The 70,997-nt window shown below is 50.2% G+C and overlaps 2 pseudogenes; both read right to left on the reverse strand.

The window, feature by feature from the left end:
* Positions 1 to 8,621: 8,621 nt before the first annotated feature.
* On the reverse strand, positions 8,622 to 9,936 carry LOC147121686 (uncharacterized; annotated as a pseudogene).
* Positions 9,937 to 10,548: 612 nt separating this feature from the next.
* Positions 10,549 to 40,156, reverse strand: LOC147121687 (uncharacterized; annotated as a pseudogene).
* Positions 40,157 to 70,997: the final 30,841 nt, after the last annotated feature.

Here is a 70,997-nt window from a genome sequence, read left to right on the forward strand (position 1 = left end):
CCTCTCCCTCAATCTCTACTCCCTCTCCCTCAATTTCTCTTCCTCTCTTTCAATCTCTCCTCTCTTTCTCTTAATGTCTCCTCCCACTCCCTGAATCTCTCCTCCCTTTTTCTCAATCTCTCCTCCCTCTCCCTCAATCTCTCCTCCCTCCCTCAATCTCTCATCCCTCTCCCTCAATCTCTGCTCCCATTCTCTCAACCTCTCCTCCCACTCCCTCAACCTCTCCACCCTTTCCCTCAATCTCTCCTCTTTCTCCCTCAATCTCTCCTCACTCCCTTAATCGCTCTTCCTCTGCCTCAATCTCTCCTCCCTCTCCCTCAATCTCTACCCCCTCTCCCTCAATTTCTCGTCCCTATTCCTTAAATTCTTCTCCCTGTCCTTCAATCTCTCCTCCCTTTCCCTCAATCTCTCCTCCATCTCCCTCAATCTCTCCTCCCTCTCCCTCAATCTCTCTCCCCTCCTACAATCTCTCATCCCTCTCCCTCAATCTCTCGTCCCTATTCCTTAATTTCTCCTCCCTTTCTCTCAATCTTTCCTCCCTCTCTCAATCTCTCCCCATCTCCCTCAATCTCTCCTCCCTCTCACACAATCTCACTTCCTCTCCCTCAATCTCTCCTCCCTCTCCTTCAATTTCTCCTCCCACTCCCTCAATCTCTCCTCCCTTTTCCTCAATCTCTCTTCCTTTCCCTCAATCTATCCTCCCTCCCTCAACCACTCATCCCACTCCCTGATACTCTCCTACCTTTCCCACAATCTCTCCTCCATCTTCCTCAATCGCTCTCCCTGTCCCTCAACCTCACCTCCCTTCTCCCACAATTTCTCCTCCCTCTCCCTCAATCACTCCTCACTCTCCCTCAACTTCTCTTCCTCTCCCTCAATCTCTCCTCCTTCTCCCTCAATCTCTCCTCCATCACCCACAATTTCTCTTACCCTCCCTCAATCTCTCCTCCCTCTCCATCAATCTCTCCTCCATCTCCCACAATTTCTCTTACCCTCCCTCAATCTCTCCTCCCTTTCCCTCAATCTCTGCTCCTTCTCCCTCAATCTCTCCTCGCTCCCTCAATCGCTCTTCCTCTCCCTCAATCTCTCCTCCCTCTCCCTCAATCTCTGTTGCTGTCCCTCAATTTATCCTCCTTCTCCCTCAATCCCTCCTCAGTCCCACAATCTCTTTCTCTCCATCAATCTCTACTCCCTCTCTTTCAATCTCTCCTCTCTCTCCCTCAATCTCTCCTCCCTTTCCCTCAATCTCTCCTCAGTTGGCCTCAATCTCGCCTCCCACTCCCTCAATCTCTCCTCCCATTCACTCAATCTCTTCTCCCTTTCCCACAATCCCTCCTCCCTATATCTCAATCTCTCCTACTTCTCCCTCAATCTCTCCTCCCTCCCACAATCTCTCATCCCTCTCACTCAATCTCTCCTCCCTTTCTCTCAATCTTTCCTCCCTCTCTCTCAATTTCTCTTCCTCTCTTTCAATCTCTCCTCTCTTTCTCTTAATGTTTCCTCCCACTCCCTGAATCTCTCCTCCCTTTTTCTCAATCTCTCCTCCCTCTCCCTCAATCTCTCCTCCCTCCCTCAATCTCTCATCCCTCTCCCTCAATCTCTGCTCCCATTCTCTCAACCTCTCCTCCCACTCCCTCAACCTCTCCACCCTTTCCCTCAATCTCTCCTCCTTCTCCCTCAATCTCTCCTCACTCCCTTAATCGCTCTTCCTCTGCCTCAATCTCTCCTCCCTCTCCCTCAATCTCTACCCCCTCTCCCTCAATCACTCCTCCCTCTCCCTCAATATTGTTAAATCCGTGAATCTTGATGTATGGTGTCCTTCAAGAAATAGACAGAGACTGCAGAGGAACAACCAACAGGTGTTTACTGGATGAGGGTTACTCTAAAACTAACAGTACAAATCCCTACTCAGGGTTTATATACAGGTGTGGTCACTGCCGGTACTACAGTATACAGGAGCTGTAAAAAGTAGTTCTCCCCTTAAAGGTACATACACTACAATTCCTCCCCTTTTAGATTAACAGTACCATAACATTCATTTAACAATTAACACTTTTAACATGCAACATTAACTAAAAATAGTCCATTTATAAATTCAGTCTTTGGGGCGGCTTCCTGATCCTTTCTGGATAGCACCTTTCCTGAGTGTCTTGCTCTTGGTGCGGAGGCGAATCTGGCCCCCTGTCATCGGTTGGTTCATCAGCTTCCGATGCTACTGTTTCTGGGGTAGATGCTACCTGTATATCGGGTTCATCACCAGGTACGCGATGTTATGTTCATTAATAAATAGACATTCTTATTATGAACACAGCTAGCTTTTGCTAGTTACTTTATTGAGCACATGTGGACTGGTACAGTATCTGTAGAGGCTTCCATCTTGACTGTTGCCTTGTAGGTAGCCTAGCCTCATGGGTAATGTAGTCTTAATATAATATATAGCTGGGTAGTGTAGTCTTATACATACAGCTATATACAGCTCTACTGCTCCACCTAGTGTCCACCACAGAATGACATGTTATTGATCACTACATCCTCCTTTCTTTGAGGTTTAACAAAATCAATATCAATCAACTTTCAAGAAAACAATAAAGATAATATCAGTAACACTTTTGTTAGTGCTCTATAAACATAAACATTATCAAAACAGTCAACACATTTTCAAAGCTTTACATTATACTCAAAGATTAAGTCTATCAGGCTCTTTTAATTCAAGTGTGGATCTTCTCAACACAGGTAAGTCTGATGTGTCTTCATGAGATTGTTCTGGCGGTAAATGACAAGATGCAGTTGCGGCATTGTCATCTATCTGCTCTTGTATAGATCGAGGTCTCCTTGTGATCTTTGCTTGGAGAGGGTATCAGTGTTTCCTTCACTCTTCATCAGTGTAGTCAATGCACTCTCGAAAAACTGCTGGCAGCTGGATCCCATCATACAGCATAGTCCTCTCAGCAGCCTCGGCTAATGGAACACCAATGATTGGCCTGAGGGAAGAAGGAGTATCCACCGGAACTGCTTCCTGCTCTGGTGCAGGCTTCTTCTTTTTTTCTCTTTCCACTGCTTAACAACATCTGCTGCGGTTATATCTTTGGACTTTTTCTCCTTGTGTTTTTCCTCTTTGTGCTTTTCTTCCTTTGGCTTCTCTTTGACCTTAAAGTCTTTTTCTTTCTTCTTGGAGAAACTAGGCTTTTTGAAGACATGGATACCCTTTGGCCTTTTCATCCTTGATGGGCTCTCTGCTTCATCACCTGAGTCATCTGGTCTGCTTATGGCACAGTTTATATGGTAGACTCTCTTGACCAGTCTTGACCAGTTCTAAGTCTTCACAAGCTTTGTCACCTAGTATCGAATCAAGTCTTTCAGCCACAACAGAAAACATGAGATGATGCACTTTGTCTTTGACTGTCACTTTAAGTCTGCATACACCTAAGCTATCTATATTCTGTCCATTATAGCTCTTCAGTAGTACTGACTTGTTCTGTATTTTGGGCTTTTCTTTCATATATTTAATGTCACTCATACTGATTAAGTTTGCTTTTGCCCCAGTGTCTAGTTTCAATGTAACTAATGCTCCATTTATCTGCAGTGGGATCATCCATTTGTCCACTTTTACTGCATTGACTTTATGTTCAGCATTGTCCATATCTGAGGGCTGCACATTTTCTGTATCATTTTTGACATTGTCACATGACACCATTTGTACAAAAAATGTCTCACTTAAATCAGTGTGCTCAATCACATTAACTCGTTGCCCTTTCTTTGTTTTTACTTTTGAAAAGCATTGTTTGGCAAAGTGATTCTTTCCATGACATTGTGTGCATATTTTTCCAAACGCTGGGTATTGCTTTAACTGGTGTATGTAACCACAGCATTTACAATTAAAAATTCCTTCCTCCGATTGCTTTTCATTTCTGTTCTGCCCACGTTTCTTCCCCTTGTAGGACACAGCACTGACAGCAGCATTATCACTCATTACAATCGCATCATTATTGATTTCACTGAAAGTCTTCGCGTGCTTTCGAGCTAGCTCGCTGGCTTGGCATATTTTCACTGCATTTTCCAAATTTAGTTCGGTTTCTCTCAACAGACGTTCCCTGACTTTTTTATCATGAATACCAAACACAATCTGGCACGAATGATGGATGCTTTGAGCTCAGAGAAATTACACGTCTGTGCTTTCAGTTTCAGATCAGTTATAAAGCTATCAAAAGTCTCATTTTGTTGCTGTGTCCGAGAACGGAAGATGTATCTTTCATACGTCTCATTCTTTTTGGGAGAGCAATGTGCATCAATTTTTTTTAGCACATCTTCTAATTTTTCTCTGTTCTCCGCTGGATTAAATACAAATGTATTAAATACCTCTATTGCCTGTGGGCCTGCAACCGTAAGCAGCAATGCTATCTTCCTTGCGTCTGGCTTCGTACCGAACCCGATGTCTGCAATTGTTGTTTAAAAGTCTGCCAATTGTAGTCGATTTTTCCTGTGAGTTTCAAACGCTCTGGTGGCTTCAAATTCTCCATGTCGCTTTTCACAATTTTCAGCAGATCTTCACCATCCTGGTACCATCTTATCACAGAATCACAGAAACCCCACAGTGCAGATAGAGGCCATTTCGGCCCATCGAGCCTGCACCGACACATATCCCACCCGATCCCCGTAACCCCTACACCAACACATATCCCACCCTATCCCCGTAACCCCACGTATTTAATCCCCCTAACACTAAGGGTCAATTTATCATAGCCAATCAACCTAACCCGCACATCTTTGGACTTATGTTCATTAATAAATAGATATTCTTATTATGAACACAGCTAGCTTTTGCTAGACACTTTTATTGAGCACATGTGGACTAGGTACAGTATCTGTAGAGGCTTCCATCTTAACTGCTGCCTTGTGGGTAGCCTAGTGCCTCATGGGTAATGTAGTCTTAATATAAATACAGTTGGGTAGGATCGCAAAATACTGCAGGTGTTGGAAATCCGAAATAACAACAGAAAATGTTGGAAAAACTCAGCAGGTCAGGCAACATCCATGGAGAGAAATTTGAGTTGACGTTTCGGGTTGAACCCTTCTTCAAAACTGGAAAGAAAAGAAACTAGATCGAAGGCAGGGCTGCGATCGGACAAAAGAATAAAAGAAACAAAAGAAGTAAAAGAGATTAGAAGCTAGACGAGATGGTAATAGGCTGAGATTAGGTGTAAAGTGTACTGGCAGGGCAAGAGATAGCTGCCAGGTGTGAGAGAGAAACAAAAGGAAAGTGGGGGGAAAGGAGTGGAAAAATTACAAGAAAAAATGAAATAGGGGCCGAGCTTATGATCTGAAATTGTTGAACTCGATATTGAGTCCGGAAGGCTGCAGAGTGCCTAATCGGAAGATGAGGTGCTGTTCCTCGAGTTTACGTTGAGCTTCCGTGGAACAATATAAGAGGCCAAGGACAGTGAGGTCCGAGTGGGAATGGAGCGGTGAATTAAAATGACAGGCGACCAGAAGCTCGGGGTCACCCTTACGGACTGAACGGAGGTGTTCCGCAAAGCGGTCACCCAATCTGCGTTTGGTCTCCCCAATGTAGAGGAGACCGCATCGTGAGCAGCGAATACAGTTTACTAGATTGCGAGAAGTACATGTAAATCGCTGTTTCACCTGGAAGGGGTGTTTGGGGCCCTGGACAGTGGGAAGGGGGGAGGTATAGGGGCAGGTGTTACATCTCCTCCGCTTGCATGGCAAGGTGCCAGGCGAAGGGGAAGGGCTGTTTGGGGTGATAGAGGAGTGGACTAGGGTGTCTCGGAGGGAGCGGTCCCTGTGGAATGCATAAAGGGGAGGGGAGGGGAAGATACGTTTGGTGGTGGGATCACTTTGGAGGTAGCGGAAATGCCGGAGGATGATCCGTTGAATGTGGAGGCTGGTGGGGTGAAAGGTGAGGACAAGGGGAACCCTATCGTGGTTCCGGGAGGGAGGGGCAGGGGTGAGGGCAGAAGTGCGGGAGATAGAACTGACACGGTCGAGGGCAGTGTCAACCACGGTAGAGGGGAATCCTCGGTTGCGGAAAAAGGAAGACATGTCTGAAGCACTGGTGTGGAAGGTGGCATCGTCGGAGCAGATACGGCGGAGACGGAGAAACTGGGAGAATGGAATAGAGTCCTTACAGGAAGCGGGGTGTGAGGAAGTGTAGTCCAGGTAGCTGTGGGAGTCAGTGGGCTTGTAGTGAATATTGGTCGATAACCTATCCCCAGAGATGGAGACGGAGTAGTCAAGGAAGGGAAGGGAAGAGTCAGAGATGGACCATGTGAAGGTGAGGGAAGGGTGGAAATTGGAGGCAAAGTGAATGAAATTGTCAAGTTCGGGGCGAGAGCAGGAAACGGCACCGATACAGTCATCAATGTATCGGAAAAAGAGGTGAGGGAGGGGACCGGAGTAGGACTGGAACGAAGATTGTTCCACATAGCCCACGAAAAGGCAGGCATAGCTAGGACCCATGCGGGTACCCATGGCAACACCTTTGATTTGGAGGAAATGAGTGGAGTTAAAGGAGAAGTTGTTCAATGTGAGAACAAGTACAGCCAGGCGGAGGAGGGTAGTGGTGGATGGGGACTGGTCGGGCCTCTGTTCAAGGAAGAAGCGGAGCGCCCTCAGGCCATCCGGGTGGGGGCTGGAGGTGTAGAGGGGTTGTACATCCATGGTGAAAAGGAAGTGGTTGGGGCCAGGAAACTGGGTAGAGTAGTCTTATACATACAGCTATATACAGCTCTACACAGCTCTACGGCTCCACCTAGTGTCCACTATAGAATGACATGTTATTGATCATTACACCTCTCCCTCAATCTCTCCTTTCACTCCCTCAATCTCTCAACCCTCTCCCTCCATCACTCTTCCACTCCCTTAATCCCTCCTCCCGCACCCTCAATCTCCCATCCCTCTCCCTCAATCACTCCTCCCTCTCCCTCAATCTCTCCTCCCTCTCCCTCAATCTCTCTTCCTCTTTCTCAATCTCTCCTCCCTTTCCCTTAATCTCTCCTCCCACTCCCTCAATTTCTCCTCCCTTTCTCTCAATCTCTCCTCCATCTCCCTAAATCTTTCCGCTCTCCCTCAATCTATCCTCCCTCCCTCAATCTCCCTTTCCTCCCTTAATCGCTCCTCCCACTCCCTCAATCTCTTCACCCTCCCCATCAATTTCTCCTCCCTCTCTGTCAATCTCTACTCCAAATCCCTCAATCTCTCCTCCCTTTCCCTCAACCTCGCTTCCTCTCCCTCAATATCTCATCCCTCCCTCAATATCTCCTCCCACTCCCTCAATCTCCTCCCTTTACCTCATTCCCTGTGCCCTCTCCCTCAATCTTTCCTCCCTCTCCCTCAATCTCTCCCCCTTCGCCCTCAATCTGTGCTCCCTCTCCCTCAATCTCTCTTCCTCTCTCTCACTCTCTCTGCCCTTTCCCTTAATCTCCTCCTACTCAAACAGTCTCTCCTCCCTTTCTCCAATCTCTCCTCCATCTTCCTCAATCTCTCCTCTCTCTCCCTCAATGTCCCCTCCCTCCCTCAATCTCTCCCCCCATTCTCTCAATTTCACCTCCCACTCCCTCAATCTCTACTCCTTTTCGCTCAATCTCTCTTCCTCTCCCCCAATTTCTCCGCCATCCCTCAACATCAACTCCCAATCCCTCAACCTCTCCTCCCTCTCCCTCAATCTCTCCTCCCCCTCAATCTCTCCACCCTATCTCTCAACCTCTACTCCCAAGCTCTCAATCTCTCCTCCGTCTCCCTCAATCTCTCCACCCTTTACCTCAATCATTCGTTCCTCTCCCTCAATCTCTCCTCTCCCTCAATCTCTCCTCCTACTCCCTCAATCTCTCCTCTGTTTCCCGCAATCACTCCTCACGCTCCCTCAAGCATTACTTCCTCTCCCTCAACTTCACTTCCGCTCCCTCAATCTCTCCTCACTTTCCCTCAATCTCTCCTCCCTCCCTCAATCTCTCCTCCCTCCCTCAATGTCTCCTCCCTATCCCTCAATCTCTCCTCCTCTCCATCAATCTTTCTTCCCTTTCTCTCAATCTCTCCTCCCTTTCCCTCAATCTCTCCTCCCATTCCCTCAATCTCTCCTCCCTGTCCCTCAATCTTTCCTCCCATTCCCTCAATCTCTCCTCGCTCTCCCTCAATCTCACGTCCACTCCCTCAATCTCTCCTCCCTTTCCCTCAATCTCTCTTCCTCTCCCTCATACGCTCCTCACTTGCCCTCAATCTGTCCTCCCTCTCCCTCAATCAATCCTCCCTCTTCCTCAATCGATCCTCCCTCCCTCAATCTCATATCACTTTCCCTCTATCTCTCCTCCTTTTCTCACAATCTCTCCTCCCAATCCCTCAATCTCTGCTGCCTTTCCCTCATCCCTGCTCCCTCTCCCTCAATCTCTCCTCCCTCTCCCTCAATCTCTCCTCCCTCCCACAATCTATCCTCCCTCTCCCTCAATCTCTCCTCCCTCTCACAATCTATCCTCCCTCTCCCTCAATCTCTCCTCCCTTTGTCTCAATCTTTCCTAGCTCTCCCTCAATCTCTCCTCCCTCAATCTGTGCTTCCTCTCCCTCAATCTCTCATCCTCTCCCTCAATCTCTCTGCCCTTTCCCTTACTCTCCTCTTACTCACTCAATCTCTCCCCCCTTTCTCTCAATCTCTCCTCCCCCCTCAATCTTTCTTCCCTTTCTCTCAATCTCTCCTCCCTGTCCCTCAATCTCTCCTCCCTTTCCCTCAATCTCTCCTCCCTTTCCCTCAATCTCTCCTCCATTTCTCTCAATCTCTCCTCCCTGTCCCTCAATCTCTCCTCCCTTTCCCTCAATCTCTCCTCCCTTTCCCTCAATCTCTCCTCCCAAACCCTCAATCTCTGCTGCCTTTCCCTCATCCCTGCTCCCTCTCCCACAATCTCTCCTCCCTCTCCCTCAATCTCTCCTCCCTCTCACAATCTATCCTCCCTCTCCCTCAATCTCTCCTCCCTTTCTCCCAATCTTTTCCTGCTCTCCCTCAATCTCTCTTCCTCTCCCTCAATCTCTCCTCCCTCGCCCTCAATCTGTGCTTCCTCTCCCTCAATCTCTCTTCCTCTCTCTCAATCTCTCCGCCCTTTCCCTTAATCTACTCATACTCACACAGTCTCTCCTCCAATTCTCTCAATCTCTCCTCCATCTCCCTCAATCTCTCCTCTCTCCCTCAATGTCCCCTCCCTCTTCAATCTCTCCCCCCTTTATCTCAATTTCTCCTGCCACTCCGTCAATCTCTACTCCCTTTCCCTCAATCTCTCTTCCTCTCCCCAATCTCTCCGCCAACCCTCAACAGCTCCTCCCAATCCCTCAACCTCTCCTCCCTCTCCCTCAATCTTTCCTCCCCCCTCAATCTTTCCTCCCTGTCTCTCAACCTCTCATCCCACGTTCTCAATCTCTCCTCCCTCTCCCTCAATCTCTCCTCCATTTCCCTCAAGCATTCCTCCCTCTCCCACAGTCTCTCTTCCTCTCCCTCAACCTCTCCTCCCCCTCAATCTCTCCTCCTACTCCCTCAATCACTCCTCCCTTTCACACAATCACTCTTCACGCTCCCTCAACCATTACTTCCTCTCCCTCAACCTCTCTTCCTCTCCCTCAATCTCTCCTCACTTTCACTCAATCCCTCCTCCATCCCTCAATCTTTCCTCCCTTTCCCTCAATCTCTCCTCCCTCTCCCTCAATCTCTCTCCCTCTCTCTCAATCTCTCCTCCCTTTCTCTCAATCTCTCCTCCCATTCCCTCAATCTCTCCTCCCTCTCCCTCAATCTCACTTCCACTCCCTCAATCTCCCCTCCTTCTTGCTCAATCTCTCCTCACTCCCTTAATCGCTCTTCCTCTCCCTCAATCTCTCCTCCCTCTCCCTCAATCTCTACCCCCTCTCCCTCAATCACTCCTCCCTCTTCATCAATATGTGTTCCTTTCCCTCAATCTCTCTTCCTTTCCCTCAATCTCCCCTCCCAATCCCTCAATCGCTCCTCCCTTTCCCTAAATATCTCTGCCTATCCCTCAAACTCTCCTCCCTTGCCCTCAATCTGTACTCCCTCTCCCTCAATCACTCTACCCTCTCCCTCAATCTCTGTTCCTCTCCCTCAATCTCTCCTCCCCCTCATTCTCTCCTCCTACTCCCTCAATCTCTCCTCCCCCTCAATCTCTCCTCCTACTCACTCAATCGCTCCTCCCTTTCCCACAATCACTCTTCATGCTCCCTCAACCATTACTTCCACTCCCTCAACCTCTCTTCCTCTCCCTCAATCTCTCCTCACTTTCCCTCAATCCCTCCTCCATCCCTCAATCTCTCCTCCCTCTCCCTCAATCTCTCCTCCCTATCACTCAATCTCTCCTCCACTCCTTCAATCTTTCTTCCCTTTCACTCAATCTCTCCTCCCTGTCCCTCAATCTCTCTCACTCTCTCTCAATCTCTCCTCCCTTTCTCTCAATCTCTCCTCCCATTCCCTCAATCTCTCCTCCCTCTCCCTCAATCTCACTTCCACTCCCTCAATCTCTCCTCCTTCTCGCTCAATCTCTCCTAACTCCCTTAATCGCTCTTCCTCTCCCTCAATCTCTCCTCCTACTCCCTCAATCTCTCCTCTGTTTCCCACAATCACTCCTCACGCTCCCTCAAACATTACTTCCTCTCCCTCAACTTCTCTTCCGCTCCCTCAATCTCTCCTCACTTTCCCTCAATCTCTCCTCCCTCCCTCAATCTCTCCTCCCTCTCCCTCAATCTTTCCTCCCATTCCTCAATCTCTCCTCGCTCTCCCTCAATCTCACTTCCACTCCCTCAATCTCTCTTACTCTCCCTCAATCTCTCCTCCCTCACCCATAATCTCTCCTCCCTGTCCCTCAATCTCTCCTCCCTTTCTCTCAATCTCTCCTCCCACTCCTTCAATCTCTCCTCCCTGTCCCTCAATTTCTCCTCCCTTTCCCTCAATCTCTCTTCCTCTCCCTCATACTCTCCTCACTTGCCCTCAATCTGTCCTCCCTCATCCTCAATCTCTCCTCCCTCTCCCACAATCGATCCTCCCTCCCTCAATCTCTTATCACTTTCCCTCTATCTCTCCTCCTTTTCTCTCAATCTCTCCTCCCGCTCCCTCAATCTCTCCTCCCTTTCCATCAAACTCTCTTCCTCGCCCTCAATCTCTCGTCCCTCCTGCAAGCTCTCCTCCTAATCCCTCAATCTCTGCTGCCTTTCACTCATCCCTGCTCCCTCTCCCTCATTCTCTCCGTCCTCTCTCTCAATCTCTCTGCCCTTTCCCTTAATCTCCTCTTACTCACTCAGCCTCTCCTCCCTTTCTCTCAATCTCTCCTCCATCTCCCTCAATCTCTCCACTCTCCCTCAATGTCCCCTCCCTCCCTCAAAATCTCCCCCCTTTCTCTCAATTTCTCCTCCCACTCCCTCAATCTCTACTCCCTTTCCCTCAATCACTCTTCCGCTCCCCAATCTCTCCGCCATCCCTCAACAACTCCTCCCAATCCCTCAACCTCTCTCCCTCTCCCTCAATCTCTCCTCCCCCTCAATCTTTCCTCCATGTCTCTCAACCTCTCCTCCCACGCTCACAATCTCTCCTCCCACTCCCTCAATCACTCCTCCCTCTCCCTCAATCTATCCTCCCTCCCTCAATCTCTCCTCCCTTTCCCTCAATCTCTCCTCCCTTTCCCTCAATCTCTCCTCCCTCTCCCACAATGACTCTTCCTCTCCCTAAATCTCTCCTCCCTTTCCCACAATCTCTCTTCCTCTCCCTCAATCTCTCGTCCCTCCTGCAAGCTCTCCTCCCAATCCCTCAATCTCTGCTGCCTTTCCCTCATCCCTGCTCCCTCACCCCCAAACTCTCCTCCCTCTCCCTCAATCTCTCCTCCCTCCCACAATCTCTCCTCCCTCTCCCTCAATCTCTCCTCCCTCTCACAATCTATCCTCCCTCTCCCTCAATCTCTCCTCCCTTTCTCCCAATCTTTTCATGCTCTCCCTCAATCTCTCTTCCTCTCCCTCAATCTCTCCTCCCTCGCCCTCAATCTGTGCTTCCTCTCCCTCAATCTCTCTTCCTCTCTCTCAATCTCTCCGCCCTTTCCCTTAATCTACTCATACTCACACAGTCTCTCCTCCAATTCTCTCAATCTCTCCTCCATCTCCCTCAATCTCTCCTCTCTCCCTCAATGTCCCCTCCCTCTTCAATCTCTCCCCCCTTTATCTCAATTTCTCCTGCCACTCCGTCAATCTCTACTCCCTTTCCCTCAATCTCTCTTCCTCTCCCCAATCTCTCCGCCATCCCTCAACAGCTCCTCCCAATCCCTCAACCTCTCCTCCCTCTCCCTCAATCTTTCCTCCCCCCTCAATCTTTCCTCCCTGTCTCTCAACCTCTCATCCCACGCTCTCAATCTCTCCTCCCTCTCCCTCAATCTCTCCTCCATTTCCCTCAAGCATTCCTCCCTCTCCCACAGTCTCTCTTCCTCTCCCTCAACCTCTCCTCCCCCTCAATCTCTCCTCCTACTCCCTCAATCACTCCTCCCTTTCCCACAATCACTCTTCACGCTCCCTCAACCATTACTTCCTCTCCCTCAACCTCTCTTCCTCTCCCTCAATCTCTCCTCACTTTCCCTCAATCCCTCCTCCATCCCTCAATCTTTCCTCCCTTTCCCTCAATCTCTCCTCCCTCTCCCTCAATCTCTCTCCCTCTCTCTCAATCTCTCCTCCCTTTCTCTCAATCTCTCCTCCCATTCCCTCAATCTCTCCTCCCTCTCCCTCAATCTCACTTCCACTCCCTCAATCTCTCCTCCTTCTTGCTCAATCTCTCCTCACTCCCTTAATCGCTCTTCCTCTCCCTCAATCTCTCCTCCCTCTCCCTCAATCTCTACCCCCTCTCCCTCAATCACTCCTCCCTCTTCATCAATATGTGTTCCTTTCCCTCAATCTCTCTTCCTTTCCCTCAATCTCCCCTCCCAATCCCTCAATCGCTCCTCCCTTTCCCTAAATATCTCTGCCTATCCCTCAAACTCTCCTCCCTTGCCCTCAATCTGTACTCCCTCTCCCTCAATCACTCTACCCTCTCCCTCAATCTCTGTTCCTCTCCCTCAATCTCTCCTCCCCCTCATTCTCTCCTCCTACTCCCTCAATCTCTCCTCCCCCTCAATCTCTCCTCCTACTCACTCAATCGCTCCTCCCTTTCCCACAATCACTCTTCATGCTCCCTCAACCATTACTTCCACTCCCTCAACCTCTCTTCCTCTCCCTCAATCTCTCCTCACTTTCCCTCAATCCCTCCTCCATCCCTCAATCTCTCCTCCCTCTCCCTCAATCTCTCCTCCCTATCACTCAATCTCTCCTCCACTCCTTCAATCTTTCTTCCCTTTCACTCAATCTCTCCTCCCTGTCCCTCAATCTTTCCTCCCTTTCCCTCAATCTCTCCTCCCTCTCCCTCAATCTCTCTCACTCTCTCTCAATCTCTCCTCCCTTTCTCTCAATCTCTCCTCCCATTCCCTCAATCTCTCCTCCCTCTCCCTCAATCTCACATCCACTCCCTCAATCTCTCCTCCTTCTCGCTCAATCTCTCCTAACTCCCTTAATCGCTCTTCCTCTCCCTCAATCTCTCCTCCTACTCCCTCAATCTCTCCTCTGTTTCCCACAATCACTCCTCACGCTCCCTCAAACATTACTTCCTCTCCCTCAACTTCTCTTCCGCTCCCTCAATCTCTCCTCACTTTCCCTCAATCTCTCCTCCCTCCCTCAATCTCTCCTCCCTCTCCCTCAATCTCTCCTCCCTATCACTCAATCTCTCCTCCACTCCTTCAATCTTTCTTCCCTTTCACTCAATCTCTCCTCCCTGTCCCTCAATCTTTCCTCCCTTTCCCTCAATCTCTCCTCCCTCTCCCTCAATCTCTCTCACTCTCTCTCAATCTCTCCTCCCTTTCTCTCAATCTCTCCTCCCATTCCCTCAATCTCTCCTCCCTCTCCCTCAATCTCACTTCCACTCCCTCAATCTCTCCTCCTTCTCGCTCAATCTCTCCTAACTCCCTTAATCGCTCTTCCTCTCCCTCAATCTCTCCTCCTACTCCCTCAATCTCTCCTCTGTTTCCCACAATCACTCCTCACGCTCCCTCAAACATTACTTCCTCTCCCTCAACTTCTCTTCCGCTCCCTCAATCTCTCCTCACTTTCCCTCAATCTCTCCTCCCTCCCTCAATCTCTCCTCCCTCTCCCTCAATCTTTCCTCCCATTCCTCAATCTCTCCTCGCTCTCCCTCAATCTCACTTCCACTCCCTCAATCTCTCTTACTCTCCCTCAATCTCTCCTCCCTCACCCATAATCTCTCCTCCCTGTCCCTCAATCTCTCCTCCCTTTCTCTCAATCTCTCCTCCCACTCCTTCAATCTCTCCTCCCTGTCCCTCAATTTCTCCTCCCTTTCCCTCAATCTCTCTTCCTCTCCCTCATACTCTCCTCACTTGCCCTCAATCTGTCCTCCCTCATCCTCAATCACTCCTCCCTCTCCCACAATCGATCCTCCCTCCCTCAATCTCTTATCACTTTCCCTCTATCTCTCCTCCTTTTCTCTCAATCTCTCCTCCCGCTCCCTCAATCTCTCCTCCCTTTCCATCAAACTCTCTTCCTCGCCCTCAATCTCTCGTCCCTCCTGCAAGCTCTCCTCCTAATCCCTCAATCTCTGCTGCCTTTCACTCATCCCTGCTCCCTCTCCCTCATTCTCTCCGTCCTCTCCCTCAATCTCTCTTCCTCTCTCTCAATCTCTCTGCCCTTTCCCTTAATCTCCTCTTACTCACTCAGCCTCTCCTCCCTTTCTCTCAATCTCTCCTCCATCTCCCTAAATCTCTCCACTCTCCCTCAATGTCCCCTCCCTCCCTCAAAATCTCCCCCCTTTCTCTCAATTTCTCCTCCCACTCCCTCAATCTCTACTCCCTTTCCCTCAATCACTCTTCCGCTCCCCAATCTCTCCGCCATCCCTCAACAACTCCTCCCAATCCCTCAACCTCTCTCCCTCTCCCTCAATCTCCCCTCCCCCTCAATCTTTCCTCCATGTCTCTCAACCTCTCCTCACACGCTCACAATCTCTCCTCCCACTCCCTCAATCACTCCTCCCTCTCCCTCAATCTATCCTCCCTCCCTCAATCTCTCCTCCCTTTCCCTCAATCTCTCCTCCCTTTCCCTCAATCTCTCCTCCCTCTCCCACAATGACTCTTCCTCTCCCTAAATCTCTCCTCCCTTTCCCACAATCTCTCTTCCTCTCCCTCAATCTCTCGTCCCTCCTGCAAGCTCTCCTCCCAATCCCTCAATCTCTGCTGCCTTTCCCTCATCCCTGCTCCCTCGCCCCCAAACTCTCCTCCCTCTCCCTCAATCTCTCCTCCCTCCCACAATCTATCCTCCCTCTCCCTCAATCTCTCCTCCCTTTCTCTCAATCTTTCCTAGCTCTCCCTCAATCTCTCCGCCCTCGCCCCCAATCTGTGCTTCCTCTCCCTCAATCTCTCTTCCTCTCTCTCAATCTCTCTGCCCTTTCCCTTAACCTCCTCTTACTCACTCAGCCTCTCCTCCCTTTCTCTCAACCTCTCCCCCATCTCCCTCAATCTCTCCTCTCTCCCTCAATGTCCCCTCCCTCCCTCAATCTCTCCCCCCTTTCTCTCAATTTCTCCTCCCACTCCCTCTATCTCTACTACCTTTCCCTCAATCTCTCTTCCTCTCCCCAATCTCTCCGCCATCCCTCAACAGCTCCTCCCAATCCCTCAACCTCTCCTCCCTCTCCCTCAATCTCTCCTCCCCCTCAATCTTTCCTCCATGTCTCTCAACCTCTCCTCCCACGCTCTCAATCTCTCCTCCCTCTCCCTCAATCTCTCCTCCCCTTCCCTCAAGCATTCCTCCCTCTCCCACAATCTCTCTTCCTCTCCCTCAATCTCTCCTCCCCCTCAATCTCTCCTCCTACTCCCTCAATCACTCCTCCCTTTCCCACAATCACTCCTCACGCTCCCTCAACCATTACTTCCTCTCCCTCAACCTCTCTTCCTCTCCCTCAATCTCTCCTCACTTTCCGTCAATCCCGCCTCCATCCCTCAATCTCTACTCCCTGTCCCTCAATCTTTCCTCCCTTTCCCTCAATCTCTCCTCCCTCTCCCTAAATCTCTCTCCCTCTCTCTCAATCTCTCCCCCCTTCTCTCCATCTCTCCTCCCATTCCCTCAATCTCTCCTCCCTCTCCCTCAATCTCACTTCCACTCGCTCAATCTCTCCTCCTTCTCACTCAATCTCTCCTCACTCCCTTAATCGCTCTTCCTCTCCCTCAATCTCTCCTCCCTCTCCCTCAATCTCTACCCCCTCTCCCTCAATCACTCCTCCCTCTCCCTCAATATGTGTTCCTTTCCCTCAATCTCTCTTCCTTTCCCTCAATCTCTCCTCCCACTACCTCAATCGCTCCTCCCTTTCCCTCAATATCTCTGCCTCTCCCTCAAACTCTCCTTCCTTGCCCTCAATCTGTACTCCCTCACCCTCAATCACTCCACCCTCTCCCTCAATCTCTCTTCCTCTCCCTCAATCTCTCCTCCCCCTCAATCTCTCCTCCGACTCCCTTAATCGCTCCTCCCTTTCCCACAATCACTCTTCACGCTCCTGTTGTGTATGTAATATGTGTGCTACTTTGAACCTATGGACAGGACTGCACTACTTGTTGGGCGTAGTGATACGCAGTACCACTCCTGGCCATAGGGGTATAAATAGTACTGTGGGTACTGATCTCCCCTCAGTTCCCGCCTGTGGGCATGAAGTAAAGACCTATGTATAGTCCCTACCTCCAACCAGTAAAGACCTGTTTGAGTTATACGTTTAAGTCTTTGTGTTAATTGTTCAATACAATACACATACTTAACACTGGCGACGAGTCAGGTTCTTACCCTGCGGCAGTTGAAGAGAGGTTTCAAACATCACCACCCCACTAGAAGCGACAGGCTTTAGGACTCTGAAGCCTCCATCAGCGACTGAGCACTGGAGTGCAGCAAACATCCTGACAGCTTCCAGCGACTGACAGAAGTCTTTCTGCAGTTTCCTTGTTCAACCTAGGTGGTGGGGTAAGCCGTGCAGTGTTGGCTGCAAAGACAGGGCTGGGGAAGTTGGAGAAGATAAGGGCGATCGCAATCCCTGATAAGAGCCGCGGTGAAACGCGCGAGCGGGTAAGCCAGAGCCCGGGAGGGAGCGAGCAAGAGCCCCGCGCGAGCGGGTGAGCCAGAGGCCGGGAGCCGCTTCAAGTGCGAGGCGCAGCGCGGGCCAGCGATCGGGACCAAAGATAAGGGCCGCACTCGGGGGCTGAAGGGAGACGGCGTCGGGGGACGGGTGAAGACCGCCAAGCGCGGGAAACTGCCATTTTGTGGGCGGAGGACGACGGCAAGAGCGGGAAGCCGCCATCTTTGATAACAAGTAAACAAAATAAAATCTGAGAAATTGCAAATCTACAATGCCTAAACATGGGAATATTAGCACCTTTGATAGTGACCTCGAAGATTGGGCCATATATGTTGAAAGAGTAAAAAATTATTGTAAGGCCAATAAAATTCGTGACCAAGATAAAGCTCTAACATTATTAAATTTAATGGGTGCGAAGACATACGGGCAATTGAAACACCTGTTATCACCAGATGAACCAGCGGATAAGACGTTCGATGAGATTGTTACTGTCCTGAAAGATCATCTAAACCCCACGCCGCTGATGCTAGCAGAACAATTTAAATTTTATGACAGAAGGCAGCTACAGCATGAAAGCAATGCTGAATATTTGCTGGAATTGCGTAAATTAGCGAAATATTGCCAGTTTGGAACGGGACTGACAGAGGCACTTCGAGACAAATTTGTGTGTGGTTTATTTAAACAGGATACACAAAAGCGACTGCTCGAGGAGAATGAGCTGACGCTTGAGAAGGCGGTCACTATGGCAGCAGCACACGAAGCCGCAGCGAGAGGCACGGCAGTAATGCAGCTACGGTCACCGGAGCTCAGTGCACACAAATTGGGTGTGAGTTCTGGCAAATGTTATCATTGTGGAAAGACAACGCATGATCAGAACCAGTGTTGGTTTAAAAACCAAGAATGTAGAACTTGTGGTAGGCTTGGACATATAGCTAGAGTATGCAGGTCAGCGAAGAAGACCAGCAACAAGAAGTCACCGCAAGGGAAATACGCAAAGGTACACAAGGTGGCCGAACAGGAGTCCGATTCAGACGCAAGCAGTTTTGAACTGGCTAGCTTAAGGGTACTCAACGTTGGTAAGGGTGCAGACCTCCAGACAATTTGGGTTACTCTTCAGATAGAAGGAGTCCAAGTAAAAATGGAATTGGACACTGGATCGGCATTGTCGGTCATGAATAAGAAAGATTACAGAAGGTTATTCCAACATATTCCCCTACAGGATACGGAGATTATATTGACAACCTACACGGGGCAGAGAGTGTACCCCATCGGGACAATAAAGGTTGCAGTGGCCAACAAGGGCGAAGGAAGTCAAATAATGGACTTATATGTGCTACCGGACGGAGGTCCACCACTACTAGGCCGGGAGTGGTTTAGAAACATAAATATGGACTGGCATTCGCTAAAAGCCATAAAGAGTGAGAACTCGGTGCAGATAATCAGCCCAGACTCTAGAACTGATGATGGTAAGACCAACCCATGTGCAAAAGACAAAGTTTCAGCACAGAATTCCACTGAGCAACAACAACATAGTTTAACAGAGAATTCTGAGTCTGTCAAGTCTACTGATATGCACATTTTTGAGGGACACTGGGCTCGAACTCAAATCCATTTCAAACTACAACAGCAATTAGAACAAATGCTTCGCCGTTGTGAGCAAGAGTTGAATGCAACGAAAGAGTTCTTTGATATAGAGTTGGAGAATCTGGAAAGACAACAGAAGCAGCTGATGGAGAAAATGGAGCAGGAGCACACAAAACGTCTGATGTCAGAGGAGTTAACGGTCAGCCAACTCCTGCATATGCTGAAGGACAGGACTCTGAAATGGGAAAAACTTGAACACGAACTTCAATATTCAAATGAAAGGGGTTCGGAGCTCTCAAAGGTTATTGGAAGAGCTGAGGTGGCAACACAGACTGAGATGACTGCAACAGAGCAGCCCTTGGATGCCAAAAGTACGCTGACTCACGTCAACGTAGAACAACAGACCGCTGAAACAGCTGCTCCGGTAGAGGGATTGAATAGTCCGATCAATCAATCTCCAAAAGAAGTTGAAGTAGTAAAATCTCAAATGAGGTCATTAGTAAACGACTTGCTGAAAGCCCAGAAAAAGCTGGATGAAGAGGTACGCATGAAGAAGTCTCTTCAGGAAAGATGTCTGGACTTGGAACAAAAGCTGGCTAACGCCCAGCTGGGTATGGAGGAAATAGAAGACCCTCTCGCTGGCCTAGATCAGGACGACACCGAATATTACTATGTCCTGTCCTGCCCAACTTGTAACTTCGACTCCCACCATACAGAAATCATGGAGGAGCACCGAAAGTCTACGGAACATCGGGAGAAGGTGGCTCTACTACGGAAAAAGGAGGGAGAGAAGGAGGAACTGCGCATGCAGCTGGCAGCTGACAGTGGAGCCCAGAGAGTCTCCAAGAAGCAGAAAAGGAAAAGTCGAAACAGAAGATGACCCATCTGAACCATTATTACCTCTACCAGATCACACACGTGGTCCCTCCGAACGGAACCAATTCAGTTCGGAAGTTCAAACTGTTAAATCCATGGAAGGACTATTGAATGAGTCACTCCAGCAACGTGAACCGACTCCACCACAGAGATTGAATCTGTGAACTGTTTTCCGCAGAGACTGAATCTGTGATCTGTTTTGACATGAAGTTATCTATGTATCTATGTTACTCTGTTATGTAAACCTGAAGTTATATATGTATATATGTTATTACGTTATGTTAAATGGGGAGATGACTGTAAAGCTAGGAAGGGAGGAATGTTGCGTATGTAATATGTGTGCTACTTTGAACCTATGGACAGGACTGCACTACTTGTTGGGCGTAGTGATACGCAGTACCACTCCTGGCCATAGGGGTATAAATAGTACTGTGGGTACTGATCTCCCCTCAGTTCCCGCCTGTGGGCATGAAGTAAAGACCTATGTATAGTCCCTACCTCCAACCAGTAAAGACCTGTTTGAGTTATACGTTTAAATCTTTGAGATAATTGTTCAATACAATACACATACTTAACAGCTCCCTCAACCATTACTTCCTCTCCCTCAACATCTCTACCTCTCCCTCAATCTCTCCTCCCTCTCCCTCAATCTCTCCTCCCTATCACTCAATCTCTCCCCCACTCCTTCAGTCGTTCTTCCCTTTCTCTCAATCTCTCCTCCCTGTCCCTCAATCTTTCCTCCCTTTCCCTCAATCTCTCCTCAATCTCTCTCCCTCTCTCTCAATCTCTCCTCCCTTTCTCTCAATCTCTCATCCCATTCCCTCAGTCTCTCCTCCCTTTCCCTCAATCTCACTTCCACTCCCTCAATCTCTCCTCCTTCTCGCTCAATCTCTCATCACTCCCTTAATCGCTCTTCCTCTCCCTCAATCTCTTCTCCCCCTCAATCTCTCCTCCTACTCCCTCAATCTCTCCTCCCCCTCAATCTCTCCTCCTACTCACTCAATCGCTCCTCCCTTTCCCACAATCACTCTTCACGCTCCCTCAACCATTACTTCCACTCCCTCAACCTCTCTTCCTCTCCCTCAATCTCTCCTCACTTTCCCTCAATCCCTCCTCCATCCCTCAATCTCTCCTCCCTCTCCCTCAATCTCTCCTCCCTATCACTCAATCTCTCCTCCACTCCTTCAACCTTTCTTCCCTTTCACTCAATCTCTCCTCCCTGTCCCTCAATCTTTCCTCCCTTTCCCTCAATCTCTCCTCCCTCTCCCTCAATCTCTCTCACTCTCTCTCAATCTCTCCTCCCTTTCTCTCAATCTCTCCTCCCATTCCCTCAATCTCTCCTCCCTCTCCCTCAATCTCACTTCCACTCCCTCAATCTCTCCTCCTTCTCGCTCAATCTCTCCTCCTTCTCGCTCAATCTCTCCTCACTCCCTTAATCGCTCTTCCTCTCCCTCATCTCTCCTCCCTCTCCCTCAATATCTACCCCCTCTCCCTCAATCTCTCCTCCCACTCCCTCAATCGCTCCTCCCTTTCCCTCAATATCTCTTCCTCTCCCTCAAACTCTGCTCCCTTGCCCTCAATCTGTTCTCCCTCTCCCTCAATCACTCCTCCCTCTCCCTCAATCTCTCCTCCCTCTCCCATTATCTCACTTCTCTCCCTCATTCTTTCCTCCCTCTCCCACAATCTTTCTCCCTCTCTCAATCTCTCCTCCCTTTCTCTCAATCTCTCCTCCCTCTCCCTCAATCTCTACCCCCTCTCCCTCAATCACTCCTCCCTCTCCCTCAATATGTGTTCCTTTCCCTCAATCTCTCTTCCTTTCCCTCAATCTCTCCTCCCACTCCCTCAATCGCTCCTCCCTTTCCCTCAATATCTCTGCCTCTCCATCAAACTCACCTCCCTTGCCCTCAATCTGTACTCCCTCTCCCTCAATCACTCCACCCTCTCCCTCAATCTCTCTTCCTCTCCCTCAATCTCTCCTCCCCCTCAATCTCTCCTCCTACTCCCTCAATCGCTCCTCCCTTTCCCACAATCACTCTTCACGCTCCCTCAACCATTACTTCCTCTCCCTCAACCTCTCTTCCTCTCCCTCAATCTCTCCTCACTGTCCCTCAATCCCTCCTCCATCCCTCAATCTCTCCTCCCTCTCCCTCAATCTCTCCTCCCTATCACTCAATCTCTCCTCCACTCATTCAATATTACTTCCCTTTCTCTCAATCTCTCCTCCCTGTCCCTCAATCTTTCCTCCCTTTCCCTCAATCTCTCTCCCTCTCTCTCAATCGCTCCTCCCTTTTTCTCAATCTCTCCTCCCATTCCCTCAGTCTCTCCTCCCTCTCCCTCAATCTTACTTCCACTCCCTCAATCTCTCCTCCTTCTCGCTCAATCTCTCCTCACTCCCTTAATCGCTCTTCCTCTCCCTCAATCTCTCCTCCCTCTCCCTCAATCTCTACCCCCTCTCCCTCAATCTCTCCTCCCACTCCCTCAATCTCTCCTCCCTTTCCCTCAATATCTCTTCCTCTCCCTCAAACTCTCCTCCCTTGCCCTCAATCTGTACTCCCTCTCCCTCAATCACTCCTCACTCTCCCTCAATCTCTCCTCCCCCTCAATCTCTCCTCCTACTCCCTCAATCGCTCCTCCCTTTCCCACAATCACTCTTCACGCTCCCTCAACCATTACTTCCTCTCCCTCAACCTCTCTTCCTCTCCCTCAATCTCTCCTCACTGTCCCTCAATCCCTCCTCCATCCCTCAATCTCTCCTCCCTCTCCCTCAATCTCTCCTCCCTATCACTCAATCTCTCCTCCACTCATTCAATATTACTTCCCTTTCTCTCAATCTCTCCTCCCTGTCCCTCAATCTTTCCTCCCTTTCCCTCAATCTCTCTCCCTCTCTCTCAATCGCTCCTCCCTTTTTCTCAATCTCTCCTCCCATTCCCTCAGTCTCTCCTCCCTCTCCCTCAATCTTACTTCCACTCCCTCAATCTCTCCTCCTTCTCGCTCAATCTCTCCTCACTCCCTTAATCGCTCTTCCTCTCCCTCAATCTCTCCTCCCTCTCACTCAATCTCTACCCCCTCTCCCTCAATCTCTCCTCCCACTCCCTCAATCTCTCCTCCCTTTCCCTCAATATCTCTTCCTCTCCCTCAAACTCTCCTCCCTTGCCCTCAATCTGTACTCCCTCTCCCTCAATCACTCCTCACTCTCCCTCAATCTCTCCTCCCTCTCCCACAATCTCTCTTCCCCTCCCTCAATCTCTCCTCCCCCTCAATCTCTCCTCCTACGCCCTCAATCTCTCCTCCCTTTCCCACAATCACTCCTCACGCTCCCTCAACCATTACTGCCTCTCCCTCAACCTCGCTTACTCTCCCGCAACCTCTCCTCACTTTCCCTCAATCCCTCCTCCATCCCAAAATCTCTCCTCCCTCTCCCTCAATCTATCCTCCCTATCCCTCAATCTCTCCTCCTCTCCCTCAATCTTTCCTCCCTTTCCCTCAATCTCTCCTCCCTCTCCCTCAATCTATCCTCCCTATCCCTCAATCTCTCCTCCTCTCCCTCAATCTCTCCTCCCTTTCTCTCAATCTCTCCTCCCTCTCCCTCAATCTCTACCCCCTCTCCCTCAATCACTCCTCCCTCTCCCTCAATATGTGTTCCTTTCCCTCAATCTCTCTTCCTTTCCCTCAATCTCTCCCCCCACTCCCTCAATCGCTCCTCCCTTTCCCTCAATATCTCTGCCTCTCCATCAAACTCACCTGCCTTGCCCTCAATCTGTACTCCCTCTCCCTCAATCACTCCACCCTCTCCCTCAATCTCTCTTCCTCTCCCTCAATCTCTCCTCCCCCTCAATCTCTCCTCCTACTCCCTCAATCGCTCCTCCCTTTCCCACAATCACTCTTCACGCTCCCTCAACCATTACTTCCTCTCCCTCAACCTCTCTTCCTCTCCCTCAATCTCTCCTCACTTTCCCTCAATCCCTCCTCCATCCCTCAATCTCTCCTCCCTCTCCCTCAATCTCTCCTCCCTATCACTCAATCTCTCCTCCACTCATTCAATATTACTTCCCTTTCTCTCAATCTCTCCTCCCTGTCCCTCAATCTTTCCTCCCTTTCCCTCAATCTCTCTCCCTCTCTCTCAATCGCTCCTCCCTTTTTCTCAATCTCTCCTCCCATTCCCTCAGTCTCTCCTCCCTCTCCCTCAATCTTACTTCCACTCCCTCAATCTCTCCTCCTTCTCGCTCAATCTCTCCTCACTCCCTTAATCGCTCTTTCTCTCCCTCAATCTCTCCTCCCTCTCCCTCAATCTCTACCCCCTCTCCCTCAATCTCTCCTCCCACTCCCTCAATCTCTCCTCCCTTTCCCTCAATATCTCTTCCTCTCCCTCAAACTCTCCTCCCTTGCCCTCAATCTGTACTCCCTCTCCCTCAATCACTCCTCCCTCTCCCTCAATCTCTCCTCCCTCTCCCACAATCTCTCTTCCTCTCCCTCAATCTCTCCTCCCCCTCAATCTCTCCTCCTACGCCCTCAATCTCTCCTCCCATCCCCACAATCACTCCTCACGCTCCCTCAACCATTACTGCCTCTCCCTCAACCTCGCTTACTCTCCCGCAACCTCTCCTCACTTTCCCTCAATCCCTCCTCCATCCCAAAATCTCTCCTCCCTCTCCCTCAATCTATCCTCCCTATCCCTCAATATCTCCTCCTCTCCCTCAATCTTTCCTCCCTTTCCCTCAATCTCTCCTCCCTCTCCCTCAATCTATCCTCCCTATCCCTCAATCTCTCCTCCTCTCCCTCAATCTCTCCTCCCTTTCTCTAAATCTCTCCTCCCTCTCCCTCAATCTCTACCCCCTCTCCCTCAATCACTCCTCCCTCTCCCTCAATATGTGTTCCTTTCCCTCAATCTCTCTTCCTTTCCCTCAATCTCTCCTCCCACTCCCTCAATTGCTCCTCCCTTTCCCTCAATATCTCTGCCTCTCCCTCAAACTCTCCTCCCTTGCCCTCAATCTGTACTCCCTCTCCCTCAATCACTCCTCCCTCTCCCTTAATCTCTCCTCCCCTTCCCATAATCTCGCTTCCTCTTCCTCAATCTCTCCTCCCTCTCCCACAACCTCTGTTCCTCTGCCTCAATCGCTCCTCCCACTCAATCTCTCCTCCTACTCCCTCAATCTCTCCTCCCTTTCCCACAATCAATCCTCACGCTCCCTCAACCATGACTGCCTCTCCCTCAACCTCGCTTACTCTCCCGCAATCTCTCCTCACTTTCCCTCAATCCCTCCTCCATCCCACAATCTCTCCTCCCTCTCCCTCAATCTATCCTCCCTATCCCTCAATCTCTCCTCCTCTCCCTCAATCTATCCTCCCTATCCCTCAATCTCTCCTCCTCTCCCTCAATCTCTCCTCCCTTTCTCTCAATCTCTCCTCCCTCTCCCTCAATCTCTACCCCCTCTCCCTTAATCACTCCTCCCTCTCCCTCAATATGTGTTCCTTAACCTCAATCTCTCTTCCTTTCCCTCAATCTCTCCTCCCACTCCCTCAATCGCTCCTCCCTTTCCCTCAATATCTCTGCCTCTCCCTCAAACTCTCCTCCCTTGCCCTCAACCTGTACTCCCTCTCCCTCAATCACTCCTCCCTCTCCCTCAATCTCTCCTCCCCCTCCCATAATCTCGCTTCCTCTCCCTCAATCTCTCCTCCCCCTCCCACAACCTCTCTTCCTCTCCCTCAATCTCTCCTCCCACTCAATCTCTCCTCCTACTCCCTCAATCTCTCCTCCCTTTCCCACAATCTCTGCTCCCTCTCCCTCAAATTATCTTCCTCTCTTTCAATCTCTCCTCTCTTTCTCTTAATCTCTCCTCCCACTCCCTGAATCTCTCCTCCCTTTTCCTCAATCTCTCCTCCCTCTCCCTCATTCTCTCCTCCTTCTCCCTCAATCTCTCCTCCCACTCCCTCAATCTCTCCTCCCTTTCCCTCAATCACTCCTCACTTTCCCTCAATATGTGTTCCTTTCCCTCAATCTCTCTACCTCTCCCTCAATCTCTCCTCCCACTCCCTCAATCGCTCCTCCCTTTCCCTCAATCTCTCTTCCTCTCCCTCAAACTCTCCTCCCTCACCCTCAATCTGTACTCCCTCTCCCTCAATCACTCCTCCCTCTCCCTTAATCTCTCCCCCCTCTCCCATAATCTCACTTCCTCTCCCTCAATTTCACCTCCCTCTCCCTCAATCTCTCCTCCCTCTCCCTCAATCTCTCCTCCCAGTCCCTCAATCTCTCCGCCCTTTCCATCAATCACTCCTCACTCTCTCACAACCTCTCTTCCTCTCCCTCAATCTCTCCTCCTTCTCCCTCAATCTCTCCTCACTCCCTTAATCACTCTTCCTCTCCCTCAATCTCTACTACTCTCCCTCAATCTCTACTCCCTCTCCCTCAATCACTCCTCCCTCTCCCTCAATATGTGTTCCTTGCCCTCAATCTCACTTCCACTCCCTCAATCTCTCCTCCCACTCCCTCAATCTCGCCTCCTTTTCTCTCATTCTCTCATCCCACTCCCTCAATCTCACCTCCCTTTCCCTCAATCTCTCCTCCCTCTCCAAGAATGACTATTCCTCTCCCTAAATCTCTCCTCCCTTTCCCTCAATCTCTCTTCCTCTCCCTCAATCTCTCCTCCCTCGCCCTCAATCTTTGCTTCCTCTCCCTCAATCTCTCTTCCTCTCTCTCAATCTCTCTGCCCTTTCCCTTAATCTCCTCCTACTCACTCATTCTCTCCTCACTTTCTCTCACTCTCTCCTCCATCTCCCTCAATCTCTCCTCTCTCCCTCATTCTCCCCTCCGTCCCTCAATCTCTCCCACCTTTCTCTCAATATCTCCTCCCAATCCCTCAACCCCTCCTCCCTCTCCCTCAACCTCTCCTCCACCCTTAATCTCTCCTCCCTTTCCCTCAATCATTCCTCCCTCCCCCACAATCTCTCTTCCTCTCCCTCAATATCTCCTCCCCCTCAATCTCTCCTCCCACTCCCTCAATCTTTCCTCCCTTTCCCACAATCACTCCTCATGCTCCCTCAACCATTACTTCCTCTCCCTTAACCTCTCTTCCTCTCCCTCAATCTCTCCTCCCTTTCCCTCAATCTCTCCTCCCTCCCTCAATCTCTCCTCCCTCTCCCTCAATCTCACCTCCCTCTCCCTCAAGCACTCCTCCCCTCCATCAATCTCTCTTCCCTTTCCCTCAATCTCTCCTCCCTGCCCCTCAATCTTTCCTCCCTTTCCCTCAATCTCTCCTCGCACTCCCTCAATCTCTCTCCCTCTCTCTCAATCTCTCTTACCTTTCTCTCAATCTCTCCTCCCACTCGCTCAATCTCTCCTCCCTGTCCCTCAATCTCTCCTCCCATTCCCTCAATCTCTCCTCCCTCTCCCTCAATCTCACTTCCACTCACTCAATCTCTCTTCCTCTCCCTCAATCTCTACTCCCTCTCCCTCAATTTCTCTTCCTCTCTTTCAATCTCTCCTCTCTTTCTCTTAATGTCTCCTCCCACTCCCTGAATCTCTCCTCCCTTTTTCTCAATCTCTCCTCCCTCTCCCTCAATCTCTCCTCCCTCCCTCAATCTCTCATCCCTCTCCCTCAATCTCTGCTCCCATTCTCTCAACCTCTCCTCCCACTCCCTCAACCTCTCCACCCTTTCCCTCAATCTCTCCTCCTTCTCCCTCAATCTCTCCTCACTCCCTTAATCGCTCTTCCTCTGCCTCAATTTCTCCTCCCTCTCCCTCAATCTCTACCCCCTCTCCCTCAATCACTCCTCCCTCTCCCTCAATATTGTTAAATCCATGAATCTTGATGTATGGTGTCCTTCAAGAAATAGACAGAGACTGCAGAGGAACAATCAACAGGTGTTTACTGGATGAGGGTTACTCTAAAACTAACAGTACAGATCCCTACTCAGGGTTTATATACAGGTGTGGTCACTGCCGGTACTACAGTATACAGGAGCTGTAAAAAGTAGTTCTCCCCTTAAAGGTACATACACTACAATTCCTCCCCTTTTAGATTAACAGTACCATAACATTCATTTAACAATTAACACTTTTAACATGCAACATTAACTAAAAATAGTCCATTTATAAATTCAGTCTTTGGGGCGGCTTCCTGATCCTTTCTGGATAGCGTCTTTCCTGAGTGTCTTGCTCTTGGTGCGGAGGCGAATCTGGCCCCCTGTCATCGGTTGGTTCATCAGCTTCCGATGCTACTGTTTCTGGGGTAGATGCTACCTGTATATCGGGTTCATCACCAGGTACGCGATGTTATGTTCATTAATAAATAGACATTCTTATTATGAACACAGCTAGCTTTTGCTAGTTACTTTATTGAGCACATGTGGACTGGTACAGTATCTGTAGAGGCTTCCATCTTGACTGTTGCCTTGTAGGTAGCCTAGCCTCATGGGTAATGTAGTCTTAATATAATATATAGCTGGGTAGTGTAGTCTTATACATACAGCTATATACAGCTCTACTGCTCCACCTAGTGTCCACCACAGAATGACATGTTATTGATCACTACATCCTCCTTTCTTTGAGGTTTAACAAAATCAATATCAATCAACTTTCAAGAAAACAATAAAGATAATATCAGTAACACTTTTGTTAGTGCTCTATAAACATAAACATTTTCAAAACAGTCAACACATTTTCAAAGCTTTACATTGTACTCAAAGATTAAGTCTATCAGGCTCTTTTACTTCACGTGTGGATCTTCTCAACACGGGTAAGTCTGATGTGTCTTCATGAGATTGTTCTGGCGGTGAATGACAAGATGCAGTTGCGGCATTGTCATCAATCTGCTCTTGTATATATCGAGGTCTCCTTGTGATCTTTGCTTGGAGAGGGTTTCAGTGTTTCCTTCACTCTTCATGCCATAACTCTCAATGTAGTCAATGCACTCTCGAAAAACTGCTGGCAGCTGGATCCCATCATACAGCATAGTCCTCTCAGCAGCCTCGGCTAATGGAACACCAAAGACTGGCCTGAGGAAAGAAGGAGTATCCACCGGAACTGCTTCCTGCTCTGGTGCAGGCTTCTTCTTTTTCTTTTTCTCTTTCCACTGTTTAACAACATCTGCTGCGGTTATATCTTTGGACTTTTTCTCCTTGTGTTTTTCCTCTTTGTGCTTTTCTTCCTTTGGCTTCTCTTTGACCTTAAAGTCTTTTTCTTTCTTCTTGGAGAAACTAGGCTTTTTGAAGACATGGATACCCTTTGGCCTTTTCATCCTTGATGGGCTCTCTGCTTCATCACCTGAGTCATCTGGTCTGCTTATGGCACAGTTTATACGGTAAACTCTTTTGACCAGTTCTAAGTCCTCACAAGCTTTGTCACCCAGTAGTGAATCAAGCCTTTCAGCTGCAACAGATAACATGAGATGATGCACTTTGTCTTTGACTGTCACTTTAAGTCTGCATACACCTAAGCTATCTATTTTCTGTCCATTATAGTCCTTCAGTAGTATTGACTTTTTCTGTATTTTGGGCTTTTCTTTCATATTGTTAATGTCACTCATACTGATTAAGTTTGCTTTTGCCACAGTGTCTAGTTTCAAGGTAACTAATGCTCCATTTACCTGCAGTGGGATCATCCATTTGTCCTCTTTTACTGCATTAACTTTATGTTCAGCATTGTCCATTTCTGAGGGCTGCACATTTTCTGTATCCTTTTTGATATTGTCACATGACACCATTTTACATAAAATGTCTCACTTAAATCAGTTTCCTCAATTACATTAACTCGTTGCCCTTTCTTAGTTTTTACTTTTGAAAAGCATTGTTTGGCAAAGTGATTCTTTCCATTACACTTTGTGCACATTTTTCCAAACGCTGGGCATTGTCTTAACTGGTGTTTGTAACCACAGCGTTTACAATTAATAATGTCATCCACCGATTGCTTTTCATTTCTGTTCTGCCCACGTTTCTTCCCCTTGTAGGACACAGCACTGACAGCAGCATTATCACTCATTACAATCGCATCATTATTGATTTCACTGAAAGTCTTCGCGTGCTTTCGAGCTAGCTCGCTGGCTTGGCATATTTTCACAGCATTTTCCAAATTTAGTTCGGTTTCTCTCAACAGACGTTCCCTGACTTTTTTATCATGAATACCAAACACAATCTGGTCACGAATCATGGATGCTTTGAGCTCAGAGAAATTACATGTCTGTGCTTTCAGTTTCAGATCAGTTATAAAGCTATCAAAAGTCTCATTTTGCTGCTGTGTCCGAGAACAGAAGATGTATCTTTCATAGGTCTCATTCTTTTTGGGAGAGCAATGTGCATCAATTTTTTTTTAGCACATCTTCTAATTTTTCTCTGTTCTCCACTGGATTAAATACAAATGTATTAAATACCTCTATCGCCTGTGGGCCTGCAACTGTAAGCAGCAATGCTATTTTTCTTGCATCTGGCTTCGTACCGAATCCGATGGCTGCAATGTAGAGTTCGAATTGTTGTTTAAAAATCCGCCAATTGTAGTCGACATTTCCCTCGAGATTCAAATGCTCTGGTGGCTTCAAATTCTCCATTTCGCTTTTCACAATTTTCAGCAGATCTTCACCACCCTGGTACATTAATAAATGTTCATTAATAAATATTCATTCATAAATAGACATTCTTATTATGAACACAGCTAGCTTTTGCTCGTTACTTTATTGAGCACATGTGGACTGGTACAGTATCTGTAGAGGCTTCCATCTTGACTGTTGCCTTGTAGGTAGCCTAGCCTCATGGGTAATGTAGTCTTAATATAATATATAGCTGGGTAGTGTAGTCTTATACATACAGCTATATACAGCTCCACTGCTCCACCTAGTGTCCACCACAGAATGACATGTTATTGATCACTACACGCGAGACATGGGGTTGACTCGTTCCTGTGACTCTAGGATCTGGTCGACATGGCATCTCACAATGTTCTCCCCAACATCCACTGTGTACATTAGTGGCCCCTGCCGTGTGCATATCGTTCCTGGTTGCCATTTCTCTGTTCGGTAGACACGGGCCAAGACTGGTTGCCCTACATTGAAGCTCCTTGTTGGCTTCTCATTGATGTGCTGGAATTGCTTATTCTCAACATCTCTTCGTACATTTGGTCTGAGCAAATCCAGATGAGATCTCAACCTTCGGTTAAAGAACATCATGGCCGGGGTCTGGATGGTGACTGCATGTGTCGCATTTCTGTAGGCTAAAAGGAAATTGTCCACCTTATGCTGCAGTGGAATGTCGTCATCGCATGTGGCCCTTACTGCCTTTTTAAAGGTTTGTATGAACCTCTCAGCCAATCCATTTGTGGCTGGATGATACGGGGCGGATGTGTAATGCCTTACCCCATTCCTTTTCATAAATTTCCGAAACTCTTCGGACACAAACTGTGGTCCGTTATCAGAGCAAATCTGCTCTGGCAAGCCGTTCCTGGCAAATATGGTCCGTAGGACTGCAATAATTTTCTCCGTTGTGGTGGAGGACACTTTGATCACCTCAGGCCATTTTGAGTGCGCATCCACTGCTATTAAAAACATTGAGTCCATGAATGGACCAGCAAAATCAATATGCACCCGTTGCCATGGAGAGGAGGGCCACTCCCATGGGTGCAGAGGGGCATTTGGTGGTGCATTTTGGACCTTCTGGCATCCTGAGCAGCTCTTTGTCAGATCCTCGATTTGCTGATCGATCCCCGGCCACCACACATAAGCCCTAGCAAGGCTTTCATTTTCACCCCTCCCAGATGGCCTTCGTGAAGCTCATTGAGCACTCTATCCCTTAACTTGGGTGGAATTACCACTCGGGATCCACACATCAAGACCCCCTGGCATACTGACAGCTGTTCTCTTCTGGATGAGAATGCTGGCAACAGTGCATTGCCATATGTTGGCCATCCCTTCACCGTCAAGTCATATACCCGAGACAGTGTCGGGTCATTTCGGGTCCCCTTCTCTATGTCCGCGTTAGTTACTGGCAATCGTTCAATTATAGTCGAAAAAAATATTTCGACAGGGTCCACTGCTGGTGCTTCCTCCGCAGTAGGCAGTGGCAGGCGTGATAGCCCATCAGCATTTCCATGCTGTTTCGTGCCCTCATACTCTATTTCATATTGGTTCGCCCCGAGAAAAAGGGACCATTTTTGTAGCCATTGCGCAGACATCACCGGAACGCTCTTCTTTGGATTAAAGATGGAGACAAGTGGTTGGTGGTCAGTCAGCAAGGTGAACTTCTGCCCGTGCAGATAGTGGTTGAACTTTTTCACTCCCCAGACTAGGCTGAGGGCCTCCCTGTTGATCTGGGCATAGTTACGCTCGGCTGAGGATAGTGACCAAGACGCAAAGGCTACTGGCCTCTCCAAGCTGTCCGGGAATTTGTGCGACAGCACCGCTCCAATACCATAGGGTGATGCATCACACGTCAACCGAATTGGTAGTGCTGGGTTGAAATGAGCCAACACCTCTTTTGATGTGATCAATTCTTTGCACTTCTGGAAAGCTCATTTACATTCGTCATTCCACTTCCATGGTACCCCCGTTTGCAGTAGGGTGTTCAGTGGGTGTAGTACTGTAGACAAATTCGGCAAGAACTTATGGTAGTAGTTCACCAGCCCGAGGAACGACCTCAGTTGTGACACATTTTCCAGTGCTGGAGCCTTGACTACTGCCTCAATCTTTTCTGGGGACTTATGTAACCCCTCTTCATCAATAACGTGGCCACAATACGAGATCTGCTTCTGGAAAAATTCGTATTTGTGGCGATTAGCTCGGAGCCCATATTCCTTCAATCTAGAGAGCACCTGCTCCAGGTTGGCGAGGTGATCACTGTCATTTTCGCCCGTGACCAGGGTGTCGTCCAAATAACACTGGGTCCCTGGAATCCCTTGCAGGACTTGATCCATGGCCCTTTGCCAAATAGCCGAAGCTGATGCTACCCCGAACACCAGCCGGTTTTATTGGTAGAGACCTTTGTTCGTGAGGTACTGTTTCAAGGCTTCTTCTACCTCCATTTGCAGGTACGCCTGGGCCAGATCACTCTTAGTGAAGCGTTTTCCTCCAGATAGCGAGGTGAAAATATCTTCAATCCGCGGAAGCGGATATTGTACCATGTGAAGGACTGGGTTCACTGTCACCTTAAAGTCCTCACAGATGTGAACCTTCTTTGGTTCCCCAGGCGTATTACTCAACGACCTCTCCATTACAGGAACGATGGGTGTAGCCCACTCACTCCAGTCCACTTTGGACAGTACTCCAGAACGTTCCAAACCTTCCAGCTCTGCTTCGATGGCTGGGCAGATCGCATAAGGCACCGGTCTGGCCTTAAAAACTTTGGGATTGCATTTTCCTCTATTTTGATCGTCGCTGTTATGCCTTTTAGTGCTCCGAGTCCCTCCTGGAACACTTCTTGTGCATCAGTTAGCATTTTTGACAGTGTTCCAGGTGTGACGTCGTCATCCTTTTAGGCATCTACAGTCAGTGCTTGTATGGAATGCCAATCTAGCTGTATCTTCCAGATCCATTCACGTCCTAGTAGTGGTGGTCCTCCATCTGGCAATACATATAGGTCCATTTTTGGTGTTTCCTTGCCGTTATATATAACGTTCACCCTTATTTTTCCTTTGGGGTAGACTTTTTGCCCCGTGTATGTCTTCAAGACAATCTCTGTATCTCTCAAGGGTATATGTGAGAATAGCCGCTTGTAGTCCCTTCGGTTTATGACTGTTAGGGCTGATCCTGTGTCCAATTCCATTTTCACTTGGACTCCGTCTATCTTGAGCGTGACACAGATAGTTTGGTGATCCTCCATTTTGATTACATTATGTAGTTTCAGACAACCCAGCTCCTTGCTTCCGGAGTCTGTATCACTTTTCTGTTCGTCGGAACTACTCTCCGTCACCTTATGTACCGTTTTGGACTTCTCCTGTGGAGATTTCTTGCTGCTGGTTTCCTTTCCTGACCTGCAGACTCTTGCTATGTGTCCTACTTTTCCACACTGTCTGCATACTTGGTCCTTGAACCAACAATCCTTATGGTCGTGTGTTGTTCTGCCGCAGCGATAACGCTTCACTGCTCCATATGACATTTAATTTGTGCCATATTCTTGCGGTCTCCGTTGTATCTCTGCAGCGCCCCGTGCGGCTTCTTCGTGTGATACTGCCATGCTGAAAGCCTTGTCCAGCGTAAGATCCTTTTCTGATAGAAGCCGTTTCTGTGTTCCTTCACTTTGAAGCCCACACACAAACTTTTCCCTTAAAGTATCTGCTAGTCCCGTTCCAAACTGGCAGTGTTTCGATAGCTTGTGCAGTTCCGTTAAATACTCAGCATTACTTTCGTCTTTATGCTGGTTACTTTTGTGAAACTTAAATCTTTCTGCTATCAGCAGCGGTGTGTGGTTTAAGTGGTCCTGTAGGATTGCCACTATGCTTTCAAATTCCTTTTCCGCTGGCGTCTCTGGGGTTACTAGGTTTCGCAGTAAGCCATACGTTTTTGCACCCATGGAATTCAACAATACCAGTGCTTTCCTGGCATTTGGCACTTCATTTGCCTTGCAGTACACTTCTATGCGTTCTACATATGTCGCCCAATCTTCGACTTCATTGTCGAACGCTGTGACACTGCCACTCTTCGGCCTCCCTGGGTGTGGTTAGACTGGCTAAAAATGGCGTCTCCCGCGCTCTCCCTTCTTCTCCGCTGTGGCTCAAAATGGCGTCTCCCGCGCTCTCCCTTCTTCTCCGCTGCGGCTCAAAAATGGCATCTCCCGCGCTCTCCCTTCTTCTCCGCTGCGGCTCAAATGGCGTCTCCCGCGCTTTCCTTTCTTCCCCCGCGGACGCTGCTCAGCCCTTGAACACTGGCCGCGCTCTGCGCGTTTTCCTGCGCGCCTCCCTCGTTGACGCCGCTCGGTCCTGAACCCCGGCTGCGCCCTGTGCACTTTACCCTCTCTCTCTGCTCCCGTCGACACTGCTCGGCCTTTTCATGTGCCGTCGGTCGGCTCTAGCCGCCGCTGTGCGGGAAGGGTCTGCGCCGTACCTGTTGCCAGCTCGCCTCGCTGGAGTCTCCGCCGGATGGTCGATGCCCGTGCCTCTAGAATCGGCCTTCCTCTGCAGAGTTGCAGGTAGGTTCGAATCGACTCGTCGCCAATGTTAAATCCGTGAATCTTGAAGTATGGTGTCCTTCAAGAAATAGACAGAGACTGCAGAGGAACAATCAACAGGTGTTTACTGGATGAGGGTTACTCTAAAACTACAGTACAGATCCCTACTCAGGGTTTATATACAGGTGTGGTCACTGCCGGTACGACATTATACAGGAGCTGTAAAAAGTAGTTCTGCCCTTAAAGGTACATACACTACAAATATGTGTTCCTTTCCCTCAATCTCTCTTCCACTCCCTCAATCTCTCCTCCAACTCCCTCAATCGCTCCTCCCTTTCTCTCAATCGCTCTTCCTCTCCCTCAAACTCTCCTCCCTCGCCCTCAATCTGAACTCCCTCTCCCTCAATCACTCCTCCCTCTCCCTCAATCTCTCCTCCCTCTCCTATAATCTCGCTTCCTCTCCCTCAATCTCTCCTCCTTCTCCCTCAATCTCTACTTCCTCTCCCTCAATCTCTCCTCCCCCAATCTCTCCTCCCTATCCCTCAACCTCTCCTCCCAGCCTCTCAATTTCTCCTCCCTCTCCCTCAATCTCTCCTCCCTTTCCCTCATTCATTCCTCCCTCTCCCACAATCTTTCTTCCTCCCCCTCAATCTCTCCTCCCACTCCATCAATCTCTCCTCCCTTTCCGACAATCACTCCTCCTGCTCCCTCAACCATTACTTCCTCTCACTCAACCTCTCTTCCTCTCCCTCAATCTCTCCTCCCTTTCCCTCAAACTCTCCTCCCTCCCTCAATCTCTCCTCCCTCTCCCTCAATCACTCCTCCCTGTACCTCAATCTCTCCTCCTCTCCATCAATCTCTCTTCCCTTTCCCTCAATCTCTCCTCCCACTCCCTCAATCTCTCATCCCACTCCCTCAATCTCTCCCCCACTCCCTCAATCTCTCCTCCCTTTCTCGCAATCACTCCTCCCACTCCCTCAAACTCTCCTCCCTCACCCTCAATCTGTCCTCCCTCTCCCTCAATCATTCCTCCCTCTCCCACAATCTATCCTCCCTCCCTCAATCTCTCCCCCTTTATCTCAATTTCTCCTCCCACTCCCTCAATCTCTACTCCCTTCCCCTCAATCGCTCTTCCTCTTGCCCAATCTCTCCTCCCCCTCAATTTCTCCTCCCTCAATCTCACCTCCCTTTCCCTCAATCACTCCTCACGCTCCCTCAACCACTACTTGCTCTCCATCAACCTCTCTTCCTCTCCCTCAATCTCTCCTCCCTCTCCCAGAATCTCTCCTCCCTCGCTCAATCTCTCCTCCCTCTCCCTCAATCTCTCCTCCCTGTCCCTCAATCTCTCCTCCCTGTCCCTCAATCATTCCTCCCTTTCCCTCAATCTCTCCTCCTCTCCATCAATCTCTCTTCCCTCTCCCTCAATCTCTCCTCCCTTTCCCTCAATCTCTCCTCCTTTCCCTCAATCTCTCTCCCTCTCTCTCAATCTCTCCTCCCTTTCCCTCAATCTCTCCTCCTCTCCATCAATCTCTCTCCCTCTCCCTCAGTCTCTCCTCCCTGCCCCTCAATCTTTCCTACCTCTCATCAATCTCTCTCCCTCTCTCTCAATCTCTCCTCCCATTCTCTCAATCTCTCCTCCCACTCCCTCAATCTCTCCTCCCTGTCCCTCAATCTCTCCTCCCATTCCCTCAATCTCTCCTCCCTCTCCCTCAATCTCACTTCCACTCCCTCAATCTCTCTTCCTCTCCCTCAATCTCTAATCCCTCTCCCTCAATTTCTCTTCCTCTCTTTCAATCTCTCCTCTCTTTCTCTTAATCTCTCCCTCACTCCCTGAATCTCTCCTCCCTTATTCTCAATCTCTCCTCCCTTTCCCTCAATCTATCCTCCCTCCCTCAATCTCTCATCCCTCACCCTCAATCTCTGCTCCCAATCTCTCAACATCTCCTCCCACTCCCTCAACCTCTCCTCCCTTTCCCTAAATCTCTCGTCCCTCTCCCATAATCTTGCTTCCTCTCCCTCAATCTCTCCTCCCTCTCCCTCAATCTCTCCTCCCTATTCCTCAATCTCACCTCCCTTTCCCTCAATTACTCCTCAATCTCTCTCAACCTCTCTTCCTCTCCCTCAATCTCTCTTCCTTCGCCCTCAAACTCTCATCCCTCACCCTCAATCTCTCCACCCCCTCCCTCAATCACTCCTCCCTCTCCCTCTATCTATCATCTCTCCCTCAATCTCTTATCCCTTTCCCTCTATCGCTCCTCCTTTTCTCTCAATCTCTCCTCCCACTCCCTCAATCTCTCCTCCCTTTCCCTCAATCTCTCCTCCCTCTCCTACAATGTCTCTTCCTCACCCTCAATCTCTCCTCCCTCTTCCTCTATCTCTCATCCCACTCCCTAAATCTCTCCTCCCTTTCCCTCAATCTCTCTTCCTCTCCCTCAATCTCTCATCCCTCCTGCATGCTCTCCTCCCACTCCCTCAATCTCTGCTGCCTTTCCCTCCTCCCTGCTCCCTCTCCCTCAATCTATCCTCCCTCTCCTACAATCTCTCCTCCCTCCCACTCCCTCAATTTCTCCTCCCTTTCTCTCAATCTTTCCTCCCTCTCCCTCAATCTCTCTTCCTCTCCTACAATCTCTCCTCCCTCGCCCTCAATCTGCGCTTCCTCTCACTCAATCATTCTTCCTCTTTCTCAATCTCTCCTCCCTTTCCCTTAATCTCCTCCTACTCACTCAGTCTCTCCTACCTTTCTCTGAATCACTCCTCCATTTCCCTGAATCTCCCCTCCCTCCCTCAATCTCTCCCCCTTCTCTCAATTTCTCTTCCCACTCCCTCAATCGCTACTCCCTTTCCCTCAACCTCCCTTCCTCTCCCCAATCTCTCCTACCCCTCAACTTCTCCTCCCACTCCCTCAATCTCTCCTCCCTTTCCCTCAATCACTCCTCACGCTCCCTCAACCACTACTTAGTCTCCCTCAACCTCTATTCCTCTCCCACAATCTCTCCTCCTTCTCCCACAATCTCTCCTCCCTCCCTCAATCTGTCCTCCCTCTCCCTCAATCTCTACTCCCTTTCCCTCAATCACTCCTCCCGCTCCCTCAATCTATCCTCCCTCCCTCAATCTCTTATCCCTTTCCCTCCATCTCTCCTCCTTTTCTCTCAATATCTCCTCCCGTTCCCTCCTCTCTGCTCCCTCTCCCTCAATCTATCCTCCCTCTCCCACAATCTCTCCTCCATCTCCCTCAATCTCTCCTCTCTGCCTCAATCTCCCCTCCCTCCCTCAATCTCTCCCCCCTTTCTCTCAATTTCTCCTCCCACTCCCTCAATCTCTACTCCCTTTCCCTCAATCTCCATTCCTCTTGCTCAATCTCTCCTCCCCCTCAATTTCTCCTCCCTCAATCTCACCTCCCTTTCCCTCAATCACTCCTCACGCTCCCTCAACCACTACTTCCTCTCCCTCAACCTCTCTTCCTCTCCCTCAATCTCTCCTCCCTCTCCCAGAATCTCTCCTCCCTCCCTCAATCTCTCCTCCCTCTCCCTCAATCTCTCCTCCCTTTCCCTCAATCTCTCCTCCTCTCCATCAATCTCTCTTCCCTATCCCTCAATCTCTCCTCCCTGTCCCTCAATTCACAGAAATCACAGAAACCCCACAGTGCAGATAGAGGCCATTTCAGCCCATCGAGCCTGCATCGACACATATCCCACCTGATCCCCGTAACCCCACGTATTTAATCCCCCTAACACTAAGGGTCAATTTATCATAGCCAATCAACCTAACCCGCACATCTTTGGACTGTGGGAGGAAACCGGAGCACCCGGAGGAAAACCATGCAAACACGGGGAGAATGTGCAAACTCCACACAGACAGTCACCTGAGGCCGGATTTGAACCCGGGTTCCTGGCGCTGTGAGGCAACAGTGCTAACCACTATGCCACCGTGTTCCTCCCTTTCCCTCAAACTCTCCTCCCTCTCCCTCAATCTCTCTCCCTCTCATCAATCTCTCTCCCTCTCTCTCAATCTCTCCTCCCATTCTCTCAATCTCCCCTCCCATTCCCTCAATCTCTCCTCCCATCCCTCAATCTCTCCTTCCATTCCCTCTATCTCTCCTCCCTCTCCCTCAGTCTCACTTCCACTCCCTCAATCTCTCTTCCTCTCCCTCAATCTCTACTCCCTCTCCCTCAATTTCTCTTCCTCTCTTTCAATCTCTCCTCTCTTTCTCTTAAACTCTCCCCCACTCCCTGAAACTCTCCTCCCTTTTTCTCAATCACTTCCCCCTTTCCCTCAATCTCTCCTCCCTCCCTCAATCTCTCATCCCTCTCCCTCAATCTCTGCTCCCAATCTCTCAACATCTCCTCCCACTCCCTCAACCTCTGCTCCCCCTCCCTCAATCTCTCCTCCCTCTCCCTCAATCTCTCCTCCCATCCCTCAATCTCTCCTTCCATTCCCTCTATCTCTCCTCCCTCTCCCTCAATCTCACTTCCACTCCCTCAATCTCTCTTCCTCTCCCTCAATCTCTACTCCCTCTCCCTCAATTTCTCTTCCTCTCTTTCAATCTCTCCTCTCTTTCTCTTAATCTCTCCCCCACTCCCTGAATCCCAACTCCCTTTTTCTCAATCTCTCCTCCCTTTCCCTCAATCTCTCCTCCCTCCCTCAATCTCTCATCCCTCTCCCTCAATATCTGCTCCCAATCTCTCAACATCTCCTCCCACTCCCTCAACCTCTCCTACCTCTCCCTCAATCTCTCCTCCCTCTCCCTCAATCTCTCCTCCCTATTCCTCAATCTCACCTCCCTTTCCCTCAATCACTCCTCAATCTCTCTCAATCTCTCTTCCTCTCCCTCAATCTCTCCTCCTTCGCCCTCAAACTCTCATCCCTCACACTCAATCTCTCCTCCCCCTCCCTCAATCACTCCTCCCTCTCCCTCAATCTATCATCTCTCCCTCAATCTCTTATCCCTTTACCTCTATCTCTCCTCCCTTTCTCTCAATCTCTCCTCCCACTCCCTCAATCTCTCCTCCCTTTCCCTCAATCTCTCCTCCCTCTCCCACAATGTCTCTTCCTCACCCTCAATCTCTCCTCCCTCTCCCTCTATCACTCATCCCACTCCCTAAATCTCTCCTCCCTTTCCCACAATCTCTCTTCCTCTCCCTCAATCTCTCGTCCCTCCTGCATGCTCTCCTCCCACTCCCTCAATCTCTGCTGCCCTTCCCTCCTTCCTGCTCCCTCTCCCTCAATCTATCCTCCCTTTCCTACAATCTCTCCTCCCTCCCACAATCTCTCCTCCCACTCCCTCAATTTCTCCTCCCTTTCTCTCAATCTTTCCTCCCTCGCCCTCAATCTGCGCTTCTTCTCGCTCAATCATTCTTCCTCTCTCTCAATCTGTCCTCCCTTTCCCTTAATCTCCTCCTATTCACTCAATCTCTCCTACCTTTCTCTCAATCTCTCCTCCATCTCCCTGAATCTCCCCTCCCTCCCTCAATCTCTCCCCCTTCTCTCAATTTCTCCTCCCACTCCCTCAATCGCTACTCCTTTTCCCTCAATCTCACTTCCTCTCCCCAATCTCTCCTCCCCCTCAATTTCTCCTCCCACTCCCTCAATCTCTCCTCCCTTTCCCTCAATCACTCCTCACGCTCCCTCAACCACTACTTACTCTCCCTCAACATCTCTTCCTCTCCCTCAATCTGTCCTCCCTCTCCCTCAATCTCTACTCCCTTTCCCACAATCTCTCCTCCTTGCCATCAATCTCTCTTCCCTATCCCTCAATCTCTCCTCCCTGTCCCTCAATCGTTCCTCCCTTTCCCTTAAACTCTCCTCCCTCTCCCTCAATCTCTCTCCCTCTCCCTCAATCTCTCCTCCCTTTCTCTCAATCTCTCCTCCTACTCCCTCAAACTCTCCTCCCGGTCCCTCAATCTTTCCTCCCTCTCCCTCAATCTCTCTTCCTCTCCCTCAGTCTCTCCTCCCTCGCCCTCAATCTCTCCTCCATCTCCCTCAATCTCTCCTCTCTACCTCAATCTCCCCTCCCTCCCTCAATCTCTCCCCCCTTCCTCTCAATTTCTCCTCCCACTGCCCCAATCTCTCCTCCCTGTTCCTCAATCTTTCCTCCCTTTCCCTCAAACTCTCCTCCCTTTTCCTCAATCTCTCCTCCCTCTCCCTCAATCTCTCCTCCCTCCTTCAATCTCTCATCCCTCTCCCTCAATCTCTGCTCCCAATCTCTCAACCTCTCCTCCCATTCCCTCAACCTCTCCACCCTTTCCGTCAATCCCTCTTCCTCTCCCTCAAACTCTCTTCCCTCTCCCTCAATCTCTTCTCACTCCCTTAATCGCTCTTCCTCTCCCTCAATTTCTCCTCCTCCCTCTCAATCTCTACTCCCTCTCCCTCAATCTCTCCTCCTTCTCCCACAATGACTCTTCCTCTCCCTAAATCTCTCCTCCCTTTCCGTCAATCTCCCCTCCCTCTCCCGCAATCTCTCTTCCACTCCCTCAATCTCTCTTCCTCTCCATCAATCTCTCCTCCTTCTCCCTCAATCTCTCCTCACTCTGTTAATCTCTCTTCCTCTCCCTCAAACTCTCCTCCCTTGCCCTCAATCTGTCCTCCCTCTCCCTCAATCACTCCTCCCTCTCCCTCAATCTATCCTCCCTCCCTCAATCTCTTATCCCTTTCCCTCGATCTCTCCTCCTTTTCTCTCAATCTCTCATCCCATTCCCTCAATCTCTCCTCCCTGTCCCTCAATCGTTCCTCCCTTTCCCTCAAACTCTCCTCCCTCTCCCTCAATCTCTCTTCATCTCCCTCAATCTCTCCTCCCTCGCCCTCAATCTGTGCTTCCTCTCCCTCAATCATTCTTCCTCTCTCTCAATCTCTCTGCCCTTTCCCTTAATCTCCTCCTATTCACTCAGTCTCTCCTCCCTTTCTCTCAATCTCTCCTCCATCTCCCTCAATCTCTCCTCTCTCCCTCAATCTCCCCTCCCTCCCTCAATCTCTACTCCCTTTCCCTCAATCTCTCTTCCTCTCCCCCAATCTCTCCTCCCCCTCAATTTTTATTCTCCCACTCACTCAATCTCTCCACCCTTTCCCTCAATCACTCCTCACGCTCCCTCAACCACTACTTACTCTCCCTCAACCTCTCTTCCTCTCCCTCAATCTCTCCTCCCTCCCTGAATCTCTCCTCCCCCTCCTTCAAACTCTCCTCCCTCTCCCTAAATCTCTCTCCCTCTCCCTCAATCTGCTCCCATTCTCTCAATCACTCCTCCCGCTCCCTCAATCTCTCCTCCCTGTCCCTCAATCTTTCCTCCCAATCCCTCAATCTCTCCTCCCTCTCCCTCAATCTCTCTTCCTCTCCCTCATTCTCTCCTCCCTCGCCCTCAATCTGTGCTTCATCTCCCTCCAGCTCACTTCCTCGCTCTCAATCACTCCGCAATTTCTCTTAATCTGCTCTCGATCTGCTCCCATTCTCTCAATTTCTCCTCCCACTCCCTCTATCTCTACTCCCTTTCCCTCAATGTCTCTTCCACTCCCCAATCTCTCCACTATCCCTCAATATCTCCTCCCAATCCCTCAACTTCTCCTCCCTCTCCCTCAATCTCTCCCCCCTTCAATCTCTCCTCCCTATCTCTCAGCGTCTCCTCCCACTCTCTCATTCTCTCCTCCCTCCCCCTCAATCACTCCTCCCACTCCCTCAATCTCTCCTCCCTTTCCCACAATTACTCCTCACGCTCCCTCACCCATTACTTCCTCTCCCTCAATCTCTCCTCCCTCCCTCAATCTCCCCTCCCTGACTCTCAATCTTTCCTCTCTTTCCCTCAATCTCTCCTCCCTCTCCCTCAAACTATCCTCCCACCCTCAATCTCTCCTCCCATTCTCTCAATCTCTCTTCCCTCTCCCTCAATCACTCCTCCCTTTCCCTCAATTATTCCTCCCTCTCCCACAATCTCTCTTCCTCTCCCCCAATCTCTCCTCCCCCTCAAGCTCTCCTCCCACTCCCTCAATCTCTCCTGCCTTTCCCACAATCACTCCTCATGGTCCCTCAACCATTACTTCCACTCCCTCAACCTCTCCTCCTCTCCCTCAATCTTTCCTCCCTTTCCCTCAATCTCTCCTCCCTCTCCCTCAATCTATCCTCCCTCCCTCAATCTCTCCTCCCATTGTCTCAATCTCTCCTCCCACTCCCTCAATCTCACCTCCCTGTCCCTCAATCTCTCCTCCACTCCATCAATCTCTCTTCCATTTCCCTCAATCTCTCCTCCCTGACCCTCAATCTTTCCTCCCTTTCCCTCAATCTCTCCTCCCTCTCCCTCAATCTCTCTCCCTCTCCCTCATCTCTCCTCCTTTTCTCTCAATCCCTCTTCGCTCTGGCTTAATCTCTCCTCCCTTTCTCTCAACCATTACTTCCTCTCCCTCAACCTCTCCTCCTCCTCAATGTCTCCTCCCTTTCCCTCAATCTCTCCTCACTCCCTTAATCGCTCTTCCTCTCCCTAAATCTCTCCTCCCTCTCCCTCAATCTCTACTCCCTCTCCTTCAATCACTCCTCCCTCTCCTTCAATATTTGTTTCTTTCCCTCAATCTCTCTTCCTCCCCCTCAATCTCTCCGCCCACTCTCTCAATCTCTCTTCCTCTCCCTCAAACTCTCCTCCCTTGCCCTCAATCTGTCCTCCCTCTCCCTGAATCACTCCTCCCTCTCCCTCAATTGATCCTCCCTCCCTCAATCTTTTATCCCTTTCCCTCTATCTCTCCTCCTTTTCTCTCAATCTCTCCTCCCATTCCCTCAATCTCTCCTCCCTGTCCCTCAATGTTTCCTCCCGTTCCCTCAAACTCTCCTCCCTCTCCCTCAATCTCTCCTCCCTTTCCCTCAATCTCTCCTCCCTCCCTCAATCTCACCTCCCTGTCCCTCAATCTGTCCTCTTCTCCATCAATCTCTCTTCCTTTTCCCTCAATCTCTCCTCCCTGACCCTCAATCGTTCCTCCCTTTCCCTCAATCTCTCCTCCCTCTCCCTCACTCTATCCTCCCCCCCTCAATCTCTCCTCCCACTCCCTCAATCTCTCCTGCCTTTCCCACAATCTCTCCTCCCTCCCTCAATCTTTGTTTCCTCTCCCTCAATCTCTCCTCCCTTTCCCTCAATCTCTCCTCCCTCCCTCAATCTGTGTTTCCTCTCCCTCAATCATTCTTCCTCTCTCTCAATCTCTCCGCCCTTTCCCTTAATCTCCTCCTATTCACTCAGTCTCTCCTCCCTTTCTCTCAATCTCTCCTCCATCTCCCACAATCTCTCCTCTCTCCCTCAATCTCCCCTCCCTCCCCCAGTCTCTCCCCCCTTCCTCTCAATTTCTCCTCCCACTCCCTCAATCTCTACTCCCTTTCCCTCAATCTCTCTTCCTCTCCCCAATCTCTCCTCCCCCTCAATTTCTTCTCCCACTCCCTCAATCTCTCCTCACTTTCCCTCAATCACTCCTCACGCTCCCTGAACCACTACTTACTCTCCCTCAACCTCTCTTCCTCTCCCTCAATCTCTCCTCCCTGTCCCTCAATCGTTCCTTCCTTTCCTTCAAACTCTCCTCCCTCTCCCTCAAACTCTCTCAATCTCTCCTCCCATTCTCTCAATCTCTCCTCCCCCTCCCTCAATCTCTCCTCCCTGTCCCTCAATCTTTCCTCCCATTCCCTCAATCTCTCCTCCCTCTCCCTCAATCTCTCCTCCTCTCCCTCAGTCTCTCCTCCCTCGCCCTCAATCTGTGCTTCATCTCCCTCCATCTCACTTCCTCTCTCTCAATCACTCCGCCCTTTCCCTTAATCTCCTTTCACTCACTCAGTCTCTCCTCCCTTTCTCTCAATCTCTCCTCCATCTTCCTCAATCTCTCCTCTCTACCTCAATCTCCCCTCCCTCACTCAATCTCTCCTCCCTTTCTCTCAATTTCTCCTCCCACTTCCTCTATCTCTACTCCCTTTCCCTCAATGTCCCTTCCTCTACCCAATCTCTCCGCCATCCCTCAATATCTCCTCCCAATCCCTCAACCTCACCTCCCCCTCCCTCAATCTCTCCTCCCTCTCCCACAATGTCTCTTCCTCACCCTCAATCTCTCCTCCCTCTCCCTCTATCACTCATCCCACTCCCTAAATCTCTCCTCCCTTTCCCACAATCTCTCTTCCTCTCCCTCAATCTCTCGTCCCTCCTGCATGCTCTCCTCCCACTCCCTCAATCTCTGCTGCCCTTCCCTCCTTCCTGCTCCCTCTCCCTCAATCTATCCTCCCTTTCCTACAATCTCTCCTCCCTCCCACAATCTCTCCTCCCACTCCCTCAATTTCTCCTCCCTTTCTCTCAATCTTTCCTCCCTCGCCCTCAATCTGCGCTTCTTCTCGCTCAATCATTCTTCCTCTCTCTCAATCTGTCTTTCCTTTCCCTTAATCTCCTCCTACTCACTCAGTCTCTCCTACCTTTCTCTCAATCTCTCCTCCATCTCCCTGAATCTCCCCTCCCTCCCTCAATCTCTCCCCCTTCTCTCAATTTCTCCTCCCACTCCCTCAATCGCTACTCCTTTTCCCTCAATCTCTCTTCCTCTCCCCAATCTCTCCTCCCCCTCAATTTCTCCTCCCACTCCCTCAATCTCTCCTCCCTTTCCCTCAATCACTCCTCACGCTCCCTCAACCACTACTTACTCTCCCTCAACATCTCTTCCTCTCCCTCAATCTGTCCTCCCTCTCCCTCAATCTCTACTCCCTTTCCCACAATCTCTCCTCCTTGCCATCAATCTCTCTTCCCTATCCCTCAATCTCTCCTCCCTGTCCCTCAATCGTTCCTCCCTTTCCCTTAAACTCTCCTCCCTCTCCCTCAATCTCTCTCCCTCTCCCTCAATCTCTCCTCCCTTTCTCTCAATCTCTCCTCCTACTCCCTCAAACTCTCCTCCTGGTCCCTCAATCTTTCCTCCCTCTCCCTCAATCTCTCTTCCTCTCCCTCAGTCTCTCCTCCCTCGCCCTCAATCTCTCCTCCATCTCCCTCAATCTCTCCTCTCTACCTCAATCTCCCCTCCCTCCCTCAATCTCTCCCCCCTTCCTCTCAATTTCTCCTCCCACTGCCCCAATCTCTCCTCCCTGTTCCTCAATCTTTCCTCCCTTTCCCTCAAACTCTCCTCCCTTTTCCTCAATCTCTCCTCCCTCTCCCTCAATCTCTCCTCCCTCCTTCAATCTCTCATCCCTCTCCCTCAATCTCTGCTCCCAATCTCTCAACCTCTCCTCCCATTCCCTCAACCTCTCCACCCTTTCCGTCAATCCCTCTTCCTCTCCCTCAAACTCTCTTCCCTCTCCCTCAATCTCTTCTCACTCCCTTAATCGCTCTTCCTCTCCCTCAATTTCTCCTCCCTCCCTCTCAATCTCTACTCCCTCTCCCTCAATCACTCCTCCTTCTCCCACAATGACTCTTCCTCTCCCTAAATCTCTCCTCCCTTTCCGTCAATCTCCCCTCCCTCTCCCGCAATCTCTCTTCCACTCCCTCAATCTCTCTTCCTCTCCATCAATCTCTCCTCCTTCTCCCTCAATCTCTCCTCACTCTGTTAATCTCTCTTCCTCTCCCTCAAACTCTCCTCCCTTGCCCTCAATCTGTCCTCCCTCTCCCTCAATCACTCCTCCCTCTCCCTCAATCTATCCTCCCTCCCTCAATCTCTTATCCCTTTCCCTCTATCTCTCCTCCTTTTCTCTCAATCTCTCATCCCATTCCCTCAATCTCTCCTCCCTGTCCCTCAATCGTTCCTCCCTTTCCCTCAAACTCTCCTCCCTCTCCCTCAATCTCTCTTCATCTCCCTCAATCTCTCCTCCCTCGCCCTCAATCTGTGCTTCCTCTCCCTCAATCATTCTTCCTCTCTCTCAATCTCTCTGCCCTTTCCCTTAATCTCCTCCTATTCACTCAGTCTCTCCTCCCTTTCTCTAAATCTCTCCTCCATCTCCCTCAATCTCTCCTCTCTCCCTCAATCTCCCCTCCCTCCCTCAATCTCTCCCCCCTTTCTCTCAATTTCTCCTCCCACTCCCTCAATCTCTACTCCCTTTCCCTTAATCTCTCTTCCTCTCCCCCAATCTCTCCTCCCCCACAATTTTTATTCTCCCACTCACTCAATCTCTCCACCCTTTCCCTCAATCACTCCTCACGCTCCCTCAACCACTACCTACTCTCCCTCAACCTCTCTTCCTCTCCCTCAATCTCTCCTCCCTCCCTGAATCTCTCCTCCCCCTCCTTCAAACTCTCCTCCCTCTCCCTAAATCTCTCTCCCTCTCCCTCAATCTGCTCCCATTCTCTCAATCACTCCTCCCGCTCCCTCAATCTCTCCTGCCTGTCCCTCAATCTTTCCTCCCAATCCCTCAATCTCTCCTCCCTCTCCCTCAATCTCTCTTCCTCTCCCTCATTCTCTCCTCCCTCGCCCTCAATCTGTGCTTCATCTCCCTCCAGCTCACTTCCTTGCTCTCAATCACTCCGCAATTTCTCTTAATCTGCTCTCGATCTGCTCCCATTCTCTCAATTTCTCCTCCCACTCCCTCTATCTCTACGCCCTTTCCCTCAATGTCTCTTCCACTCCCCAATCTCTCCACTATCCCTCAATATCTCCTCCCAATCCCTCAACTTCTCCTCCCTCTCCCTCAATCTCTCCCCCCTTCAATCTCTCCTCCCTATCTCTCAGCGTCTCCTCCCACTCTCTCATTCTCTCCTCCCTCCCCCTCAATCACTCCTCCCACTCCCTCAATCTCTCCTGCCTTTCCCACAATTACTCCTCACGCTCCCTCACCCATTACTTCCTCTCCCTCAATCTCTCCTCCCTCCCTCAATCTCTCCTCCCTGACTCTCAATCTTTCCTCTCTTTCCCTCAATCTCTCCTCCCTCTCCCTCAAACTATCCTCCCACCCTCAATCTCTCCTCCCATTCTCTCAATCTCTCTTCCCTCTCCCTCAATCACTCCTCCCTTTCCCTCAATTATTCCTCCCTCTCCCACAATCTCTCTTCCTCTCCCCCAATCTCTCCTCCCCCTCAAGCTCTCCTCCCACTCCCTCAATCTCTCCTGCCTTTCCCACAATCTTTCCTCCCTTTCCCTCAATCTCTCCTCCCTCTCCCTCAATCTATCCTCCCTCCCTCAATCTCTCCTCCCATTGTCTCAATCTCTCCTCCCACTCCCTCAATCTCACCTCCCTGTCCCTCAATCTCTCCTCCACTCCATCAATCTCTCTTCCATTTCCCTCAATCTCTCCTCCCTGACCCTCAATCTTTCCTCCCTTTCCCTCAATCTCTCCTCCCTCTCCCTCAATCTCTCTCCCTCTCCCTCATCTCTCCTCCTTTTCTCTCAATCCCTCTTCGCTCTGGCTTAATCTCTCCTCCCTTTCTCTCAACCATTACTTCCTCTCCCTCAACCTCTCCTCCTCCTCAATGTCTCCTCCCTTTCCCTCAATCTCTCCTCACTCCCTTAATCGCTCTTCCTCTCCCTAAATCTCTCCTCCCTCTCCCTCAATCTCTACTCCCTCTCCTTCAATCACTCCTCCCTCTCCTTCAATATTTGTTTCTTTCCCTCAATCTCTCTTCCTCCCCCTCAATCTCTCCGCCCACTCTCTCAATCTCTCTTCCTCTCCCTCAAACTCTCCTCCCTTGCCCTCAATCTGTCCTCCCTCTCCCTGAATCACTCCTCCCTCTCCCTCAATTGATCCTCCCTCCCTCAATCTTTTATCCCTTTCCCTCTATCTCTCCTCCTTTTCTCTCAATCTCTCCTCCCATTCCCTCAATCTCTCCTCCCTGTCCCTCAATGTTTCCTCCCGTTCCCTCAAACTCTCCTCCCTCTCCCTCAATCTCTCCTCCCTTTCCCTCAATCTCTCCTCCCTCCCTCAATCTCACCTCCCTGTCCCTCAATCTGTCCTCTTCTCCATCAATCTCTCTTCCTTTTCCCTCAATCTCTCCTCCCTGACCCTCAATCGTTCCTCCCTTTCCCTCAATCTCTCCTCCCTCTCCCTCACTCTATCCTCCCCCCTCAATCTCTCCTCCCTCTCCCTCAATCATTCCTCACTCTCTCACAATCTCTCTTCCTCTCCCCCAATCTCTCCCCCCTCAATCTCTCCTCCCACTCCCTCAATCTCTCCTGCCTTTCCCACAATCTCTCCTCCCTCCCTCAATCTTTGTTTCCTCTCCCTCAATCTCTCCTCCCTTTCCCTCAATCTCTCCTCCCTCCCACAATCTGTGTTTCCTCTCCCTCAATCATTCTTCCTCTCTCTCAATCTCTCCGCCCTTTCCCTTAATCTCCTCCTATTCACTCAGTCTCTCCTCCCTTTCTCTCAATCTCTCCTCCATCTCCCACAATCTCTCCTCTCTCCCTCAATCTCTCCTCCCTCCCCCAGTCTCTCCCCCCTTCCTCTCAATTTCTCCTCCCACTCCATCAATCTCTACTCCCTTTCCCTCAATCTCTCTTCCCCTCCCCAATCTCTCCTCACCCTCAATTTCTTCTCCCACTCCCTCAATCTCTCCTCACTTTCCCTCAATCACTCCTCACGCTCCCTGAACCACTACTTACTCTCCCTCAACCTCTCTTCCTCTCCCTCAATCTCTCCTCCCTGTCCCTCAATCATTCCTTCCTTTCCTTCAAACTCTCCTCCCTCTCCCTCAAACTCTCTCAATCTCTCCTCCCATTCTCTCAATCTCTCCTCCCCCTCCCTCAATCTCTCCTCCCTGTCCCTCAATCTTTCCTCCCATTCCCTCAATCTCTCCTCCCTCTCCCTCAATCTCTCCTCCTCTCCCTCAGTCTCTCCTCACTCTCTCTCAACCTCTCTTCCTCTCCCTCAATCTCTCCTCCTTCTCCCTCAATCTCTCCTAACCCCCTTAATCGCTCTTCCTCTCCCTCAATCTCTCCTCCCTCTACCTCAATCTCTACTCCCTCTCCCTCAATTACTCCTCCCTCTCCCTCAATATTTGTTCCTTTCCCTCAATCTCTCTTCCTCTGCCTCAATCACTCCTCCCTCTCCCTCAATCTATCCTCCCTCCCTCAATCTCTTATCCCTTTCCGTCTATCTCTCCTCCATTTCTCTCAATCTCTCCTCCCATTCCCTCAATCTCTCCTCCCTGTCCCTCAATCGTTCCTCCCTTTCCCTCAAACTCTCCTCCCTCTCCCTCAATCTCTCTCCCTCTCCCTCAATCTCTCCTCCCTTTCTCTCAATCTCTCCTCCCACTCCCTCAATCTCTCCTCCCTGTCCCTCAATCTTTCCTCCCTCTCCCTCAATCTCTCTTCATCTCCCTCAATCTCTCCTCCCTCGCTCTCAATCTGTGCTTCCTCTCCCTCAATCATTCTTCCTCTCTCTAAATCTCTCTGCCCTTTCCCTTAATCTCCTCCTATTCACTCAGTCTCTCCTCCCATTCCCTCAATCTCTCCTCCCTGTCCCTCAATCGTTCCTCCCTTTCCCTCAAACTCTCCTCCCTCTCCCTCAATCTCTCTCCCTCTCCCTCAATCTCCCCTCCCTCCCTCAATCTCTCCCCCCTTTCTCTCAATTTCTCCTCCCACTCCCTCAATCTCTGCTCCCTTTCCCTCAATCTCTCTTCCTCTCCCCCAATCTCTCCTCCCCCTCAATTTCTTCTCCCACTCCCTCAATCTCGCCACACTTTCCCTCAATCAATCCTCACGCTCGCTCAACCACTACGTACTCTCCCTCAACCTCTCTTCCTCTCCCTCAATCTCTCCTCCCTCTCCCTCAATCTCTCCTCCCTCCCTGAATCTCCCCTGCCACTCCCTCAAACTCTCCTCCCACTGAGCTGAGCTGAAAGACCTGAGCTCTCAGGCTGGAATGGTGCAGTGTGGAAAGAACTGAGCTCACAGACTGGAATGGTGTATTGTGGAAAGACCTGAGCTCTCAGACTGGAATGGTGTAGTGTGGAAAGACCTGAGCTCTAAGACTGGAATGGTGTAGTGTGGAAAGACCTGAGCTCTCAGACTGGAATGGTGTAGTGTGGAGAGACCTGAGCTCTCACACTGGAATGGTGTAGTGCGGAAAGAACTGAGCTCTCAGACTGGAATGGTGTAGTGTGGAAAGACCTAAGCTCTCAGACTGGAATGGTGTAGTTTGAAAAGACCTGAGCTCTCACACTGGAATGGTGTAGTGTGGAAAGACCTGAGCTCTCAGACTGGAATGGTGTAACATGGAAAGACCTGATCTCTCAGACTGGAATGGTGTAACATGGAAAGACCTGAGATCTCAGACTGGAATGGTGTAGTGTGGAAAGACCTGAGCTCTCAGACTGGAATGGCGCAGTGTGGAAAGACCCGGGCTCACAGACTGGAATGGTGAAGTGTGGAAAGGCCTGAGCTCTCACACTGCAATGGTGTTGTGTGGAAAGACCTGAGCTCTCACACTGGAATGGCGTAGTGTGCAAATTTCTGAGCTCTCAGATGGGAATGGTGTAGTGTGGAAAGACCTGAGCTCTCAGACTGGAATGGTGTAGTGTGGAAAGACCTGAGCTCTCACACTGGAATGGTGTAGTGTGGAAAGACCTGAGCTCACAGACTGGAATGGTGTAGTGTGGAAAGACCTGAGCTCTCAGACTGGAATGGTGCAGTGTGGAAAGACCTGAGCTCTCAGACTGGAATGGTGCAGTGTGGAAAGACCTGAGCTCTCAGACTGGAATGGTGCAGTGTGGAAAGACCTGAGCTCTCACACTGGAATGATGTAGTGTGGAAAGACCTGAGCTCTCAGACTGGAATGGTGTAGTGTGGAAAGTCCTGAGCTCTCAGACTGGAATGGTGTAGTGTGGAAAGACCTGAGCTCTCACACTGGAATGGTGTATTGTGGGAAGTCCTGAGCTCTCAGACTGGAATGGTGTAGTGTGGAAAGACCTGAGCTCTCACACTGGAATGGTGTAGTGTGGAAAGACCTGAGCTCTCAGACTGGAATGGTGTAGTGTGGAAAGACCTGAGCTCTCACACTGGAATGGCGTAGTGTGGAAGGACCTGAGCTCACAGATGGGAATGGTGTAGTGTGGAAAGACCTGAGCTCACAGACTGGAATGGCGCAGTGTGGAATGACCTGAGCTCTCACACTGGAATGGTGTTGTGTGGAAAGACCTGAGCTCTCAGACTGGAATGGTGTAGTGTGGAAAGACCTGAGCTCTCAGACGGGAATGGTGTAGTGTGGAAAGACCTGAGCTCTCAGACTGCAATGGTGTAGTGTGGAAGGACCTGAGCTCTCATACTGGAATGGCGCAGTGGGGAAAGACCTGAGCTCTCATACTGGAATGGCGCAGTGGGGAAAGACCTGAGCTCTCAGACAGGAATGGCGTAACATGGAAAGACCTGAGCTCTCAGACTGGAATGGTGTAACATGGAAAGACCTGAGCTCTCAGGCTGGAATGGTGTATTGTGGGAAGTCCTGAGCTCTCAGACTGGAATTTCGTAGTGTGGGAACACCTGAGCTCTCACATTGGAATGGCGTAGTGTGGAAAGACCTGAGCTCTCAGACTGGAATGGTGTAGTGTGGAAAGACCTGAGCTCACAGACTGGAATGGTGTAGTGTGGAAAGACCTGAGCTCTCATAGTGGAGTGGTGTAGTGTGGAAAGACCTGAGCTCTGAGACTGGAATGGTGTCGTGTGGAAAGGCCTGAGCTCTCACACTGGAGTGGTGTAGTGTGGAAAGACCTGAGCTCTCAGACTGGAATGGTGTAGTGTGGAAAGACCCGAGCTCTCACACTGGAATGGTGTAGTGTGGAAAGACCTGAGCTCTGAGACTGGAATGGTATAGTGTGGAAAGACCCGAGCTCTCACACTAGAATGGTGTAGTGTGGAAAGACCTGAGCTCTGAGACTGGCATGGTGTAGTGTGGAAAGACCCGAGCTCTCACACTGGAATGGTGCAGTGTGGAAAGACCTGAGCTCTGAGACTGGAATGGTGCAGTGTCGAAAGACCTGAGCTCTGAGACTGGAATGGTGTTGTGTGGAAAGACCTGAGCTCTCAGACTGGAATGGCGTAATGTGGAAAGACCTGAGCTCTCAGACTGGAATGGCGTAATGTGGAAAGACCTGAGCTCTCAGACTGGAATGGTGTAGTTTGGAAAGACCTGAGCTCTCAGACTGGAATGGTGTAGTGTGGTAAGACCTGAGCTCTCAGACTGGAATGGTGTAGTGTGGGAGGACGTGAGCTCTCACACTGGAATGGTGCAGTGTGGAAAGACGTGAGCTCTCAGACTGGAATCGTGTAGTGTGGAAAGACCTGAGCACTCAGACTGGAATGGTGTAGTGTGGAAAGACCTGAGCTCTCAGACTGGAATGGTGTTTTGTGGAAAGACCTGAGCTCTCACACTGGAATGGTGTAGTGTGGGAAGTCCTGAGCTCTCAGACTGGAATGGCGTAGTGTGGAAAGACCTGAGCTCTCACACTGGAATGGTGTTGTGTGGAAAGACCTGAGCTCTCTGACTGGATTGGTGTAGTGTGGAAAGACCTGAGCTCTCACACTGGAATGGCGTAGTGTGGAAAGACCTGAGCTCACAGACGGGAATGGTGTAGTGTGGGAAGTCCTGAGCTCTGAGACTGGAATGGCGTGCTGTGGAATGACCTGAGCTCTCACACTGGAATGGTGTTGTGTGGAAAGTCCTGAGCTCTCAGACTGGAATGGTGCAGTGTGGAAAGACCTGAGCTCTCACACTGGAATGGCGTAGTGTGGATATGGGGTGGACAAATGTAAAAAGTCACACAACACCAGGTTATAGTCCAACAGCTTTATTTGAAATCACAAGCTTTCGGAGCGCTGCTCCTTCTTCAGGTGAAGTGGAGAAATGCATAAAGACACAGCTTATATAGTCAGAGAATCATGGCAGATGTTTACAGGTAACCTTTCCAACTGCCATTAATCACACCTCGGCAGAGAGATAATCACAGCAGTCAAAGGTGTGAATGGTGTCCAAACAGGTCAGTCAGGGAAACATTACATCAAAGAACAATGAGGTGGGGTCACAAGGGGTCAAATATTGCAGATGCTGGGGTCTGTATGAAAAACAAAAAAACAGACAAAAAACATTTTTTTTTTTTTTTTTTTGGCTGGAAATCACAGCAGGCCCGGCCGCATCCGTGTAGAGAGAACAAGCCAATGTCGACTCGAGTCTGGATGACCCTGCATCAGGTGGGGTTACATGTAGCGTGACATGAACCCAAGATCTCTGTTGAGGCCGTCCTCATGGGTGCGGAACTTGGCTATCATTTTCTGCTCGACGATTTTGCGTTGTCGTGTGTCTCGAAGGCCACCTTGGAGAATGCTTACCCGAAGATCGGAGGCTGAATGTCCTTGACTGCTGAAGTGTTCCCCGACTGGGAGGGAACACTCCTGCCTGGTGATTGTTGCGCGGTGTCCGTTCATCCGTTGTCGCAGTGTCTGCATGGTCTCGCCGATGTACCATGCTCCGGGGCATCCTTTCCTGCAACGTATGAGGTAGACAACGTTGGCCGAGTCACATGAGTATGTACCATGTACCTGGTGGGTGGTGTCCTCACGTGTGATGATGGTATCTGTGTTGATGATCTGGCATGTCTTGCAGAGGTTGCTGTGGCAGGGTTGTGTGGTGTCGTGGTCGCTGTTCTCCTGAAAGCTGGGTAATTTGCTGCGAATGATGGTCTGTTTGAGGTTAGGCGGCTGTTTGAAAGCGAGTAGTGGAGGCGTGGGGATGGCCTTAGCGAGGTGTTTGTCGTCATCGATGACATGTTGAAGGCTGCGAAGAACATGGCGTAGTTTCTCTGCTCCGGGGAAGTACTGGACGACGAAGGGTACTCTGTTGGTTGTGTCCCGTGTTTGTCTTCTGAGGAGGTCTATGCGATTTTTCGCTGTGGCCCGTCGGAACTGTCGATCGACGAGTCGAGCGTCATATCCCGTTCTTACAAGGGCGTCTTTCAGTGTCTGTAGGTGTCCATCGCGTTCCTCCTCGTCTGAGCAGATCCTGTGTATTCGCAGGGCTTGTCCATAGGGGATGGCTTCTTTAACGTAGCTAGGGTGGAAGCTGGAGAAGTGAAGCATCGTGAGGTTGTCCGTGGGCTTGCGGTAGAGTGAAGTGCTGAGGTGTCCGTCTTTGATGGAGATTCGTGTGTCCAGGAATGAGATTGATTCTGAGGAGTAGTCCATGGTGAGTTTGATGGTGGGATGGAACTTGTTGATGTTATCGTGTAGTCTTTTCAGTGATTCTTCGCCATGGGTCCATAGGAAGAAAATGTCGTCGATGTATCTGGTGTATAGCGTTGGTTGGAGATCCTGTGCAGCGAAGAAGTCTTGCTCGAACTTGTGCATGAAGATGTTTGCGTATTGGGTTGCGAATTTGGTCCCCATGGCTGTTCCGTGTGTTTGGGTAAAGAACTGGTTGTCGAAGGTGAAGACATTGTGGTCAAGGGTGAAGCGGATGAGTTGTAGGATGGCGTCTGGAGATTGGCTGTTGTTGGTGTTGAGTACTGAGGCTGTCGCAGCGATGCCGTCATCGTGGGGGATACTGGTGTTGAGTGCCGAGACATCCATCGTGGCGAGGAGTGTTCCTGGTTCAACTGGTCCGTGGGTGCTGAGCTTCTGTAAGAAGTCTGTAGTGTCGCGACAGAAGCTGGGGGTTCCCTGTACGATGGGTTTCAGGATGCCCTCGACATATCCAGAGAGGTTCTCACACAGGGTTCCGTTGCCTGATGCGATAGGACGTCCAGGTGTGTTGGCTTTGTGTATCTTTGGGAGGCAGTAGAAGTCTCCCACGCGGGGAGTACGTGGGATGAGAGCATGTAGGATGCTTTCAAGGTCTGGGTCGAAGGTTTTGATCAGTCTGTTGAGTTGGTGGGTGTGTTCTTTGTTCGGATCTGCGGGTAACTGTCTGTAGTGTTCCTGGTTGTCCAGTTGTCGGTATACTTATATAAGCTGTGTCTTTATGCATTTCTCCACTTCACCTGAAGAAGGAGCAGCACTCCGAAAGCTTGTGATTTCAAATAAAGCTGTTGGACTATAACCTGGTGTTGTGTGACTTTTTACATTCGTAGTGTGGATAGACCTGAGCTCTCAGACGGGAATGGTGCAGTGTGGAAAGACCTGAGCTCTCAGACTGGAATGCTGTAGTGTGGAAGGACCTGAGCTCTCAGACTGGAATGGCGTAGTGGGGAAAGACCTGAGCTCTCAGACAGGAATGGCATAACATGGAAAGACCTGAGCTCTCAGACTGGAATGGTGTAACATGGAAAGACCTGAGCTCTCACACTGGAATGGAGTAGTGTGGAAAGACCTGAGCTCTCAGGCTGGAATGGTGTAGTGTGGAAAGACCTGAGCTCACAGACTGGAATGGTGTAGTGAGGAAAGACCTGAGCTCTCATAGTGGAATGGTGTAGTGTGGGAAGTCCTGAGCTCTGAGACTGGACTGGTGTAGTGTGGAAAGACCTGAGCTCTCATAATGGAATGGTGTAGTGTGGAAAGACCTGAGCTCTCAGACTGGAATGGTGTAGTTTGGAAAGACCTGAGCTCTCAGACTGGAATGGTGTAGTGTGGAAAGACCTGAGCTCTCAGACTGGAATGGCGTAGTGTGGGAACACCTGAGCTCTCACACTGGAATGGTGTTGTGTGGAAAGATCTGAGGTCACAGACTGGAATGGTGTAGTGTGGAAAGACCTGAGCTCTCAGATTGGAATGGTGTAGTGTGGAAAGACCTGAGCTCTCAGACTGGAATGGTGTTTTGTGGAAAGACCTGAGCTCTCAAACTGGAATGGTGTATTGTGGGAAGTCCTGAGCTCTCAGACTGGAATGGCGTAGTGTGGAAAGACCTGAGCTCTCACAATGGAATGGTGTTGTGTGGAAAGACCTGAGCTCTCACATTGGAATGGCGTAGTGTGGAAAGGCCTGAGCTCACAGACGGGAATGGTGTAGTGTGGAAAGACCTGAGCTCTGAGACTGGAATGGTGTAGTGTGGAAAGACCTGAGCTCTCAGACTGGAATGGCATAGTGTGGGAACACCTGAGCTCTCACACTTGAATGGTGTTGTGTGGAAAGACCTGTGCTCTCTAACTGGAAAGAGTAGTGTGGAAAGATCTGAGCTCTCACACTGGAATGGCGTAGTGTGGAAAGACTTGAGCTCTCACACTGGAATGGTGTAGTGTGGGAAGTCCTGAGCTCTCAGACTGGAATGGCGTAGTGTGGATAGACCTGAGCTCTCACACTGGAATGGTGTTGTGTGGAAAGACCGGAGCTCTCAGACTGGAATGGTGTAGTGTGGAAAGAACTGAGCTCTCAGACAGGAATTGTGTAGTGTGGAAAGACCTGAGCTCTCTGACTGGAATGGTGTAGTGTGGAAAGACCTGAGCTCTCACACTGGATTGGTGTAGTGTGGAGAGACCTGAGCTCTCACACTGGAATGGCATAGTGAGGAAAGACCTGAGCTCTCAGACTGGAATGGCGTAACATGGAAAGTCCTGAGCTCTCTGAATGGAATGGTGTAACATGGAAAGACCTGAGATCTCAGACTGGAATTGCGTAGTGTGGAAAGAACTGAGCTCGCAGACTGGAATGGCACAGTGTGGAAAGACCTGAGCTCTCACACTGGAATGGTGTATTGTGGGAAGTCCTGAGCTCTCAGACTGGAATGGCGAAGTGTGGAAAGACCTGAGCTCTCAGACTGGAATGGTGTAGTGTGGAAAGACCTGAGCTCTCACTGGAATGGTGTTGTTTGGAAAGGCCTGAGCTCTCAGACTGGAATGGCGAAGTGTGGAAAGACCTGCGCTCTCAGACTGGAATGGTGTATTGTGGGATGTCCTGAGCTCTCAGACTGGAATGGCGAAGTGTGGAAAGACCTGAGCTCTCACGCTGGAATGGTGCAGTGTGGAAAGATGTGAGCTCTCAGACTGGAATGGTGTAGTGTGCAAGACCTGAGCTCTCAGACTGGAATGGTGTAGTGTGGAAAGATCTGAGCTCACAGACTGGAATGGTGCAGTGTGGAAAGACCTGAGCTCTCAGACTGGAATGGTGTAGTGTGGAAAGACCTGAGCTCTCAAACTGGAATGGTGTATTGTGGGAAGTCCTGAGCTCTCAAACTGGAATGGTGTAGTGTGGAAAGACCTGAGCTCTCACACTGGAATGGCGTAGTGTGGAAAGGCCTGAGCTCACAGACGGGAATGGTGTAGTGTGGAAAGACCTGAGCTCACAGACTGGAATGGTGTAGTGTGGGAAGTCCTGAGCTCTCATACTGGAATGGTGTAGTGTGGAATGACCTGAGCTCTCACACTGGAATGGTTTTGTGTGGAAAGACCTGACATCTCAGGCTGGAATGTTGCAGTGTGGAAAGACCTGAGCTCTCACACTGGAATGGCGTAGTGTGGAAAGACCTGAGCTCTCAGACGGGAATGGTATAGTGTGGAAAGTCCTGAGCTCACAGAATGGAATGGTGTAGTGTGGAAAGACCTGAGCTCTCAGACTGGAATGGTGCAGTGTGGAAAGACCTGAGCTCTCAGACTGGAATGGTGTAGTGTGGAAATACCTGAGCTCTCAGATGGGAATGGTGTAGTGTGGAAAGACCTGAGCTCTCAGACTGGAATGGTGTAGTGTGGAAAGACCTGAGCTCTCAGACTGGAATGGCGTAGTTTGGAAAGACCTGAGCTCTCATACTGGCATGGCGAAGTGGGGAAAGACCTGAGCTCTCAGGCTGGAATGGTGTAACATGGAAAGACCTGAGCTCTCAGACTGGAATGGTGTAGTGTGGAAAGACCTGACCTCTCAGACTGGAAGGCGCAGTGTGGAAAGACCTGAGATCTCAGACTGGAATGGTATAGTGTGGAAAGACCTGAGCTCTCACACTGGAATGGTGTATTGTGGGAAGTCCTGAGCTCTCAGACTGGAATGGCATAGTGTGGGAACACCTGAGCTCTCACACTGGAATGGTGTTGTGTGGAAAGACCTGAGCTCTCTAACTGGAATGGTGTCGTGTGGAAAGACCTGAGCTCTCACACTGCAATGGCGTAGTGTGGAAAGACCTGAGCTCTCACACTGGAATGGTGTAGTGTGGGAAGTCCTGAGCTCTCACACTGGAATGGTGTTGTGTGGAAAGACCTGAGCTCTCTAACTGGAATGGTGTCGTGTGGAAAGACCTGAGCTCTCAGACTGGAATGGTGTCGTGTGGAAAGACCTGAGCTCTCAGACTGGAATGGTGTAGTGTGGAAAGACCTGAGCTCTCAGACTGGAATGGTGTATTGTGGAAAGACCTGAGCTCTCAGACTAGAATGATGTAGTGTGGAAAGACCTGAGCTCTCACACTGGAATGGCGTAGTGTGGAAAGACCTGAGCTCTCAGACTGGAATGGTGTAGTGTGGAGAGACCTGAGCTCTCACACTGGAATGGTGTAGTGCGGAAAGACCTGAGCTCTCAGACTGGAATGGTGTAGTGTGGAAAGACCTGAGCTCTCACACTGGAATGGTGTAGTGTGGAAACCTGAGCTCTCGGACTGGAATGGTGTCGGGTGGAAAGACCTGAGCTCTCAGACTGGAATGGTGTAGTTTGAAAAGACCTGAGCTCTCACACTGGAATGGTGTAGTGTGGAAAGACCTGAGCTCTCAGACTGGAATGGTGCAGTTTGGAAAGACCTGAGCTCTCAGGCTGGAATGGTGCAGTGTGGAAAGACCTGAGCTCTCAGACTGGAATGGCGTAGTGTGGAAAGACCTGAGCTCTCAGACTGGAATGGCGTAGTGTGGAAAGACCTGAGCTCTCAGACTGGAATGGCGTAACATGGATAGACCTGAGCTCTCAGACTGGAATGGTGTAGTGTGGAAAGACCTGAGCTCTCAGACTGGAATGGCGCTGTGGGGAAAGAGCTGAGCTCTCAGACTTGAATGGTGTAACATGGAAAGACCTGAGATCTCAGAATGTAATGGTGTAGTATGGAAAGACCTGAGCTCTCAGACAGGAATGGTGGAGTGTGGAAAGAACAGAGCTCTCCCACTGGAATGGTGTGTTGTGGGAAGTCCTGAGCTCTCAGACTGGAATGGCGAAATGTGGAAAGTCCTGAGCTCTCAGACTGGAATGGTGTAGTGTGGAAAGACCTGAGCTCTCACACTGGAATGGTTTTGTGTGGAAAGACCTGAGCTCTCACACGGGAATGGCGTAGTGTGGAAAGACCTGAGCTCTCAGACTGGAATGGTGTAGTGTGGAAAGACCTGAGCTCTCAGACTGGAATGTTGTAGTGTGGAAATACCTGAGCTCTCAGACTGGAATGGTGTAGTGTGGAAATACCTGAGCTCTCAGATGGGAACGGTGTAGTGTGGAAAGACCTGAGCTCTCAGACTGGAATGGTGTAGTGTGGAAAGACCTGAGCTCTCAGACTGGAATGGCGTAGTTTGCAAAGACCTGAGCTCTCATACTGGCATGGCGCAGTGGGGAAAGACCTGAGCTCTCAGACTGGAATGGCGTAACATGGAAAGACCTGAGCTCTCAGACTGGAATGGTGTAACATGGAAAGACCTGAGCTCTCAGACTGGAATGGTGTAGTGTGGAAAGACCTGACCTCTCAGACTGGAAGGCGCAGTGTGGAAAGACCTGAGCTCTCAGACTGGAATGGTGTAGTGTGGAAAGACCTGACCTCTCAGACTGGAAGGCGCAGTGTGGAAAGACCTGAGCTCTCTAACTGGAATGGTGTTGTGTGGAAAGACCTGAGCTCTCACACTGGAATGGCGTAGTGTGGAAAGACCTGAGCTCTCACACTGGAATGGAGTAGTGTGGGAAGTCCTGAGCTCTCACACTGGAATGGTGTAGTGTGGAAAGAGCGCAGCTCTCAGACTGGAATGGTGCAGTGTGGAAAGACCTGAGCTCTCAGACTAGAATGATGTAGTGTGGAAAGACCTGAGCTCTCACATTGGAATGGCGTAGTGTGGAAAGACCTGAGCTCTCGGACTGGAATGGTGTAGGGTGGAAAGACCTGAGCTCTCAGACTGGAATGGTGTCGTTTGAAAAGACCTGAGCTGTCACACTGGAATGGTGTAGTGTGGAAAGAACTGAGCTCTCACACTGGAATGGTGTAGTTTGGAAAGACCTGAGCTCTCAGGCTGGAATGGTGCAGTATGGAAAGACCTGAGCTCTCAGACTGGAATGGCGTAGTGTGGAAAGACCTGAGCTCTCAGACTGGAATGGCGTAGTGTGGAAAGACCTGAGCTCTCAGACTGGATTGGCGTAACATGGATAGACCTGAGCTCTCAGACTGGAATGGTGTAGTGTGGAAAGAACTGAGCTCTCAGACTGGAATGGCGCTGTGGGGAAAGACCTGAGCTCTCAGACTTCAATGGTGTAACATGGAAAGACCTGAGATCTCAGAATGGAATGGTGTAGTGTGGAAAGACCAGAGCTCTCAGACTGGAATGGTGTATTGTGGGAAGTCCTGAGCTCTCAGACTGGAATGGCGAAGTGTGGAAAGACCTGAGCTCTCAGACTGGAATGGTATAGTGTGGAAAGACCTGAGCTCTCACACTGGAATGGTGTTGTGTGGCAAGACCTGAGCTCTCAGACTGGAATGGTGTAGTGTGGATAGACCTGAGCTCTCAGACTGGAATGGCGTAGCGTGCAAAGGCCTGAGCTCTCAGACTGGAATGGTGTAGTGTGGGAAGTCCTGAGCTCTCATACTGGAATGGTGTAGTGTGGAATGACCTGAGCTCTCACACTGGAATGGTTTTGTGTGGAAAGACCTGACATCTCAGGCTGGAATGTTGCAGTGTGGAAAGACCTGAGCTCTCACACTGGAATGGCGTAGTGTGGAAAGACCTGAGCTCTCAGACGGGAATGGTATAGTGTGGAAAGTCCTGAGCTCACAGAATGGAATGGTGTAGTGTTGAAAGACCTGAGCTCTCAGACTGGAATGGTGCAGTTTGGAAAGACCTGAGCTCTCAGACTGGAATGGTGTAGTGTGGAAAGACCTGAGCTCTCAGACTGGAATGGTGTTGTGTGGAAAGACCTGAGCTCTCACACTGGAATGGCGTAGTGTGGAAAGACCTGAGCTCTCACACTGGAATGGCGCAGTGTGGAAAGACCTGAGCTCTCTAACTGGAATGGTGTTGTGTGGAAAGACCTGAGCTCTCACACTGGAATGGCGTAGTGTGGAAAGACCTGAGCTCTCACACTGGAATGGAGTAGTGTGGGAAGTCCTGAGCTCTCACACTGGAATGGTGTAGTGTGGAAAGAGCGCAGCTCCCAGACTGGAATGGTGCAGTGTGGAAAGACCTGAGCTCTCAGACTAGAATGATGTAGTGTGGAAAGACCTGAGCTCTCACAATGGAATGGTGTAGTGTGGAAAGACCTGAGCTCTCGGACTGGAATGGTGTAGGGTGGAAAGACCTGAGCTCTCAGACTGGAATGGTGTCGTTTGAAAAGACCTGAGCTGTCACACTGGAATGGTGTAGTGTGGAAAGACCTGAGCTCTCACACTGGAATGGTGTAGTTTGGAAAGACCTGAGCTCTCAGGCTGGAATGGTGCAGTATGGAAAGACCTGAGCTCTCAGACTGGAATGGCGTAGTGTGGAAAGACCTGAGCTCTCAGACTGGAATGGCGTAGTGTGGAAAGACCTGAGCTCTCAGACTGGATTGGCGTAACATGGATAGACCTGAGCTCTCAGACTGGAATGGTGTAGTGTGGAAAGAACTGAGCTCTCAGACTGGAATGGCGCTGTGGGGAAAGACCTGAGCTCTCAGACTTCAATGGTGTAACATGGAAAGACCTGAGATCTCAGAATGGAATGGTGTAGTGTGGAAAGACCAGAGCTCTCACACTGGAATGGTGTATTGTGGGAAGTCCTGAGCTCTCAGACTGGAATGGCGAAGTGTGGAAAGACCTGAGCTCTCAGACTGGAATGGTATAGTGTGGAAAGACCTGAGCTCTCACACTGGAATGGTGTTGTGTGGCAAGACCTGAGCTCTCAGACTGGAATGGTGTAGTGTGGAAAGACCTGAGCTCTCACACTGGAATGGCGTAACATGGAAAGTCCTGAGCTCTCTGAATGGAATGGTGTAACATGGAAAGACCTGAGATCTCAGACTGGAATTGCATAGTGTGGAAAGAACTGAGCTCGCAGACTGGAATGGCACAGTGTGGAAAGACCTGAGCTCTCAGACTGGAATGGGGGAGTCTGGAAAGACCTGAGCTCTCACACTGGAATGGTGTATTGTGGGAAGTCCTGAGCTCTCAGACTGGAATGGTGTATTGTGGGAAGTCCTGAGCTCTCAGACTGGAATGGTGTAGTGTGGAAAGACCTGAGCTCTCAAACTGGAATGGCGTAACATGGAAAGTCCTGAGCTCTCTGAATGGAATGGTGTAACATGGAAAGACCTGAGATCTCAGACTGGAATTGCATAGTGTGGAAAGACCTGAGCTCTCAGACTGGAATGGTGTATTGTGGGAAGTCCTGAGCTCTCAGACTGGAATGGCGATGTGTGGAAAGACCTGAGCTCTCAGACTGGAATGGTGTTGTTTGGAAAGGCCTGAGCTCTCAGACTGGAATGGCGAAGTGTGGAAAGACCTGAGCTCTCAGGCTGGAATGGTGTATTGTGGGATGTCCTGAGCTCTCAGACTGGAATGGCGAAGTGTGGAAAGACCTGCGCTCTCAGACTGGAATGGTATAGTGTGGAAAGACCTGAGCTCTCAGACTGGAATGGTATAGTGTGGAAAGACCTGAGCTCTCAGACTGGAATGGCGTAGTTTGCACAGTCCTGAGCTCTCAGATGGGAATGGTGTAGTTTGGAAAGACCTGAGCTCACAGACTGGAATGGTGCAGTGTGGAAAGATGTGAGCTCTCAGACTGGAATGGTGTAGTGTGCAAGACCTGAGCTCTCAGACTGGAATGGTGTAGTGTGGAAAGACCTGAGCTCTCAGACTGGAATGGTGTTTTGTGGAAAGACCTGAGCTCTCAAACTGGAATGGTGTATTGTGGGAAGTCCTGAGCTCTCAGACTGGAATGGTGTAGTGTGGAAAGACCTGAGCTCTCTGACTGGAATGGTGTAGTGTGGAAAGACCTGAGCTCTCACACTGGAATGGTGTTGTGTGGAAAGACCTGAGCTCTCTGACTGGAATGGTGTAGTGTGGAAAGACCTGAGCTCTCACACTGGAATGGCGTAGTGTGGAAAGGCCTGAGCTCACAGACGGGAATGGTGTAGTGTGGAAAGACCTGAGCTCTCATACTGGAATGGTGTAGTGTGGAATGACCTGAGCTCTCACACTGGAATGGTTTTGTGTGGAAAGACCTGACATCTCAGGCTGGAATGTTGCAGTGTGGAAAGACCTGAGCTCTCACACTGGAATGGCGTAGTGTGGAAAGACCTGAGCTCTCAGACGGGAATGGTATAGTGTGGAAAGACCTGAGCTCTCAGACTGGAATGGTGTAGTGTGGAAATACCTGAGCTCTCAGATGGGAATGGTGTAGTGTGGAAAGACCTGAGCTCTCAGACTGGAATGGCGTAGTTTGGAAAGACCTGAGCTCTCATACTGGCATGGCGAAGTGGGGAAAGACATGAGCTCTCAGACTGGAATGGCATAACATGGAAAGACCTGAGCTCTCAGGCTGGAATGGTGTAACATGGAAAGACCTGAGCTCTCAGACTGGAATGGTGTAGTGTGGAAAGACCTGACCTCTCAGACTGGAAGGCGCAGTGTGGAAAGACCTGAGATCTCAGACTGGAATGGTATAGTGTGGAAAGACCTGAGCTCTCACACTGGAATGGTGTATTGTGGGAAGTCCTGAGCTCTCAGACTGGAATGGCATAGTGTGGGAACACCTGAGCTCTCACACTGGAATGGTGTTGTGTGGAAAGACCTGAGCTCTCTAACTGGAATGGTGTCGTGTGGAAAGACCTGAGCTCTCACACTGGAATGGCGTAGTGTGGAAAGACCTGAGCTCTCACACTGGAATGGTGTAGTGTGGGAAGTCCTGAGCTCTCAGACTGGAATGGTGTAGTGTGGAAAGACCGGAGCTCTCAGACTGGAATGGTGTAGTGTGGAAAGACCTGAGCTCTCACACTGGAATGGTGTAGTGTGGGAAGTCCTGAGCTCTCAGACTGGAATGGTGTATTGTGGAAAGACCTGAGCTCTCAGAATAGAATGATGTAGTGTGGAAAGACCTGAGCTCTCACACTGGAATGGCGTAGTGTGGAAAGACCTGAGCTATCAGACTGGAATGGTGTAGTGTGGAAAGACGTGAGCTCTCTGACTGGAATGGTGTAGTGCGGAAAGTCCTGAGCTCTCAGACTGGAATGGTGCAGTTTGGAAAGACCTGAGCTTTCAGGCTGGAATGGTGCAGTGTGGAAAGACCTGAGCTCTCAGACTGGAATGGTGTAGTGTGGAAAGACCTGAGCTCTCACACTGGAATGGTGTAGTGTGGAAACCTGAGCTCTCGGACTGGAATGGTGTCGGGTGGAAAGACCTGAGCTCTCAGACTGGAATGGTGTAGTTTGAAAAGACCTGAGCTCTCTGACTGGAATGGTGTAGTGCGGAAAGACCTGAGCTCTCAGGCTGGAATGGTGCAGTGTGGAAAGACCTGAGCTCTCAGACTGGAATGGCGTAGTGTGGAAAGACCTGAGCTCTCAGACTGGAATGGCGTAGTGTGGAAAGACCTGAGCTCTCAGACTGGAATGGCGTAACATGGATAGACCTGAGCTCTCAGACTGGAATGGTGTAGTGTGGAAAGACCTGAGCTCTCAGACTGGAATGGCGCTGTAGGGAAAGAGCTGAGCTCTCAGACTTGAATGGTGTAACATGGAAAGACCTGAGATCTCAGAATGTAATGGTGTAGTATGGAAAGACCTGAGCTCTCAGACAGGAATGGTTCAGTGTGGAAAGACCAGAGCTCTCCCACTGGAATGGTGTGTTGTGGGAAGTCCTGAGCTCTCAGACTGGAATGGCGGAGTGTGGAAAGTCCTGAGCTCTCAGACTGGAATGGGGTAGTGTGGAAAGACCTGAGCTCTCACACTGGAATGGTTTTGTGTGGAAAGACCTGAGCTCTCACACGGGAATGGCGTAGTATGGAAAGACCTGAGCTCTCAGACGGGAATGGTATAGTGTGGAAAGTCCTGAGCTCACAGAATGGAATGGTGTAGTGTGGAAAGACCTGAGCTCTCAGACTGGAATGGTGTAGTGTGGAAAGACCTGAGCTCTCAGACTGGAATGTTGTAGTGTGGAAATACCTGAGCTCTCAGACTGGAATGGTGTAGTGTGGAAATACCTGAGCTCTCAGATGGGAACGGTGTAGTGTGGAAAGACCTGAGCTCTCAGACTGGAATGGCGTAGTTTGGAAAGACCTGAGCTCTCATACTGGCATGGCGCAGTGGGGAAAGACCTGAGCTCTCAGACTGGAATGGCGTAACATGGAAAGACCTGAGCTCTCAGACTGGAATGGTGTAACATGGAAAGACCTGAGCTCTCAGACTGGAATGGTGTAGTGTGGAAAGACCTGACCTCTCAGACTGGAAGGCGCAGTGTGGAAAGACCTGAGCTCTCAGACTGGAATGGTGTAGTGTGGAAAGACCTGACCTCTCAGACTGGAAGGCGCAGTGTGGAAAGACCTGAGCTCTCTAACTGGAATGGTGTTGTGTGGAAAGACCTGAGCTCTCACACTGGAATGGCGTAGTGTGGAAAGACATGAGCTCTCACACTGGAATGGAGTAGTGTGGGAAGTCCTGAGCTCTCACACTGGAATGGTGTAGTGTGGAAAGAGCGCAGCTCTCAGACTGGAATGGTGCAGTGTGGAAAGACCTGAGCTCTCAGACTAGAATGATGTAGTGTGGAAAGACCTGAGCTCTCGGACTGGAATGGTGTAGGGTGGAAAGACCTGAGCTCTCAGACTGGAATGGTGTCGTTTGAAAAGACCTGAGCTGTCACACTGGAATGGTGTAGTGTGGAAAGACCTGAGCTCTCACACTGGAATGGTGTAGTGTGGAAAGACCTGAGCTCTCACACTGGAATGGTGTAGTTTGGAAAGACCTGAGCTCTCAGGCTGGAATGGTGCAGTATGGAAAGACCTGAGCTCTCAGACTGGAATGGCGTAGTGTGGAAAGACCTGAGCTCTCAGACTGGAATGGCGTAGTGTGGAAAGACCTGAGCTCTCAGACTGGATTGGCGTAACATGGATAGACCTGAGCTCTCAGACTGGAATGGTGTAGTGTGGAAAGAACTGAGCTCTCAGACTGGAATGGCGCTGTGGGGAAAGACCTGAGCTCTCAGACTTCAATGGTGTAACATGGAAAGACCTGAGATCTCAGAATGGAATGGTGTAGTGTGGAAAGACCAGAGCTCTCACACTGGAATGGTGTATTGTGGGAAGTCCTGAGCTCTCAGACTGGAATGGCGAAGTGTGGAAAGACCTGAGCTCTCAGACTGGAATGGTATAGTGTGGAAAGACCTGAGCTCTCACACTGGAATGGTGTTGTGTGGCAAGACCTGAGCTCTCAGACTGGAATGGTGTAGTGTGGATAGACCTGAGCTCTCAAACTGGAATGGCGTAGCGTGCAAAGGCCTGAGCTCTCAGATGGGAATGGTGTAGTCTGGAAAGACCTGAGCTCACAGACTGGAATGGTGTAGTGTTGAAAGACCTGAGCTCTCAGACTGGAATGGTGCAGTTTGGAAAGACCTGAGCTCTCAGACTGGAAGGCGCAGTGTGGAAAGACCTGAGCTCTCTAACTGGAATGGTGTTGTGTGGAAAGACCTGAGCTCTCACACTGGAATGGCGTAGTGTGGAAAGACCTGAGCTCTCACACTGGAATGGAGTAGTGTGGGAAGTCCTGAGCTCTCACACTGGAATGGTGTAGCGTGGAAAGAGCGCAGCTCTCAGACTGGAATGGTGCAGTGTGGAAAGACCTGAGCTCTCAGACTAGAATGATGTAGTGTGGAAAGACCTGAGCTCTCACACTGGAATGGCGTAGTGTGGAAAGACCTGAGCTCTCGGACTGGAATGGTGTAGGGTGGAAAGACCTGAGCTCTCAGACTGGAATGGTGTCGTTTGAAAAGACCTGAGCTGTCACACTGGAATGGTGTAGTGTGGAAAGACCTGAGCTCTCACACTGGAATGGTGTAGTTTGGAAAGACCTGAGCTCTCAGGCTGGAATGGTGCAGTATGGAAAGACCTGAGCTCTCAGACTGGAATGGCGTAGTGTGGAAAGACCTGAGCTCTCAGACTGGAATTGCGTAGTGTGGAAAGACCTGAGCTCTCAGACTGGATTGGCGTAACATGGATAGACCTGAGCTCTCAGACTGGAATGGTGTAGTGTGGAAAGAACTGAGCTCTCAGACGGGAATGGCGCTGTGGGGAAAGACCTGAGCTCTCAGACTTCAATGGTGTAACATGGAAAGACCTGAGATCTCAGAATGGAATGGTGTAGTGTGGAAAGACCAGAGCTCTCACACTGGAATGGTGTATTGTGGGAAGTCCTGAGCTCTCAGACTGGAATGGCGAAGTGTGGAAAGACCTGAGCTCTCAGACTGGAATGGTATAGTGTGGAAAGACCTGAGCTCTCACGCTGGAATGGTGTTGTGTGGCAAGACCTGAGCTCTCAGACTGGAATGGTGTAGTGTGGATAGCCTGAGCTCTCAAACTGGAATGGCGTAGTGTGGAAAGGCCTGAGCTCTCAGATGGGAATGGTGTAGTCTGGAAAGACCTGAGCTCACAGACTGGAATGGTGTAGTGTTGAAAGACCTGAGCTCACAGACTGGAATGGTGTACAGTTGAAAGACCTGAGCTCTCATATGGAATGGTGTAGTGTGGAAAGTCCTGAGCTCTGAGACTGGAATGGCGCAGTGTGGAAAGACCTGAGCTCTCAGACGGGAATGGTGTCGTGTGGAATGACCTGAGCTCACAGAATGGAATGGTGTAGTGTGGAAAGACCGGAGCTCTCAGAGTGGAATGGTGTAGTGTGGAAAGACCTGAGCTCTCAGACAGGAATGGTGTAGTGTGGAAAGACCTGAGGTCTCAGGCTGGAATGGCGTAGTGTGGAAAGTCCTGAGGTCTCAGGCTGGAATGGCGTAGTGTGGAAAGACCTGAGCTCTCATACTGGAATGACGCAGTGGGGAAAGACCTGAGCTCCAAGACTGGAATGGCGTAGTGTGGAAATACCTGAGCTCTCAGACTGGAATACTGTAGTGTGGAAAGACCTGAGCTCTCACATTGGAATGGTATATTGTGGGAAGTCCTGAGCTCTCAGACTGGAATGGCGTAGTGTGGAAAGACCTGAGCTCTCACACTGGAATTGTTTTGTGTGGAAAGACCTGAGCTCTCAGACTGGAATGGTTTAGTGTGGAAAGACCTGAGCTCTCAGACTGGAATGGTGAAGTGTGGAAAGACCTGAGCTCACAGACTGGAATGGTGTAGTGTGGAAAGACCTGAGCTCTCATAGTGGAATGGTGTAGTGTGGAAAGACCTGAGCTCTGAGACTGGAATGGTGTAGTGTGGAAAACCTGAGCTCTCACAATGGAATGGTGTAGTGTGGGAAGTCCTGAGCTCTCAGGCTGGAATGGCGTAGTGTGGAAAGACCTGAGCTCTCACACTGGAATGGTGTTGTGTGGAAAGACCTGAGCTCTCTGACTGGAATGGTGTAGTGTGGAAAGACCAGAGCTCTCACACTGGAATGACGTAGTGTGGAAAGACCTGAGCTCACAGACGGGAATGGTGTAGTGTGGAAAGACCAGAGCTCTCACACTGGAATGACGTAGTGTGGAAAGACCTGAGCTCACAGACGGGAATGGTGTAGTGTGGAAAGACCAGAGCTCTCACACTGGAATGACGTAGTGTGGAAAGACCTGAGCTCACAGACGGGAATGGTGTTGTGTGGAAAGACCTGAGCTCACAGACGGGAATGGTGTAGTGTGGAAAGACCTGAGCTCTCAGACTGGAATGGCGCAGTGGGGATAGACCTGAGCTCTCAGACTGGAATGCTGCAGTGCGGAAAGTCCTGAGCTCTCATACTGGAATGGTGTAGTGTGGGAAGTCCTGAGCTCTGAGACTGGAATGGCGTACTGTGGAATGACCTGAGCTCTCACACTTGAATGGTGTTGTGTGGAAAGACCTGAGCTCTCACTCTGGAATGGTGTAGTGTGGGAAGACCTGAGCTCACAGATTGGAATGGTGCAGTGTGGAAAGACCTGAGCTCTCACTCTGGAATGGTGTAGTGTGGGAAGACCTGAGCTCACAGATTGGAATGGTGCAGTGTGGAAAGACCTGAGCTCTCAGACGGGAATGGTGTAGTGTGGAATGACTTGAGCTCTCAGACTGAAATGGCGTAGTGTGGAAAGACCTGAGCTCTCATACTGGAATGGCGCAGTGGGGAAAGACCGGAGCTCTCAGACAGGAATGGCGTAACATGGAAAGACCTGAGCTCTCAGACTGGAATGGTGTAACATGGAAAGACCTGAGCTCTCAGACGGGAATGGTGTAGTGTGGAAAGACCTGAGCTCTCAGACTGGAATGGCGCATTGTGGAAAGACCTGAGCTCTCAGACGGTAATGGTGTAGTGTGGAAAGACCTGAGCTCTCAGACGGGAATGGTGTAGTGTGGAAAGACCTGAGCTCTCAGACTGGAATGGCGCAGTGTGGAAAGATCTGAGCTCTCAGACGGGAATGGTGTAGTGTGGAAAGACCTGAGCTCTCAGACTGGAATTGTGCAGTGTGGAACGACCTGAGCTCTCAGAGTGGAATGGTGTAGTGTGGAAAGACCTGAGCTCTCAGACTGAAATGGCGTAGTTTGGAAAGAGCTGAGCACTCATACTGGCATGGCGCAGTGGGGAAAGACCTGAGCTCTCAGAATGGAATGGCGTAACATGGAAAGACCAGAGCTCTCAGACTGGAATGGTGTAACATGGAAAGACCTGAGCTCTCAGATTGGAATGGTGTAGTGTGGAAAGACCTGAGATCTCAGACTGGAATGATATAGTGTGGAAAGACCTGAGCTCTCACACTGGAATGGTGTATTGTGGGAAGTCCTGAGCTCTCAGACTGGAATGGCGTAGTGTGGGAACACCTGAGCTCTCACACTGGAATGGTGTCGTGTGGAAAGACCTGAGCTCTCACACTGGAATGGCGGAGTGTGGAAAGACCTGAGCTCTCACACTGGAATGGTGTAGTGTCGGAAGTCCTGAGCTCTCAAACTGGAATGGCGTAGTGTGGATAGACCTGAGCTCTCACACTGGAAAGGCGTAGTGTGGAAAGACTTGAGCTGTCAGACTGGAATGGTGTAGTGCGGAAAGACCTGAGCTCTCAGACTGGAATGGTGTAGTGTGGAAAGACCTGAGCTCTCACACTGGAATGGTGTAGTGTGGAAACCTGAGCTCTCGGACTGGAATGGTGTAGGGTGGAAAGACCTGAGCTCTCAGACTGGAATGG

The sequence above is a fragment of the Somniosus microcephalus genome, chromosome 3 (genome assembly GCF_052327205.1).
Source record: "Somniosus microcephalus isolate GS21.2 chromosome 3, FLI_Smic_1.0, whole genome shotgun sequence".
Classification (NCBI taxonomy): Eukaryota; Metazoa; Chordata; class Chondrichthyes; order Squaliformes; family Somniosidae; genus Somniosus; species Somniosus microcephalus.